The sequence below is a fragment of the Barbus barbus genome, assembly GCF_936440315.1.
Source record: "Barbus barbus genome assembly, chromosome: 23".
NCBI classification, from domain to species: domain Eukaryota; kingdom Metazoa; phylum Chordata; class Actinopteri; order Cypriniformes; family Cyprinidae; genus Barbus; species Barbus barbus.
Window position 1 is genome coordinate 25,558,202 of NC_136751.1, and position 72,089 is coordinate 25,630,290.

The 72,089-nt window shown below is 38.9% G+C and overlaps 1 protein-coding gene across 1 annotated transcript; it reads right to left on the minus strand.

Moving 5' to 3' along the window:
* Nucleotides 1-5,712: 5,712 nt before the first annotated feature.
* Nucleotides 5,713-44,613, minus strand: LOC306843219 (semaphorin-3ab). The gene is made up of 17 exons (XM_079374556.1): nucleotides 44,112-44,613; nucleotides 35,784-35,944; nucleotides 26,319-26,381; nucleotides 22,492-22,611; nucleotides 22,186-22,279; nucleotides 20,448-20,567; nucleotides 19,071-19,213; nucleotides 16,140-16,254; nucleotides 15,964-16,033; nucleotides 15,665-15,809; nucleotides 15,342-15,561; nucleotides 15,176-15,267; nucleotides 14,910-14,951; nucleotides 13,736-13,893; nucleotides 12,938-13,005; nucleotides 8,358-8,503; nucleotides 5,713-7,072 (listed from the first exon to the last, which is right to left on the minus strand). Exons 1-17 carry the CDS (start codon nucleotides 44,224-44,226, stop codon nucleotides 6,602-6,604), a joined length of 2,343 nt encoding a protein of 780 aa, XP_079230682.1. The 5' UTR covers nucleotides 44,227-44,613; the 3' UTR covers nucleotides 5,713-6,601.
* Between the last annotated feature and the right edge of the window lie 27,476 nt (nucleotides 44,614-72,089).

Here is a 72,089-nt window from a genome sequence, read left to right on the forward strand (position 1 = left end):
CATTTCTTGAAACAGAAATTACATTCTCAAAACTCTAAGATCATTTGGCAAAACACTCTTACAGTTTAGCACAACACTATAGCTCACCTGCAAAAGCTCATATCTCTTCCAAAACTGTTCACTCCGGCTTCAATCTAAATCCCTTTCTCATTTAAACAGTCAGTGTCTCCAAAATGGCAAAGATCCTTCTCAATAGCTTTGGCTCCTTTCTCGACACAGATCGGACATTCTCATCATTCTTGGTGCTTTTGTCAAAATAAACCTGGATGGTTGATCACAACAACATGGTTCACCTGCAAAAGCGCATCTCTCTCCTAAAACAGTTCACTCATGTGTCAAAACTACATTTCTTTCTAATCTGAATAGTCAGTGCCCCCAAAATGCATCGTCCCTTTGGCATTGTGTGAGTACTGCCATACAAAATGTTTAGATGTTTTGTCACTATGGCAGAGGACCAACAATATACAACAGAAAAGAGTAGCCTCCAAGGTTTGACACAGATTGCACTCACACTACCAAGGAAATTATAACCATTTTTTATTCACACGCAAAGAAAGTTTCATATGTAAAAAGAAAATGTACATTACAGTAATAAATTGTATAAACACAAAATCAAAAAACAAGGACTTATTCAGTGGTCGCTGTACTCATTCTCCCGCTCTTGTCCACGGTCTTCACCCTCCTGATTATTTACACGCTGTTGTCCGTCTGGCCACAGATTCTCGTCCACATCACAGCGGATACTTTCTCTTGCGATGCAACGAGGGAAGAAACGGCGTGCATGCCCCAACCATCCCCTGCATTGATCTCCTGTAATGTCGTCACACGCTGCGTCCATAGCATGGAGCAGGGACGGCTGATCCTGAGCATGATGCTCATACACTCTCCACCTCCAAGCAGAGAAAAACTCCTCTATCGGATTGAGGAAAGGAGAGTAAGGTGGTAGGAACTCCATGACCATCCTTGGATGCGTTGCAAACCAGCCCCTAATGAGTGGGCTATGGTGGAAATTGACATTGTCCTACACAATTACATAAATGGGTAGGTGAGGCCCTATGAGACCTCTCTCATTTTCAGGGATAAAATCGGTATAAAGGCGATCCAAGAAGATGAGGAGCTTGTGTGTGTTGTATGGGCTAAGACTGGGGATGTGAGTGGCCACACCATTTTCAGAAATGGCAGCACACAGTTATATTGCCCCCTCGCTGACCTGGGACATCCACTGTGGCCCGGTGGCCAATAATATTACGGCCACGTCTTCGGCCCTTGGCCAGGTTGAAGCCAGCTTCATCCACGAACACCAGGATGTGAGGGGTCTCATGTCCTTCCAATGCCATTATTCTCTAAAATAGAGTAAAGAACATAAAATCAGTCATACAGAAGAGTCATATACTACAGTTAGACAATTACATGTTCTCCCCCACAGGTTCAATATACTACAGGCCACTACTCCAGTGGTTCTAAACTAGTGATAGGCCTATGAGGAAGTACTGCAGGGGTATTTGATAGAAAGGGGAGTGGGAAATACTGATGACTTACTGAGATGTTACAGGATATTATAATGATAATTGTATAATACAGTAAACTGCAGTTTTCTGTTGAAATTGTTGAAGTCAGATGAAGCAAATACTGATTCTGAAATCAGGTAAAGGAGGTATTGAAACCAAATAAGTGAACTACTGCTTACTGTGATTACAGGTAAGGTTATAATGAGAGACAACCAGTAACTGACTTACATTTACATACTGGTACCGCAGCTCCTTCACTCTGTCAGAGTTCCTCTCAAATGGTACCTTGTAGATTTGTTTCATTGTCATCTGATGCTTCTTCAAAACCCAGTCTATTGTGGAGATGCTTATTGTGTTTATATTCTGGAATATATGATTGTCCTGAAGGATGGCAGCACGGATCTGTCTCAATGTGATGGCATTATGGCAGATGCACACAAAATCTCTACAGTAAGTTATAAATTTTTTGCCTCACGCACAGTGCCCTGTCTAATATAACATATAATTCCATCATAGATTACATAGAGTACATACCTGTTTTCCCTGCGAAAGGTTTGGATGGAGGACACTGTAGAGCGAGGCACATTAGGCTGCACTCGACGACCTGCCTCTGCCATTGTGAGGCCATGGTTTATGACATGGTCTATAATTGTGGCCCGAATTTCATTCGGGACAGCAGTGTCTTCCCGCTCCTCGGCCTCTTCCCCCTATTCCTCCACCACGCATTCTCAGTCCTCCTCTTCTTCTTCTTCTTCCTCCTCTTCCTTGAGGAAGAACTTCCCCTTGTCCATTGGCTTGGCCTTGTCTATCCATGTTCAGAGATCGGACTGGCGCTGGTCAAGCTCTATATATCTGTGTTTGGCAGCACACGATCAGGGAAAACACCTGTGTGTGACACTCCCCTTTCGTTAGTCTAGTTTCACCTGACTGTAAATGACTGTCATCAATTTATCAAATATTCAAAGAAATTCATATATGGTATTCATGGTATTATGTTCTTGACCAATTTTGACAATTGAACAGACAGTTGTGCATGCGAGTACTTATACAATGAAATCATGCTGACATGTTTTGGAGAGAATGATCATTAGACTGAGAATCAACTAATCAGTTTAGATCTACAAGATCTATTCATTTGGAAAATGTGCTAAATGTGGGCTAACTGTATAACTTTAGGCTACTTGTACTTAATCATTTGCAAAGATGCACTGAGACAATTGAGACATGTACTAAGGCATTTGCCATTTGATAAAATGAATGAGAAATGCCATTCTGTTGTGAACATTTGCCAAGAGGTTTGGAGGTTTGTCCATGTTATTTTGAGAATGTAATTTCTGTTTCAAGAAATGAGCCAAACCAATGGAGAAAAACTGTAATAACAAAGGACCCTGTGATATCCCCAAATTTAGTTGATCTGTAAGAGAAAACTAACCACAGTAGAAAGTGTATGCTAATAGCTTCCTTAGCATAATTCCTTAGCATTATTCATTGTGCTCAGACATATTTCATGATGTTTACAATTGAGATGCCATAAAAGTGCTGCGTTCAAGCATAGGTTTTGGACCTTAAGCTGCATATTACTTTTTTTTTTTTTTTGCTATGGAAGAAAACGGCAAAGTCTGGTGTGTGTCAAAGAAGTACATTGCATACATTTTTCAAAGTTGTAAATATTTTTATAAGTTTTTCAACGTTTTAAATATTGGAGTACGGTTCACAAGAAAATTATTTTTCAGTTAGGCATTCCCATCTATCAAATGTTCAATTGAACATTTACTAACTTTTGCTGCAAAGGTGGTCTAACATAAGCATATTTTGTCCAGTGAGAATTTCTGGCGGGCGAGTATGGTTGTGCTTGCAGAAATCCAATTTACTGTATTCACACTCCATCTCAAAGAGATGAAAAAGAATAGAGCAAGCTAGTGTTAGAGGCCTTTTTTGCTTTTGTTAATTGTATAATAAATAAAAAGTATATATATATAATGTGTGTGTGTGTGTGTGTGTGTGTGAGTGAGTGTATATATATATATATATATATATATAATATGTAATATTTTATGTTATTGTATTATAAAAATTGTATTAATGATAGATAGATAGATAGATAGATAGATAGATAGATAGATAGATAGATAGATAGATAGATAGATAGATAGATAGAGGGATAGAGGGATAGAGGGATAGATGGATAGATGGATAGATGGATAGATGGATAGATGGATAGATGGATAGATAGATAGATAGATAGATAGATGGATAGATAGATAGATAGATAGATAGATAGATAGATAGATAGATAGATAGATAGATAGATAGATAGATAGATAGATAGATAGATAGAGGGATAGAGGGATAGATGGATAGATGGATAGATGGATAGATGGATAGATGGATAGATAGATAGATAGATAGATAGATAGATAGATAGATAGATAGATAGATAGAATCAGATCTTCATCATGTATCATTAAATGACATTGTTCTGTTCTACAGGAACTATTGTGTCAGTAATTTTACCCTGAACATTAAGCTTTTGCTTCTCTCAGCAGTATCGTGAGTGGAGAACCCACTGAACTCCAGCATGAGAGGAAAGACTAATAACACAAGACAAGGAGAATTTTTCCCTGGGCCCAGGTGCAGCAGCCAGTGGACCTAGATCACAACGCCACAAGAACGCACCCAGAGCTCCAGCCCTCAGAAACAGGTTCTTTAGAAGAGACATTTATTTGAACAGCAGAATGCATGCTAGAAATGAATAATTTACAGCAGCATTTTCATGTCTTTGTCCCTCGTTTCCAGTTCAGGAGAGTCCCTGTGAAAAGTCTAAGCAAGGCAGGTTTCCTTTTCTGCCCGATGTCCATTCAAACAGAGCCAGCCAACCGAGTTTATACTGTTAAGTTTTGCATCTGAAATCCTTTGATTTACAGCGGTTTCCTGTTGGTTATACATTTAGCTACAAAGGGAGAGAATTCATCAGGCAGAAATTATGCCCGTCGATAACACCATCTGTCATTATTAGCAGAATATTTTTAAGCACCACCTGGAATCCAACGCCAGACAAATCACTCATTAACAAGAGCAGCTACTGTAAACGAGTATAGAAATGAGTGGTGCTGTAAATTCACATGCAGTTTGTACACAGTGGCATATACTTTGGAACATTTTTCCATAAATAGTCTATATGTTCACAGCTACATTCAGATATATGTGTGCTGTAGGTTTGAGCGTGTGTGTGGCCTCAACAAGAGGGGACAAAAATGACTTGATAAAACTAATTCGGTGAAAGGGGTGAAAGTAGGACTTCTCAAGGAGTCTATGAGTCTGGTCCCAGCTGTGTTCTGTCTCTGATCCCAGCAGTTCCAGTCACACAGCTGTCCCGTCCTCAGCCAAGGGACAGGCTCGGGATATTATATAACAGTTGTAAATTTGTCCTCCTTTGCCCTCTCATATTTAAAGTCAACAAAAAAATCGAAACCAACCCCATTTACTCTCATTTAAGTTTTTGGTCTTATTGCATGTTCATGATTAAGTCCATAAATTATGTTTTCGTAATCTCTCTTAAAACTGTAATAAAATGTAAAAATCTCTAAGACATCTCTGAGCTTCGAATATATAAGGAGGAGTGTAACAATGGCGCCCACCCATTGGTTGAATGTTTTGTGAAGTTGTCTCAGAGATGGAGCTACATTTTATTATATTTTGATTAAATTGATAAAAATTTATAATTTTATTTTCTTACATCTTGTTTTGAATAATTTATGGACTGCAACATGAATATATATATATATATATATATATATATATATATATATATATATGCACACAAAATGTTTATTCGGATGCTCACTTTTCATAAGGGGATTAAAATGTATAAAATTATGATTAATGCTGTTTCACTTAGAAATGTCGTGTTATAGTAGCCAAAAGTGTTCCAGACATACTATATGTCCACGTTGACTTCAAATATGGCCTTAAATGTCACATAAAATGGAGGGCCTTGTAAAAAAGCAAAAATGAAAATCTAAACTCCTTTTTAACAGTTACAAATAATAATGTTATGCCATAAACAGAATTATTCTTCAACTGAAAAACAGTCATATACTCTCTATAGTGGTAGTGTGGATTGGTTTTTCATAAATTCAGTTTTTGTACATGTAGTGAAAGCCAACATTTCCCCAAGTATGCCTGACAAACATGACAAAAAGGAACATACGGCAATAAATGCCACTGTATTTCATATACTCGACCACAATGCTTTTATATAAACGTGAATGTGAACATAGAGCAAAATCATATCAACAAATAACTTAATTGAGGAGAAAAAGTTAGTGAAGAGGGCTTGTTTATCCTCATGGTGCAGTGGTTTACAATGAAGACAACTAATAATAAAATAAATCTATTATGCAATATTTTAGATATACTCTGGCACAGTACAAAATTAAATATTAATCTAAAAAAAATAGCAGAAAATATTTTTAGCTGTTTTTTCTTGTCAGGAAGAGCTTATTCAGAGGAACAACACAGTTCCATAAATGGATTTGCTGCATTGCTTTTGCAGCAGATGAAAATCGAAAACACAAGGAGGAAGATAGAAAGAGGGGGGAAGAAATAGAAGAATAAATCCGAAAGAACAATATCTAATTAATGGATACGCACATAAACAGAAGGGCCTACCGTTCCAATACAAAGTTATACGGTATATGTTAAGGTCAAAACATTCTATACACATAATATCACTGACAAGTTCATTACCCAGAATGCACTGGGATTGTGCTTCAGCTAAATGGAGGTTAAACAGTGGTCTTTCAGCATCCATGTTTTGTCCCTCATAAAATGAAACAAGGTTTTTATACAGACTGAAACCTGTCTCACAGTATATTTTTGTATTTGTGTCATATTTACAGGTATTTCAGTGTCTGTTAGCATCTTGTGTCCCGTTACGTCCTCTCAGAGTTTGAGTCTCAATACGTGTGAATGAAGATGTGCTCTAAATCTCTCACACACATACCTACAGGAAGTGGAATTCCACTGTTCCTGTCTCCAGCCTCAGCAGAAGTCTGTTGGATTTCCTCATCCTTTTTTATTTAGAGCCCACGTCACACGCTGCGGGGCGCCCGCTGCATCTCGTGGGTCCTGCGATTGCGTCCTTTCTTGTTTTCTTGTAGCAGCTTCCACTTACTGGTGTGTGATTGGCTAGAGTGGATGAGCTGGGTGGTGTGTGATTGGCTGGCATGCAGCAGATTGGCTTTCTGTCTACGTTGTTTCCGCTCTCTTTTCCAAACCTGCTCGCAGAGCTGGTCGACGCTGTTCGGGCTTGGCGGGTCGATGAGGGACAGGAAGTCACGGTACCACATTTTGCCGTTGGCCGGGTTGCTGCTGTCGGGCATGTCTCGGTGCAGGAGGTCATCCAGGTGTTCGGTGGGAATGACGTTGAGCGTGAGGCGGAGGAGGGTCTGGATGAAGCCGTGTTCGACAGCGTGGCAGTAATACACACCCGAGTCCTTCTGATGGAGGGTTCGGATCAACAGACCCTGTTCTGTGCCCAACACCCGCTCATCTGACTTTATCTAAACAAAACATATAGACATGTGATCAGATCACATACACTGAGTACTGTAAACATCATTGACAACAACAGTTTCAGCATTTTTTGCTGCATTCACGCCATAAACCAAAGTGCCTGATTCTATTTTCCAATTAAATTTTCCAGTCAAATATAATTTTTTATGAGTTTCTTTACTTAACTTTTGTAATGTGATTCATACCTGATACCGAATCAGGTAAAAAAAAAAATCAACATTCATGATAGCACGTGGATCAACAAATTTCGTAATTTAATCCAATATAATATTTTATTATTACAGCATATGAAACTGGAAAAAAAAAAACAGTATGCAGTTTATGCATTAGCATTTATATTTGGACTAATATTTGACATGTACTGTAATGTACATCCATGTACATTTAAACACATTTTGCACTGTTCTGTGTGATCCTTTTTATGCATTTATGAATACATAGAATACAGTTATGAATTATTTTGATATCAGGGTAAATCAATCACAATTTTGAGTAAGATTGATTGCATGAATTCTGTCCTAATATATAACATTGCAAAAATCTAATTTTATTTATTTCTCCATTAGACATTGAAAAAGTCAGATTTAGTGTGATTTTTCTGTTCAAACAGCCATTGGTCGTATGTGAGTGTGTGTGTGTGTACCTACTTAACCATATTTTGGGGACAAATTTGTACCCAAAAGTGAGGTAAACCTGACACAATCTCCAAAAACCTCCCTTTGGGGACGTCCTCATTTGTAAAACGGGTTTAAAAATAAACTAAACAAAGTTTTTTTGAAATTGTAAAAATTTAGAAAGTCTCCTTCGAGGGCTAAGTTTAGGTGTAGGGTAGTTGTAGGGCAATAGCACATACAATTTGTACAGTATAAAAACCATTACGCCTATGGAATGTCCCCATTTAGATAGCTAAGTAAATAAGTAGCTAAGTTTGTGTGTGTGTGTGTGTGTGTGTTTATGTGTTTTTGTGTGGGTGTGTGTTTTGTGAAAGTAAATTAAAAAATTAATTAAAGGAATGAGAACTATCTAAATAAATAAATAAATGCCTTAAAATGAATGAGAAAATATTTAAGATTCTATGCTCTTCATTCTCAAATCTTGTGAAGTCCATGCAGCTCAAGTGCTGCTGTTAAGTAAAAGAGGGACAAACCAAATACTAAGAAATGTATAATGTATAATGTAAAATGTATAATGTTTAATTCAGCTTTTTACTTAAATTGTTATGCTGATAACTTGTGGTCATTTGCCCTCCACTGTATACATAACAGAACATACCTCTTGTTTTCGGTCCTCTCCATGTCTCTGGAACTGCCAGTAAATAAGGGCACGCTGGGATTTAGGACTGCACTCCAGAAAAGAGCTGCTGTTTTCAACGCCGTACACTGTCTTATCCAGCAAACCCCTCTCTCCGTCTGCCTCATCTGCTCAAATAGACAGAAATAAGTGAGAAATCTTGATTTTGAGACAGACAGACAGACAGGGCATCCAGCAGTGAGAATACAAACTGATAGTTCAAACCATATGCTATCAACACTAGTGAAGTCACACCCAGCATGTCTATATCACACAGCTGTGTGTCTCTCAGCATGTTTCAGGTCTATAGGGATCCAAGGCCAAGAGAGACCAAAAAAAAGATCACTTGTTGTGTTAAGCGGCATCTATTCCTCAGTCTTTCATTTTCCTCTGGCATCCTTTTAAGTCTGAACTATGAAACGTCAGAGCGCAGTGCTGTGGGTTAGCGGTGCCACTGTAATGAGGTGTGTCCGACAGTGGAAATCTGTGTGTGGTCTCCATGAATGTGATCACACGATGTACACTATGGTTTGTGACACTTTTGATGACACTTTTTAACATTGATAATAATAAGAAATGCACCAAAGTTATGATGCTGAAAATTCAGCTTTGCATCACAGGAATAAATTAAACGTTTAAATATATTCAAATTGTAATAATATTTCATAATATTACTGAAGGAGCATGACAGACTTCAAAAACATCTTATAGACCCTAAACTTTTGAACGGTAGTGTGCAGTATATCTACATGGACGTGTGTAAGTGCATGTTCTGGAGCCTGTATTTTTGCAACAGCTGTGAAACAGTTTCTCAGCAGTTAAATATGTCATTAACATAGCGGAATGACCTTTTTAGGCTGTTTCGTTTCAGAAACTTTAATTAAACACTAACCTGGCATACGGCATGTATGCACAGCTTTCATTAAAACACTGTTATGAACAGTTGCAATTATCTCTTTGGTTTCAAAATGAAGTTTCCCCGCACATCCTGAATGTTATTTTATGAAGAGACGTTTGAGGGAAGTGTGAAACTCTGACTGCTTTCTTGCTAGTATGTTATCACGCTTTACATAAAGTCAAGTAGTAAGATCTGCAAGTTGGCTCAACATCATTCATCATTCAACAATTTATATTGATAAATCAAATTTTCTCCTGTTTTTAGTTCTAGGTTAAAATTAGGGCTAAGACTGTTTGATACAAATGCTGTTCCAAAACTAATATATGATGTTGGGAATGTGTTATGCATGGCTGGCAACCAGAAGGTTGTTGGTTCGAGCCCCACAAGAAGAGACATGAGCCATCACCATTGCAATGTATATATTTGCTAAATTACTACCTAATTAACTTTTACACTACGATTCAAAAGTTTGGGATCGGTCATTTTTTATGTTTTTTAAAAGAAGTCTCTTATGCTCACCAAAGCTGTTTCCCTTTCGAGAGAACTTCGAACTGCGTCCTCTAGGGGTCGCTATGGGGAACGCCGTCAGCGTGACCCGTGTCTGAAGCATACATACAAAAACACCACATGTTGGCCGGCGACAGTCTATGACGTCACTACCGGCGCGACATATATATTTTATTTATATACAGTATAAAGGGGCGCAGGGAAAATACGTCATTCTCTTCTTCGTCTTCAGTGACTGTTTTGTTTGAAGCGTGCATTCCACTGGTAAGAACAATTTTCTACTCTACTATGGTGAGCACTAGCAAGGCGTTTAAGAAATGTGTGCATTCGTGTCCTCGTTATTTGACACCTGATGACACACACGATCTTTGCGTCTTTTGTTTGGGCGAGGAGCACGCACGTGATGTCCTCGAGGGGGCAATCTGCGTGCACTGTGAGCTTTTTTCCATGAGAAAGCTCCGCTCTCGTCTGTCTCTCTTTTCGAGGAAGGAGGGACAGCCATCTGCTTCCCGCGGTTCAAGACCCACTGATGCTGAGGCACAGAGGAGAATGAACTTGTTGGGTTCACAGGTGGATCTGGCTGATGAGTTAGAGAGGGGGCTTTCCTTCTTGTGCTCGCCGGCTGCGAACGAGGGCGAGCCGCAGGAAGACGATGACGTGATCTCGCTGACCATCTGATCCATCTGATCATCTGATCCATCGGCTAGTGCTCTGCTGGGTTATGCCCAGGAAGAGCAGGAGATGTCTGAGGGTGAAGAAGTTGAGACTGAGCCCTCTCAATCCTCCTGCCCTGCATATGATGAACTTTTGGAGCTTATGCAATGCCCGTGGAAGCGGGTCAAGGTGGCGCCGCGGGGTCGTCTCGATGAGCGTTATCTTTCTGGTCATAACCCCCCAGCTCGAGTGAGCCTCCCATTTCTTCCTGATCTCAATGCGGAGGTTGAGAAGGAATGGAAGAAGCCGTTTTCTTTTCGCATTCATAGGTTTCAGCATACCAGTTATGCTAACATTGAGGGGATGCGTGAAAACGGCTATGAGAGGATGCCCCCTGTGGAAGAGCCAGCTATCTCTCTGAGGGTGAGACGTCCTCTCTCAAGGCTCCCTCCTTGCCATCTAAGCCCCTTCAGGAAACATCTCGTTTAAATGGCAGGGCATACGCAGCAGCAGGTCAGGCTGTCACTTCGTTGCACACGATGGCGGTGCTTCAGGCATACCAGGCTGATCTGCTGAAAGACCTGGATAAGGGTCAGGGCTTGTCGCCTGACGAAGTAGCTGAGCTGCGCTGCACCACGGATTTGCACCACCATCTGTGGGTTAATTTGGCAGATGTTGGGAAGAAAGAGAAGGGCTTTCTTCTTGATGCTCCAGTCTCGCCTTCCGTGCTTTTCAGTACCTCCATCGAGACGGTGGTGGAGAAGTTTAGGGAGGCGAAGGCGCGCTCAGCGGCCTTCAGAACCTTTATTCCAAGAAAGTCCAGGTCTAAGCCCGAACAACGCAGGGGTCCTGGCCCATCTCCATCTGGGGATCAGAGAGGGGCGCAGAAGGCTAGTGTCGCGACTCGTGCCCTCCCCCGCCTGCGGGTAGGGCTAGAGGGAGGCACGGGTCAAGGAGAGACAAGCAAGACATGAGGGAGGTGATCCAGACGAGGCATTCTCAACGCTCTCGTCCGGACCAGAGTAACTATTAAACATCTATTCCCTTCCCTCAGGGGGCCTGTACATCTGCCCTCATCTTCTCCTCTCTAATTCCCCTGCAACCACCGTCAATTCCACCTGAACGAGTTTAGGTGGGAGCCTAAGAACCTGCATTTTAAGAAGATTGCAGCCTCTTTGCTGGACTTATGATGTTTTGGTTAAGTTCTATGTTTCATAGAAACTACCTGACTGATGGTCCGGACTCGACTCTTCGGACTTCGCCTCCGGGACTGATCTCATGCACAGGAACCATGGATGGGTGAGTATGATCCAGTTTTAAGAATAACTTATAATAATTTATATACTATAAATAAGAATTTATAGTTTCTGGGACCTGTTGTGTGTAAAGGAATCTCTTCTTCTGATTCCAAGCCTTTGAGCTCTACCCTGGATCCAGGAGGCCCAGACCCTAACAGGTAAGTTCTGGGGTATGCAGCTCAGGCCTTTGGCCGAAGGGGATAATGTCACTGACAGCCGTCATACCGTCCCAGGGGCAACTCCCTTAGCCGGGTAGAGTTGGTACTTAGTGCTCGCCTTTTGTGCTAGGCTTGCACTCCCCTCAGCATGGTGACGTGGGTTTTCCGTTCCCCATAGCGACCCCTAGAGGACGCAGTTCGAAGTTCCCTCGAAAGGGAACGTCTCGGGTTACGTATGTAACCATGATTCCCTGAGAGTAGGGAACGAGACACTGCGTCCTCTAGGTTCGGTGCCATGCTTTGGATGCAAGCTTCAGGTGAAGAAGTGAATGATGTATTTTCCCGGTGCCCCTTTATACTGTGGTCGCGCCGGTAGTGACGTCATTGGCTGTCGCCGGCCAACATGTGGTGTTTTTGTATGTATGCTTCAGACACGGGTCACGCTGACGGCGTTCCCCATAGCGACCCCAAGAACGCAGTGTCTCGTTCCCTACTCTCAGGGAACCATGGTTACATGCGTAACGTGAGACGATTTATTTTATTAAAAATACAGCAAAAACAGCAATATTCTGGGAAATATTATTACAAATGAAAATACTTGTTTTCTATTCCAATATATTTTATTCCTGTGATGGCAAAGCCAAATTTTCAGCAAACATTACTCCAGTCTTGAGTGTAATATGCTGATTTGGTGTTCAAGAAACATTGCTTATTATTATCATTGTTGAAAACAGTTGTGCAGCTTAATATATTTTGAAATCAATTATTTGAAATAAGAATCTTCATTATAAATGTCTTTACTGTCACTTGTGATAAAGTTAATGCAGATGAATACAAGTATTATTATTATTATTATTTATTATTATTTTTTTAAATATCCAAACATTAGAATAGTATATATTAGTCTAGACATCAAGTAAAGACCTGGCGGAAAGTTATGGACTGTATAGATACAGAATTGTAATAATTTTTAACACACAGTAACAAGTGTGTTTCTGCACATAGTAAACATGTTTTGTGATTGCACTGAGATCCACCATGTATTACCGTGATGCTGTAGATCTGAACACTGAGTCAGAGGGTCTCCGTTCCTTATATCCTGACGCCTTGTTCTCCTGCGAAAGTACAACACACATTAGCATGTAGTGCAGAAGTCTTTATATATTTATTTATTTATTTGGTACTTCTTATGACTTTTGTCAGTCCTTAGCCAATATATGTATTTATTATGTACAGAAAAGAGCAACTTAGACATTCTACTAAACATCTCTTTTTTGTTCCATAGAAGAAAGATCATACAGGTTTGTAATAATATGTGGCTGGTGACAATTTTCATTTAAGTGTTAATTTCTGTGTCAACTACCAGTTTTGTTATTGTTAACTAAAAGTTAGAAAATTGTTTTTGTTAATTTAAAGCTGAAATAAAATAAAATTAATTAAAATTAAATATTAGATTTTAACAAAACATAAAAAGTGGAAACTAAAAATAAATTAAAGCTCAGTAGAAACATATAAAAATGACAAAGTATATGAGAAAATTAGTCAAACTAAAATTAAATTGCAAACTGAAAATATACAAAATAAAAGGGTTTTTGATATACAGGTCATACAGGTTTGTAATAATATGTACCTAAGAAAATGTTAATTTCTGTGTTAATTTTGTGTCATCTACCAGTTTTGTTACTGTTAACTAAAAGTATGAAAAATTGTTTTTGTTCATTTACAACTGAAATTAAATACAATTTTAGACGTAAACAAAACTTGTAAAAAAAAAAAAAAAACTCAGTTCATAGAGCATCTTCATCTTAGGTTAACTTTGCAGTGTTTCTGTATTTCTCATTGTACCTCTTAGCAGTTGGAAAGTATCGGGAACACTGTGAGCCGTCCCAGGCGCAGTAAGGATCACGTGCCAGACAGCACTCAGCGCAGGCCTTCCCGTACACGTCACAGCGATGCAGCGGCATCTGAGAAACCCCAATGGTAGATCCAAGATAGAGCTGTTGCTGTAAAGATAGAGCAGAGAGATTGAGACTTCCTTAAAACAATGATGGCAAAGTTTTGATGGTCTGTGCTGGTGTGATTGCTGAGAATACGGGAACTTTCTCGGGGCTTGCACACAGCTGTTTAATTATATATCCCTTCAGATAACCTTTCAGTGTCTGCTTGATTATTCACACCATCTAAAGGAGAGCTCACGCTGCAGTCCTGAGTGTAAAACCAACTGGTGTGTGTGTATGTGTGGCCTCTAATGGCAGTACCTCATGTTGTCGTGTTGTGTGAGTGACTGTGACAGCAGTCCCTGCTCTGCGTAATGTAGCTTGAGGCCAAGCAACGTGTGTGTGTAACCCAGCCTGAGTGTGAGAACTGTGCTGGGTTTTTTGGTACAAGATAAATCTGGCTGGTCTATATCACCTCTGTCAACAAAATGTAGTGTGGCATGACAATTTCCCCACAAAACGGCCAATGCTAACTTGGCTGACCAGTTCACTCTTTTTTAAAAGCCTCACATGCTACGCTAGTTGTGCACTTACAAGGATCGCATATTAGACTTATTGGGTTTTGTTGTGAGCGATTGGTTTCAGACAAAAATAATGATTCATTAACAAGCTTGCAAGTTTAAATTTAGAATAATATTTAGGATCAACTCAAGCTACATGTCTGCGAAAATCCCAGACTTGTGGTTAAAATAAAATAATTCAGCTTAACACGTTAGAATATATATCATAATTTGGATTAATCAATGTTAGACCAAGGATTAGAAATAAATTACACACGTTATGAATTTCTGTCCACTTGTACTTGTACAAAAGTATAAGTGAATAAGACCTATTGTGATCTATAAAGTATTAGGCTTATTTTGCTCTTTTAAATTCACTCTTTTCTCTGCACTTCAACAAACCAATTATGTTCCTCAGACTTGCTTAATGGAATTATCTTCAGTACTGCCACTTATTTGAATTGCTTTCACCATCTTTATTGCATTAAGAGATCAGTTGTTTGCAGTTCTAATAATACCAACCTGCTTTGTGGAGAGTTCCATTGCAGTAATAGCTGTCGGTTCCTGTAAAAAAAAAAAAAAAGTGTTTTTAATGCTTTATATTTTCTATCACCAAAATATTTCTAAGTATGAAAAAGGGAAAATAATACAGTTTAAAATCAGTGCCTTTGGGGTGTTTTAGTGGAAAAATGCTACAGCGTAGAATGTAAAGTAGTAGTAGATATAAATAATATCCTAATAATGAACCAATTAGAAATAACTCAGTATAATAAACTCAGTAAACCCACTCTGAACACAGTCATCTCTTCCAACAGGACTTCTTCAAGATCATGCCATGTTCCTCTGGGGATAGAAACCACCTTAAGAACTGTGCCCATGTCTACGGTAGAAAAATATCACAATTAACTTGAGTTTTACATAAAGTATATGGTTTAAAAACTTTATTCCACTCACTAGTGCCAATAAACATGACATCATACTGTCCATCCTCTGCCTCCACCCTGTCCACCACTATCTGTGTGAACTGATAGTCAACATCGGTTTTGATTATGATTGGACGGTTGTTGATGGGGAACACTGGGTTGTACATGGCCGGATGGCTTCTGGCAAACGTGATAACGTCGTCAGGAAAGTCCTTTGTTGATTCAAAACCATCAAATGTTTTGCTGGGGCACTGTCAACATTCAGGAGAACATGTGTTCAAATCCAAGCAGGCAAGTCACTTTAATTTTAAAAATAAAATGTACAAAGGCATCAGCACTGATTGGCCGTCTTACCGTGCCAGGTCTTGGATACGGCACTCTACCCAAAAACGGTACCCACTGGTAGTTGGGTCCATCTCGGTGGGCATAGGGGCCCAGAAATACCCTCCTGATATCCGCCATACTGTACATACACACCGCTGAGCCCTTAAAGATATTACTGTAAACCCGAGAAACAGTAATTATGAGTTTTTTGACAGCTTTGCCTTCAGGGACTTAAGACACAATTATCAAGGTCCGAATACAAAAAGACAGAATAAGCATTCAGGCTTAGTGGGAAAAGGAAATTTGGTGTAAATTGGATGTTTTATTACCTGGATGTTGTAAATACAGCATAGATAATAGGGTTTTTGGGATCCTTGGAGCTCATGAGAAAAACATCCTCTGAAAACGATAAAAAAAAAATTTAGTGAGTGGTCAACCAAATATGCCAAAATAGAGATGTACAGCAAAATTATATGAAGGTATTGTCATAGCATTGGTCACTTACGTAATTCATCAAAGTGTGTGTCGATGCCGTTCAGGCCAGGAACGGAGCAGATTAAACGGGCCTTCAGGAAGGTGGTCCATTTGTTCACCAAACTCCTGTGGCCTCCAAAATCATTCTGTCAGGGACAAATTAAATCGTACTTGTATCATTTTACTTCATGTTTACTTCAGACAAGATGATGTGTAAGAGAATATAATTTGGCCCAAATTTTTTAATTTTCTGAAGAAGGGCAGTGTGCCATTCAGAACTGAACAGATAATCCCTTTTAGCCCTCTGGGGTCTGAGGTGATTTTGGGGCCCTTGAGATGTTTTGACATGCCCTGATATTTGTGCTTATTTCAGCTTAATTATAACATACTATTGACCAACATGTAATTTTTTGTATTGAGCACAAACTGTGCTACAACAATATGTGACCAAGATGGATGTACATGTTTGCATTTTTTAGCATTCCATTTGAATTGAGGTATAAAACAGAAAATAGAATTGAAATTCAAATGTGAAATTTGAAATTTAAGGAAGTTAAATTAGGAAATTCAAAGAAATTCTTATAACAAAGAAAAACTCAATTCTTCAATTCATCTTGTGTATTTTAAAGTGACATCTGAATTTGAAAGTTTAAAAAGGGAAAAAAAGTAGTTTAAAAAGTTTAAATATTTATGGACTAGTATGGATGAACATTTCACTTCCCAGAAAACCATCTTTATGTATTTTGTCGAATATAATAATAATAATTCATTACATTTATATAGCGCTTTTTTGCTTTTCTAAGCACTCAAAGCGCTCTACATTGTGAGGGGGGGTGTCTCATCCACCACCAGTGTGCAGCATCCACCTGGATGATGCGACGGCAGCCATAGTGCGCCAGAACGCCCACCACACACCAGCTTACTAGTGGAGAGGAGACAGAGTGATGAAGCCAATCAGTGTAATGGGATGATTAGGAGACCATGATGGTCAGAGACCAATGGGGAAATTTGGCCAGGATGCCGAGGTCACACCTCTACTCTTTTCGAAAGACATCCTGGGATTTTTAATGACCACAGAGAGTCAGGACCTCGGTTTAACATCTCATCCGAAAGATGGATGAATATATCTGTCAAATTTATTTGAACTAAAATTCAGTACATTTTTGTGGGGCATTGCCAATTCAAATTGAATTGTGAATAGGGATTATTCATTTCCAGAGCACAAACAAAATCTGCATTCCTAATAAAATGTGATTAAAGGGATCATGAATATAACTTTTTATTTTATAATGTAAAAAGTTTAACTTAAAAAAAAAAACCTAAATTTACAAATAAAAGGCTATTTTCAAACTTTTTACAACAGCTGCCGAGTTGAACTAATTGTGAAAAGAATTCTACTGAGATGTATTCATATAGTTGAAAATAAACAGCCAGTCTTGCACTAATGTATTAATTTCCATTACGTAATAAGTCAAAATGAGTCATTTTGGCAGCTTGGTTTCAATAAAAGCTGTTTTTAGACTAACAAGGATGTTTTGAGTTCTGAAACGTGCTGTGTTTTTATAGTACAATAACCTTTAACATGTCAAAAGATCAAGGAAAAGTAGATTTCTCAATTCTTGACCCCTTTAAAGTCAATGCACTACAACATAAAAGTCCTAAAAACAATAACTCCAGTCATCTTTAGCACAGACACCATTTATTTATAGAATGATTATTGATGATTCATTAATTTTAAAGAGGTGTGTGCATGTGTATATATACGCACACATGTCTACAATCTTGTTTTACGTAAAAACCTGGCAGTCGGCATGTGAAACACATGAGCAATATAAACAATCTCCTTTACTGTGGATTGATCAGCTCTAATTAGCAGGGCTGGGAAATGTGTTGCATAAACTAAACATACACTCTGCATAATAAGACAATTGTCTGCATTGGTGAAGGTAGGATTCCAGTCATACCGGAATACCGAGCGAGCTGTAATTGAGAACACCTTTCTACCACTTCAAGCTGTAGGCTCGCACTTGAGCTGAGCGTGTCTGCAAAAGTCTTACATTTTCTCCACAGAGCAGTCTTTGTTCTCTCGGCTGATGGCTCCTGTGACATTTTAGGCATCTCTTAAGTTTCACGGTGGGGGGTGAGAGCAAAGCCACAAAACTGAGGTGAAGCCAAATGCAAAAACACTGGCTGAGCCATCCACCTACCTGTATCGTCACCATGAGGTGTTTGTATGCATTACCGTAGTAAAGAGAAACCACAAATGAGATCTAGTTAATATCTCAGTCGTCTCTTCTAGACTACAAGATTAAATGGAAACAGTCTCCTGTTTCTTAAAGTATTTTTCTGAGAAAAAGAGTCCTAAACTGTGCTCAAATTTGCCAAGATATCAACAAAGTCTGAGATTTCAATACAGCATCGTCAGATTGGAAAAATATTGGCAAAATATGCTTATGGCGACATTTTTGCTGAATTATATCACATAGTTTTTTGCAGGTTTTACAACACTTTCAAAGTGAAATGTCCAGTGTGTGGCATTTTAGGTTTTATCGATAGCGTTAACAAAAGCAAACACGAGGTATAATCGCATTTGCTAAAGCAACCACTTCATTTTATCTCACGTCTAAGTCTTTTATCTCTATTGGCATGATACGTGTTTCCCAAGATTCATACAGTGCAATGCTGTACCAGGTGTGCTACCGAGCAAGTTTACTGCATCAGAAAGCCATACAACTGGAGTTGGTTATCTGATGCAAACTTCAAAATGCATTCGTTTACAAATGGTAAAAGTGTTGAGGTTGGAGGTTTGCAAAAATATAGGCAGAGGCAAAGCTGAAACTGATAACTGATAACTCCAGTTTTGTGAGCTATATAATGAGCTAAAGTGTGTGTGGACCAGCCTGTGGAGTAATGCATTTGTGGTCCTTTGGTGTATGTATGTATGTGTGAAGTGTATCTGTACCTTGCACAGCTGTCCGATTCTGGCGTGTGTGGCTTTGCTGATTTGCTCTCCATCAATGGCATTCTCTCTGAAGAACAAATAGATCTTGTCATCTTCAGGGTTGTCACTCTCTGGGATGAGATGCACACTGATAAATCTCGGGTCTGGAAGGACAACAAACAAAATATAAAAAATAAAAAAAATAAAAAAATACATAATACAACAAAAAATAATGTGAACCAATAACTTTAACAGCAAGAATACTGACAGTTTTAGATTTCATTTTAAGCTTCATTGTTCATGTAGTTGAATGGGTCTGACCCTCAAGTTTACGTGTGTGTGTGTGTGGGTCTTAGTGACACGTTAATTGTGCATAGGTTCTATTTACGGTATTGTGGGCCCCAGGTCTTCACAGCCAGTTTTTCATGGTTATTCAGAGTTATTGCTGTATTCACAGAGGTCCAATAGCCACATCACAAACATCTCACATAACATTACTATTGCACCAGCTCACAATGACCTACACAGTCACCTCACCACATCTACACACACTCCTATGACGCAAAACTTGTTCACTGGAGCCAAAGGCATTCATTTAATCTTTAATTGTTACTTTGGTTAAAAAAAAAATATATATGAGGAAATGTCGCTTTTTGGTGTTTACTATATAATCCTAATTCCATCAGATGTCTACTGACACACATGCAAGCACACAAGATGTGAGGTAATGACATTTGATAACTTTTAAATTTCAGATAATCCATAATAATCCAGTTCTTCTGGTTAAGGAGTTCTGTTTCTCTCACACACATATAACTCCAGTTTCAACAGAATACAAATTTTAATTATTCAATTTTAGAATAAGAAGTAAAGTTGGAAATAAGAAGTAACATTATGTTGTGACATATAAAGTCATGTTGTGAGAAATAAATTCACAATTTTTAATGTTCTAATATTTACAATATTTATATTCCAACAAATATTGTTCTTTTGTACTTTCTATTCATCAAAGAATCCACAAAAAAAAGTATCTTCTTAAAATATTAACCAGCACAAATGTTTTCAACATTAAAAGCAGCAAATCAGCGTATTCTAATGAATTCTGAAGGATCATGTGACACTAAACGCTGAAGTAATGGCTGCTAAAAATTCAGCTTTGCTTCACAGGAATAATTTTAATTAAAAATATAATGAAATAGAAAACTGGTAAACTGTAATAAAGTTGCACAAATTACTGTTTTAACTGCATTTTTCTAATAATTGCAGTGTTGGTGAACTTATGAAATGTCAAAAATCTTAGACACTTTTGAACAGTAGTGTCAGTGTAGTATGTTTTATTTGTTTGCATTCATTTAAAATATATACAAAGCTGTGTATAAATATGTGTTTGTGTCTCACCATTGAGCCATCTGGAGTCGTGCTGCTCCGTTCTGATTGGATGGTGCTTGCCTAACGTTCGGAAAATGGCAAAGTCCCGGCCCATGAAGTCAGCTGATGTCCCAGCATAAAGTTCCCCATCTGATGTTCAAAAATGCTAATTAAAACTCATACTTGGATGGCAAGAATGAAATGTCAGGAGACAGAAGGAAATAGTTCAGTCTAGGTTTTGTCAAATTTAATAACAGCTCAGGTGAAGACTCAAAGAGGTGAAACAGTCAACACTCGGAGGCAATTTCACGCTCAAGGATGGCATGAGAGAACGGGACTGTGTGTGTGTGTGTGTGTGTGTGTCATGTGTGACCTTTAATCTGAGATGAGAGATTTAACAGTAGAACGCTCTGCAGGTAAACACAAAACCAGATGAATAGTCTGCACTGGTCATCCTCAAAGAGAGAGCATTAATCAAGGGTGTTGAGTTTCCATTCCGAACAAATGAACCAGAGCAAAACACACTCCGGATTATGCACTGCCACACACCACATACACAAACACAGACCTGTATTATTTTTCTCTAACTAACCAGATCTGCTTTATGTTCTGCTTATAGTTGAATTAATTTCTCAGTGACAAACAAAATAGCTCGGTGAAGCATAACAACTGCTATTGAGAAAACAAACAAATGCACTGTAATTATATTATCAGCATATTTGAGTGAATTGAAAATGTAACATCAATGACATAGTATTTGATACATACACTTTCTGTCTATTTATATTAGATATTATATTTAAATGAAATTCTGAATCCTTTGTTGTCCAAAGTGTTCTTATATTTGGACCCCACTGAACAAACTACACACATTTTCAAAACAATAAATAAATAAATTATGTATTGCATTTTTTTTATATTATTATTATTATTATTATTATTATTATAAAATGTTGCAAACAATAAAGTAACATGAAATTATAATAAATCAATCCCGAATAAATAAATATATTAAAATTAATCATTATATTTTCGTCATCAGTCAGTTTATACATTTATACCTTTGATACATTTGTCTTCTCTGTGCATTTCATTTGCATTATGGTACCAGTAATCTATTACTTGTTTGTTTTTATTATAAACTACACAATGACAATAAAGTTGAATCTAATCCAATCAATATATATATTTTTAGAGATATATTTTTAATGTCTGTAAGGCAAAGATACAAGGAGTTTCGCGCTCAAGTTCACAGACTGAGGCGGCAGAAAGTGTATCCTGTTTGCTTTCATTATTTTACAAAAGCACGTTTTGTTATTATGAGTGCTCACAAATAAACATAGAGTCCTTACAGATTTGAAAGACGTATTACTCTTATCTGTATGACCAAAAATGACCTGCAGTGAGCGCGCTGCTTTTCAGCTTCCGCACAGACACTTGAACAGTGGACATTTCTCTAGGTTAACATTAGATTGATCGGCCATGTAAAGTTGCTAATACTTACATATTTTAGATGATAAGCCATATTTGTGGTGGATGAATGATAGGCGAGCGTTTGGATGTCCTGCCGGATGTACTGTATTACCATAGACCAGTCGTTAACAAGCTGCGTGACTTCACCAATGTGTTTTTTTTTTCAGCGACTAAAAAAATTTTGGTCGACCAAGCCTCTTCTGGTTGACTAACGATTAGTTGACTATTAGGGGGTAGCCGTAATGACGTTAAATATTAACCAGAAAATCAGTTGTTCATATTCAGCATCACTCACCGATCAGCATGGAAGCAGTCAGCAGTTTGGGGTCATAGGGACTCTTTCCACGGCCATTCTCAAACCTTGACGACCCTAGCCGAAAGATGTTGTCCTGGATAGAAACAAGCACAAAATGAATCTCTGTGCAAATGGCAATCCACAATGAAACATTTAGCAAATGTCCATCAGATTTCTAGGCTAGATTTTGATTCGAAAAAATTTGTCTAAGCGAGTAAAGCTTCTATATAATCAAAAGTGACATCATTTGGTAAAACAGAATCACCAATAAACTGTGAAAGAATAACTGATATGGGATGCATTTACCTCTGGGCGTTTGCCCACTTCCACATAAGCACAGACGGGATGGAAGGCTCCTGTTCCACACAAATACAAGTGCGTCTGATTAAACGGCTGCAGAACCTTTATGAAGTTTGAGCACTCCTTCTGCAGAGAGAGAGAACAAAACAACATCAATTAATGATCAGAAAACAGCATTTATATTGATGTAGCCGATATTTTACCAACAGAAACTTCAAAAACAACACCTTGAACATGACAGAGAGAAAAGCAAACTAAATCTGTGGTGTATCTATATTTCTTGATTCACAGTGGTCACTACGTTCTTAAATAAATAAGCGCATGCCATCTGTGTCAACAAATGCTGACAGACGCAGCTTATCACCTACACACACACACACACACACACACACGTGCGCGCACACATACACATACACATTCAGTGGCCCAAGAAAGTACTTGGACACACTCAATATAAGAATGTCAGCATTTTTTGAGCAGAAAATCAGCATATTAAAATTTCTGATGGATCACGTGACATGAAGACTGGAGGAATGATGCTGAAAATTCAGTTTGCATCACAGGAATAAATTACATTTTAAAATAGATTCTATATATATTTTAAATTGTAGTAATATTTTACAGTATTTCTGCTTTACTGTATTTATGATCAAATAAATAAAATGTATCACTGACTTTTGAACAGTAGTGAAGATGGATGAAATATTTGTTTACTTTGTTTTCCAAAGTAGTCTTATATTTGGACCCCACCAGACAAACTACACACATTTTGAATTGAATTTAATTGATTGAATTATTGCAGTTTTTCAAATATGTTTATTAATATTATTATTATCATTATAAAAATGTTGACAACAATAAAATAGCATGAAATTATTATAAATAAATCCAGAATATAAATATATTCAAATAAATAATTACATTTTTGGAATCAGTCAGATAACAAAAAGTTTTTTTTGTGTTTTTTCCCCCATCATGTGACACTGAAGACTGGAGTAAAATTGATGATGCTTAAAATTCAGATTTGATATCACAGGAATGATTACCTTTTAAAATCTATATATATATTTTAAATTGTAGTACTATTTTACAATATTACTGTTTTATTGTATTTATGACCAAACTAAAAAAATAATAAAAAATTGGTGCTAAACTTTTGAACAGTAGTGAAGATGGGTGAAGTATTTGTTTACTTTTTGATTTTCAATACTTAGTTAAACAGTTATTGTGGTGACCTAAACCTGTGATTAGGACACCTGTGTGCACTTGAGAGGAACTGACTTCATACATTCACTAATAACTACCTTTATATTATCACCTTCAATATTATAGGGGTTCACTCATAGGTTTATGTTGCATGACGATATGTGTTTGATGTCCTTAGATTGTCACGCTGTAATCAGTGGACTAACCCAATCATTTCATGTTCTTTAATATTGCGTAATTCCTCTGTTTATGTCATTTCTGTGTTCATCAAACTCCTGCAGCAGAATTCCACACACAGCGGCACAGCTGACCAACACACTCCCACAAAGCGCTTTATTAAAAGGAAAATATTAAAACAGCTGGAGTTGTTTTTCAGCAGGGTGTTTAGTGCATTAACAGGGAAATCCTGTTATAGGCGTCCATAGCTCCCCAGTGGCCTGTACTCTCAGGGTTAGTGTGTGTGTGTGTGTGTGTGTGTGTGTGTTATTGGTGTTTGTCAGCTCCACTGTAGCATCTGAGCAGGGATTTTGCCTATGGAAATGTGCATGTTTGTGTTCAGAAGCTCCCCAGTTGTGTTAAAGCCACGTGTCTGAGCAAGTCTCATCTGGAACAGACTGAAGTGACTCATCTGATGTGGAAAAGGTTTACAGAAAAGTATGACAACGTATAATATATGACTCAAAGATTTGGCTTTTTCTACTCCATCAATATTGACTGAATGACACTTTTAGTTTAGCTATATTTCTCCAACCTCCTATACCAACTTAATATACCTCAACAATTATATGTAACTCATTTTTATGGTGATTTCTCCCAGCAACCAGCAAACATTTGTTAATTGGATAACTCAGACATAATTTAAACTGACATGTTTCTGCACACACCTTCATCAAAACAAAAATGCATGGTTTTAATTAAAGTTTAAGCTCTCCACTCAGTGTATTACTGGTTCACCTTCTTAGCAGTGGTTTGTTACTTCTATTTGCATTGTTTGATAGTGAAATTGCACAGTAAACAAATAGGAAAACATTATTTAAAATTGTAAAAAGTCGATTTGTCCATGCTATTGGTTTTGACCAAGCCTTAATAAAATAAAATAAAATAAAATAAAATAAAATAAAATAAAATAAAATAAAATAAAATAAAATAAAATAAAATGTTTTAAATGTCAATATTCCATGCTAAATTCTACAAAGTCTACAAATGCATTTAAAACACTTAGAATTAAAATAAAATAAAATAAAACTATTTGTAAAACAAAATGTTAAAATACAATAAAATACACATTATTTTAAAAATAAATGCTAATTTTATGTTAAAGGTATTTATTGCAAAATCCACAGATGAATTCAAACACTTCTAATTTAAACACTTGTCTAATTTGACCTAACATGCAGCACCACCACCAACATAAATGGATGTTTTTGTGAAGACTTCTGGTTCATAAGCATTGATCTCGCTCTCTTTTTGTTTCTTACAAATTGCGAAGATCCTTCAAGAGGACCAGCAGTTTTCTATCTTCATTGGCTCTCAAAAGGGCCCTAAATTGACGTAGTCCCACTTACTTCAAACAAGCTTGAGTCAACCTCTCTTTGAGAAGAACAAGCCTCAGTCAATCTGTCTCTTTTCACCAGCACCCCTCTCTTCACATAAAAGCCATCTTTCAGTGAGCACGCCGCCATTCATTGAAACCATGTTTACATCAAAATCTCACACAATGCATGTTATTGCAATTCAAATAAGTGCCATTGAAACCCAACCAACCTTATAGTTTCTTTATGATGCTAATAGCGCCGAGGGCCGCTTTCTATGGCTCTATATGTTCAAGGCAGCGCCTCGGGCAGGATCTCAGATGGAATTTATGAGAGCAAATGGCAGACCAGCCTGGAAAGTGTTTATACACCGTTGTCCCACAATTCAGTGATTTGGTTTTTATTCATTCTTCCACTGACATCTGCTGAACTGATTTTCTGAGAGAAACCTTCAACTTTGTTTGTGAAAGCAAAAGACGGATGACAGACAAGCACAGCTTTACCTTGTCAGAATGAGCGGCTCTTCTCAAAAGCAAATCAATCGTGTCTTGATTTTGGATCTATGTCAAACATTACATTTACTTTCAATAAAAGACATATAGGCTATAATGGAAAAAATATGTTATTGCTCTCCCAGAGAGCAATAAAAAAAATGAATAGCTGTCGTACTATGCGTCAAAAAGTTTGGGGTCAGTAAAATTTTTTCCTGTTTTTGAACAAACTCTCATATGCTCACCAAGGCTGCATTTATTTGATTAAAAATAAAGTATTTTTCTATTTATAACTGTTTTCTATTTTAAAGAATTTTCAAATGTAATTTATTCGTGTGACGCAAAGCTGAATTTTCATTACTCCAGTCTTCAAAGTCACATAAATCATTCTAATGTGCTGCTCAAGTAACATTTTTTACATCATGCATACATGTACTACAAAGCGAAACATATGAGAGATGAAGCAGAGAGAAGTGGAACAGTGCAGACAAACAAGCAGTTCACTGCATCAGTGAGGTCTATCCGACAGATCTCAGGGTTATGGAGAGGACAGAAGAGAGAAGATGGAAGAAAAAAAAATACAAAGTGAAAGAGAAGCACTTACCTGGACGTCCTTCCCAGCCCATTTGCATTCATCTCGTCGAGAAGGTGAAGGAGGCCAGGATATCTACCGGTCAGAGAGTTGTCTATTAACCTTTAGAGACCCACTATAGCAACCTACTTGTTTTTAGCAAGTAAATACATATGACATATTTTTCTACTTAATACTGGTTAAAACAGCAGCAATTCACCCAAAAATATACCATAGAAACAAGTTTCTCAGGACAATATGTGACCCTGGACCACAAAACCAGTCTTAAGTCGCTGGGGTATATTTGTAGCAATAGCCAAAAATACACTTCATGGGTCAGAATTGTTAATTATTAATTTTTCTTTTATGCCAAAAATCATTAGGACATTAAGTAAAGATCATTGTCCATGAAGATATTTAGTAAATTTCTTACTGTAAATATATCAAAACTTAATTTCTGATAAGTAATATGCATAGCTAAGAACTTAATTTGGACAATTTTCTCAATATTTAGATTTTTTTGCACCCTCAGATGCCAGATTTTCAAATAGATGTACCTCGGCTAAATTCAGCTTTCATATGATGTATAAATGTCAATTTTGGAAAATTTACACTTAAGACTGGTTTTGTGGTCCAGGGTCACATATTACAATTTGAATCTCCCAGCATGCAATACACACACATCACTTTAAGGTCACTGATGACTGTAATATTATATAATATGTTAATAAATTTCCCAATTTATTACAACATTTTTAGTAATAAAAAGGCGAAAAAATGCACATAATCACATAAGAGAGTCCTTCAGTAAAATAATAACAAATAATTCTTATTATTAAAGGGGTCATATGATGCGATTTCAAGTTTTCCTTTCTCTTTGGAGTGTTACAAGCTGATTGTGCATAGATAAGATCCCTGAAGTTGCAAAGACTAAAGTCTCAAAACCAAAGAGATATTCTATATCAAAGTTAAGACTCTGCCACAACCCCCTAAAACGGCTCGTTCAAACACGCCCCCACAAGAGAAATTAAAAAAGAAAAAAAAAAGTATATTTGAAGTAGAAATATACTGTAACATTATACATCTTTAATATTATACATATCTTACAGTCACGTTTGACCGATGTAATGCACCCTTGCTAAATAAAAGTATTCATTTAATAAATAACGTCTCGGTTACGTACGTAACCCTCGTTCCCTGATGGAGGGAACGGAGACGTTATGTCGTGACGACATTAGGGGATTTACTTGGAAGCCCCGACTGCCTCTGATAAGAGAAAACGCCAATGAAATTTGGCTAGTGGATTTTGCATACCTGAGCCACTCCCCGTGCATACGGGTATAAAAGGGCGACAGGTGCATCCACTCATCAGGTTTTCCGCTGAGGAGCCGAGAACGTGTCCCTGGCAACCAGCGATGGTTCGAGATTGTGGCATGGGGACATAACGTCTCCGTTCCCTCCATCAGGGAACGAGGGTTACGTACGTAACCGAGACGTTCCCTATCTGTCGGTCACTACGAGTTATGTCGTGACGACATTAGGGGTCTATGGAAAGCGCCACAACCTGAACCCCGTCACGACCTTGTGGCATGCAGATGTTGACAAGCTAGCGCGTGACAGACAAATGCGATGCGAAGGTCGCAACCTTCCCGTCGCCCCAGCGCAAATTCGCTAACCTTGGTGCCCGCAGAGACCACTGAGTACATTGCTGCTGGAGATAGCCAAGCCGCTGTTCCTTTCCCCAGAAATCGGAAGGGATTTCGACCTTCTATGAAAGATTGCTTCAAGTCTTTCCTGTTTGTTGTTACAGCCCGGCAGTAACGACGGGGAAGCGAGCCTTCCGGAGAAGGGCGCTACGGAGGCCACACCCTGCCCGAAGGGAGGTAACGTGTGGAGACACTGGTATGGACTGGCCCAAGCCTGGGGCAGTGCTACATACGCCTGGACCCTGGGGCAGATCCTACCTAGGAGAAGGGAGGAAGGCTGCCAGCAGGGCCTGACAGAGCTCTGTCAAAGGGAAGACACGGGTTTACCATGAGGGAAACCGTACCGTGGATGAATACACGTGTGGGATCACCCGAAGGGAATCAGGCCGCACGGGCACCTAGCCGAGTACAGGGGCTGACCGGAGACCCGGGCAAGCTAACACCGGTACTGGGCCTGGCGTCAGACTGCTCCGCCCAGTCTGACTGCCGGGGGTGCTGGAGGAACTCCGCCAGGGTTCGCCGTTCGGGGAACTAACTGGAGGAGAGAATAGGCGCTCGTATCCCCGGGTAAGGGGGAATGGCGCAGCAAGCGTGACACCGGCCAACTCTTCCCGCCACTTACCTGTTACCCAACACACGGGAAGAGACTGGCTCAACGCGGAGACTGTAGAATCTCGCGAAGGTGTTCGGTGTCGCCCAGCCCGCAGCTCTACAGATGTCTGCCAAAGAGGCGCCGTGCGCCAGCGCATAGGAGGAGGCAACACTCCGTGTGGAGTGAGCCCTCACCCCGAGGGGGCACGGCTCGCCTTGGGATTGGTACGCCAAGGCGATGGCATCCACTATCCAGTGGGCCAACCTCTGCTTGGAGACAGCCTTCCCTTTCTGCTGACCTCCGTGGCAGACAAAGAGTCGCTCGGAGCTTCTGAAGCTCCGGGTGCGGTCCACGTATATGCGCAGCGCTCTTACGGGACACAGCAACGCCAAGGCTGGGTCTGCCTCCTCCGAGGGCAGTGCTTGCAGGTTCACCACCTGATCGCGGAAAGGCGTGGTGTGAACCTTAGGCACGTATCCAGGCCGGGGTCTCAGGACAACGTGAGAGTAGGCCGGCCCAAACACAAGGCACTCTTCGCTTACCGAAAATGCTTGGAGGTCCCCGACCCTCTTGATGGAAGTGAGCGCGGTCAGGAGCGCTGTCTTGGCCGACAGGAATTTCAGCTCGACTGAGTCCAGCGGCTCAAAGGGACCCCTCTGAAGTCCAGCCAGGACAATAGAGAGATCCCAGGAGGGCATCAGGGGTGGCCTAGGAGGATTTAACCTTCTGGCACCCCTCAGGAACCTCACGATGAGATCGTGCTTCCCCAGGGACCGGCCGTCCACTGCATCGTGATGGGCCGCAATAGCAGCCACGTACACTTTCAAGGTGGAGGGCGACAGCCTGCGCTCCAACCTCTCTTGCAGGAAAGAAAGCACCACTCCAACCGTGCATCTTCGGGGGTCCTCCCGACGAGAAGAACACCAGTCCGCGAACAGACTCCACTTCAGTGCATAGGCTTGCCTAGTTGAAGGGGCCCTAGCCTGAATGATGGTGTCCACCACAGCCTGTGGCAGGCCACTCAAGTCTGCCGCGTCCCATCCAGGAGCCACACATGGAGGTTCCACAGATCTGGACGCGGGTGCCATATGGTGCCGAGCCCCTGAGAAAGAAGGTCCTTCCTCAGAGGGATGCGCCAGGGAGGGGCTGTCGCGAGGAGGGTGAGTTCTGGAAACCAGGTCCGGGTGGGCCAATATGGCGCAACCAACAAGACCTGCTCCTCGTCCTCCCTGACCTTGCACAGCGTCTGTGCGATCAGGCTCACTGGGGGAAACGCATACTTGCGCAGAGCCCGAGGCCAGCTGTGTGCCAGTGCGTCCGTGCCGAGGGGGGCCTCGGTCAGGGAGAAATACAGCTGGCAGTGGGAGGACTCGCGGGAAGCAAACAGGTCTACCTGAGCTTCCCCGAATCGACTCCAAATCAGCCGGATCGTCTCGGGATGGAGTCGCCATTCTCCGGGGAACGTGAGCTGTCGTGAGAGCGCGTCGGCTGCACGATTGAGCTCCCCCGGAATGTGGACGGCGCGCAGCGATTTGAGCTGTGACTGACTCCAGAGGAGGAGATGGCGGGCGAGCTGTGACATGCGGCGTGATCGTAGACCCCCCTGCCGGTTGACGTACGAAACAGCCGCAGTGTTGTCCGTGCGGACCAACACGTGCTGGCCTAGAAGCAGTGGCCGGAACTGCTTTAAGGCCAGATGCACTGCCAACAGCTCTAGGCAGTTGATGTGCCAAAGCAGTCGAGGCCCCGTCCAGAGCCCCGAGGCTGCCTGCCCGTTGCATGTAGCGCCCCAGCCCATGCTGGAGGCATCTGTTGTGACAACAACATGCCGGGACACTTGTCCTAAGGGCACCCCGGCCCGTAGGAAAGCAAGGTCTGACCAGGGGCTGAAAGAGCGGCGACACGACTGTGTGATGGTCACACGACGTGTCCCGCGGCGCCATGCCCATCTCGGGACCCGTGAGTGTAACCAGTGCTGAAGTGGTCTCATATGAAGCAACCCGAGCGGCGTGACTGCGGCTACGGATGCCATATGCCCCAGGAGCTGCTGAAACTGTTTCAGCGGAACCACTGTCCTGCCTCTGAAGGAACTCAGGCAGTTCAGCACTGATTGGGCACGCTCGTCCGTGAGACGTGCCGTCATACTCACGGAGTCTAACTCCACACCGAGAAAAGAGATTCTCTGCGCAGGGGAGAGCTTGCTCTTTTCCCAGTTGACCCGAAGCCCCAACTGGCTGAGGTGCCGGAGCACCAGGTCCCTGTGACCACACAACTGTTCTCGCGACCGGGCCAGAATGAGCCAATCGTCGAGATAGTTGAGGATCCTGACGCCCACTTCCCGTAACGGGGCAAGGGCGCCCTCCGCCACCTTCGTGAAGGCACGGGGAGACAGGGAGAGCCCGAAGGGGAGGACCCTGTACTGCCATGCCCGCCCCTCGAACGCAAACCGTAGGAACGGCCTGTGTCGAGGGAGAATCGAGACATGAAAGTAAGCGTCCTTCAGGTCGATCGCTGCAAACCAATCCGCGGACTGCACGCATTTGACAATGCGCTTCTGTGTCAACATCTTGAACGGGAGCTTGTGTAGGGCCCGATTCAAGACTCGCAGGTCCAGGATTGGCCGGAGGCCACCGCCTTTCTTGGGCACGATGAAGTAGGGGCTGTAAAACCCCTGCCTCATCTCGGCTGGAGGGACCGGCTCGATCGCACCCTTTGCCAGAAGGACAGCAATCTCCTCGCGCAGGACAGGTGCATCTCGGACTGCCACCGAAGTCTCGAGGATGCCGCCGAACCTGGGAGGCCGCCTGGCGAACTGAATCGCATAGCCGAGTCGAACTGTGCGAATGAGCCAGCGAGACGGGCTGGGTAGCGCAAGCCACGCCCCCAGATACCGTGCAAGTGGCACCAAAGGCACAATCGACGTGCCCGCAGTGGTGCAGCGAGGGGGAGTAAGGTTGGATGGAGCAGAAGGCGGTGCGTTCTGACTCATCCCCACAAAACTCCCTGAGTCCCCGGGGGGACTGGCTAGAGGTGCGCGGGGAGGCATCGCGTCCCCAGACCGCACTCTCTTGGCCACTGGCAATATGGGTCTCGGGTGAGAGTGAGGAGGCAGTGCGTCGCACACTGTCAGCCCGCAGACCTGGGAACCCGGAGGAAAGGGAAATTGCTCTTTCTTTGGCAATGTGGGTACCACTGGCCCTTGAGCCAGTGGCGGAACAGAAAGAAAAGAAAACACAGGATTCTCCACCCGGCCCTCCTCCGGGGGAAGGAGCGACGCTAGCCTCGTCGTCTCCTGGGAAAGAGCAAATTCCTCCATCTCCGGGTTGTGCGCGTCAGGGCCGCTTTGTCGTCTTCCTGGAGGACTTGGCGGCCGGCTGAGGCGCAGGGGGCGCCGCACTCCTGCGAGAGGCTCGACGCACCGGCCTAGGTGACGACTCAGCACGGGGCGGAGGAGCTCTGGAGGACGCAGGAGGGCGCCCACGGCGACCAGCAGACTGGGGCCTGGCCCTTGGGCCAGCGGTGGCAGCTGGAGCATCCCGCCGTTTAGGGAGGATGTGCTGAATTGCCTCCGTCTGCTTCTGTACTGCCGAGAATTGCTGGGCAAAACCCTCGACAGTGTCGCCAAATAGCCCCGTCTGGGAGATGGAGGCGTCGAGAAAGCGTACTTTGTCGACATCCTTCATCTCGGCCAGATTGAGCCAGAGATGGCGCTCTTGGACCACTAACGTGGACATCGCCTTCCCGAGGGACCGCGCCGTGACTTTCGTCGCCCGGAGAGCGAAGTCAGTCGCCGTGCGCAGCTCCTGCATCAACCCCGGGTCGGGACTACCCTCGTGCATTTGTTTTAGTGCCTTGGCCTGGTGAACTTGCAGGATGGCCATGGCATGCAGGGCAGAGGCGGCCTGGCCCGCAGCGCTGTAGGCCTTGGCGGCGAGTGCGGCCGTCAGCTTACAGGCTTTGGACGGGAGACGCGGACGATTCCTCCAGGTGGCGGCGTTTTGCGGGCACAGGTGCACCGCAACCGCTCTCTCCACCTGGGGAATATCCACGTACCCCCTGGCCGCCCCGCCATCGAGGGTAGTGAGGACGGAGGAGGGAGACGAGCGGCTTCTGGCCGTGAAAGGGGCCGTCCACGACTTCGTCAGCTCCTCATGCACCTCCGGGAAGAAAGGCACCGGGGCAAAGTGCGGCCGCTGGTCGCGTTTTGCGCCGATGAACCAATCATCCAGCCGCGAGGGCTCGGGACTGGGCGGTCTGTTGACCTCCAGCCCGATACTCACGGCTGCCCGGGCAAGCATGGCCGTCAGCTCTGGGTCCGGATCGGCAGTGGCGACAACACCCGAGGGGGGCAGCCCCGCCGATCGTTCATCCTCAGAGGACGAAAGCCCATCCCCCGATGCCGCGATCGACATCTGATCCTCGGGCGGCGCACCGAATGAAATGCTGGCGGCCCCGTGAGGCGAACCAGCGAAATCACTCGGGAACCGGACGGAACAAGCGCTGCGGGAGGAGTAAGAGGTCCGCGGGGACGTGCCCGGCGGAGAAGCTCTTACCGTCACCCTCAGATCTCCCAGAGCGCCAGCCGGCGGTCCTCTGCTCGAGCCAGAGAGACCGGGACGGGTGGCGGCAGAGGGTGCCAATCCTTTCAGAAAGGAAAGGTGAGATCGCAGCGTTGCCATGTTCATACGCCCACAACAGGCGCATGACTCATCCACAAACGCATCTTCAGCGTGCTGGATGCCCAGACACTGAAGACAACGCTCGTGACCGTCATCCGAGGACAGGAAGCGACCGCAACCAAGAGAACACGGACGGAACGGCATCTTTAAAAAGACGCGAACCGCCCAGTGTTTTAGAAATTTGCTCTTTCAGGTGAAGTGCCCAGGGGAATCGCTGCTGCAGGGACACCGCTGTCTGCACCGTGACGCCACCCAGGAACAAACTCTTTTTTTCTGAGGCAGAAGGCTTTGTGGAGATCGCAAGACTTCTCATCCACTCGGCTCCGAAGCAAAAATCTGATGAGTGGATGCACCTGTCGCCCTTTTATACCCGTATGCACGGGGAGTGGCTCAGGTATGCAAAATCCACTAGCCAAATTTCATTGGCGTTTTCTCTTATCAGAGGCAGTCGGGGCTTCCAAGTAAATCCCCTAATGTCGTCACGACATAACTCGTAGTGACCGACAGATAGGGAACTATAACTTACTGACCCAAAATGGTCAGGACGTTTGTTTATCCTAATTTCTAGTTTGTTAAACCATATGTACTTGTATACTTTACTATACTTGTACTTGTATAAACAAAATTTCACCCCAAAATGGTAAATATGCATAATCATCAAAATCTCCCTAAAAATATGCCTGTCCCAAAGCTTCAGCATATACTCCATTCTCTAACACAAATCTTTATACATGGATATCAGCTATAGCATTAGCCCGAGTCTAGACACAACTTTCCAGATGTGTTGTGCAAATCCTAGGAATCATGAAAGAGATCTTTGGTGGAAAGTGTAATGGAATCGTATGGGAAGAACGAGGTTTCTGTGGGACAGCTGTCACAGTGAGCTCCGTTCTTCCTGTGTCTGGAGAGAGTTCAGTGTGCTGTAATGGAGCTCCTGTCTGATGGCTGTGAACGTGTGAAACTGCACACTGATCAGATAAGCGCTGAGTGAAATTGTGTTTCTGTGTTTCCAAGGGAGAGAAAGAGACAGAGTACAGAGCTAAATATTCACTCTTGGAAGTTGGCATGGAGGAAGAAAGTTTTCTTTGGTAGCGGTACATATTGCCCTCATTAGACCTCCGTTATAAAAGTGCCATAGTATGTGTCACTATTCCTGACAATAACTGAATTAGTTCACCCTCTTTTTTTATAACGGGACAAAATGACCGATGGAAAAACCTCTATAAAACGCATTCAGCTCAGGTATATATAGAGAACATGTTCTGTTCTAACAGCTTCTTACAATGCAAGTACGATGACTAAAGTAAATTCTTCAGGATACATTATATATATCCCATGCTTCCTCATACGGTAACATTTATATTACCTTTGTTCTGTGAAGGCTATGTTTAAAAAGTTGTATATAGGTTAAAGTGGGCTGTGGTTTTGCCCTGGCGCCGTTTGTCTGTACTTTGCTACGTTTATTTTGTTCATTATTTATCCAGGTGAATGGATAGCAGCTCTCAGCCAGACTCTATGTGATCAGTATGACAGCTTTGCCCTGAAATATTCATACTCTTTTCGCTGGAAACAGACCCCCCTGTGTGCTGATGTGTTCATGTTTGTGTGTATAAGACAGAGAGAGAGAGGGAACAAGAGAATAAGAAAGAGAGAGAGAGACCATTTATGCGTAATAAAGCATGTATAATGCTTATCAATTTCTTATTATGCTATATTACCAAATATTGGATTCAATCTTTTTATCAACTTGTTTTCTGTCGATTTTGACAGGTTTTGTATTTATCATTTAAACGGATTGATTGTAGACGCCGTTGAACTGAAAGTATACACCTCAGTATTGGGGTAAATATTGCCAAAATTATCCACGATTAATGCATTTTTCACTCAAAAACTGAGGTGCAAAACCTCAGATCAATGAGACCTACTATTATCAGTTCCAAAAAGAAATACAAAACCTGTGCTAACTGAAAGAAAACAAGTTGACAAAAAGATTCAATCTGAGATTTGGTGATAATATATCATAATAAAAGATTTTAAAGGCTAGCCATTTTTGACTGGCAACACCAAATTGGAATTGTAAAGGATTTTAAGCACAGGATATTTTAAGTATTTTAGCTTTAACTTGTTAGCTGTGGTGTTTAAAGTGGACGACTTTTGAGACACAACATCCCTGAAAGGATTTAGCGTGCTGACACTTTTAACATGCTAACTGTGACTTCTGAGAAATCACAAAAAAATCACGAAATCACAATCATGCACATCCTTTCCAAGACAATTAGGCTACTGTCAGACTTCATCAGATTCTGTGAGAAATATTCTGGTTATCCGTCTCTGTTTGTTTAGTGTCTGATAGATCTACCTACAGCCAAATAGTCGAGTAGTCATTCAGACAACCTTCCCTACAACTAGCAACTCTACATCGATTTCATTTGAATGATGTCCCATGTGCAAATGCTGACTATCTAAATTGGTTAATGTTATCCTGATTGTTATACTAGCTGTTTTAACACCCTCTTCTTACCAGTTGCATGTCCAGATTGATGTCCACCAAGTTGAAGGAGAGCACATGATCTTTGGCCCCCACAAACAGCCGACCTCTCTCCTCGTCCAATAAAAAGTTGTGATAGGAAGAGCTGTTGGCCAATCCGTTGAAAGTGAGAAGGTTGTTGGACTCCAACATTTCTGTGGGAAAAAGTGAATATAGTATATTGGATTTATTGGGTCTCCTACAAACTTGAAAAGCAAAAGCTGGCAGAAACATTGACACCCATATGCTGAGCTTTCAAATATGGTCCACAATACGTAAAACTTGATGCTTTCTGACCTCATCCTCATTTTTTAGAGTTATATGGTTGAGAGGGAGACAGATAGATGGACCTTGGCTCTGACAGCGAACAGCTCAGCAGGGACGGCAGCAGTGTGTGTGAGACCTGTGACTGTGGTTTGGCTATAAGACAGCTGGGAAAGCTGGCGGTGCTCATAGATACACATAGATATTTGCTTGTGAATTTTGCTTTTATTCCTTATGTAGTTTATTGTCTACACAACAAAGAGCTGAATAAAACAAGCCAACAAGAGTAATCTACGTAAATTAGTTTCAGGTAGCTTCAAAATATTTGCTAGGGATTTCTTATTTTATTTGTTTGTTATAGGAATTGGTTAACCAAAACTGACATTTCTGTCTTCGTTTACTCATGCCCAGATTCATTCAACAGTAACTGACAAGCCACAAGAAAGCACAGTAAAAGTACCAAGTCTTCAGAAGACATGCAGTAGCTTTCTGTGAGGAACAAACTAGAGTTTGAGTTATACCGTTGTACCTTATTTACTCCAAAAGAGTGCATATTAGTACTTGAATGGCTCAAATGTGTGCCTGTTGAAAGGGTACAGGCCCAGTCACAGCTCTGGTACCTTTTTTCAGAGAGTTTACATCTCTTAACTGATATTTTTTGCAGTGAAGTAAGTCATACAGGTCTGGAACATGTATGAGGATGGGTAATAGGCGATAGAATCTGTTTAAGTCACTAAGACAAAAAAAAAAAAATCTAAAGTTTTGTCAGAGTCAGCATCTAGCAGTCAACACGCATACCTAACTGTGGGTCTTTGTCTATCATTATATATAACTCTTAAGTTTGTTCTGTTAGTTGGTGTGTGGTGTAAAGCCACGTTAAAGAAAACAGAAAATGTGCAACAGGACCAGAAAGCTGTAATTACAGCATTTGTTCTTAAGGGAAGTAAGATTTTCCCTGCCGTCACACTTAAATTGCTCTCCAGAGGGACATTGATAGCAGCTGAGAAATATGGAAGTGTTTGGACAATTATTGTAACCTATGAGTGTGTGTGTGTGTGTGTGTTAGGTTTTAGGTTGTATAAGGTTAAGGCAAAAAGGGCAGCAGATGAATCACACACAGTGTGGGATAGAATCATCCACATTAATTTTAGAATCCAAAAATGTTTTTAAGCCTGTTGCTTACCTACCAAAAATTGCAAATTAATTCATTAATTAAAAGCATGTTATAGACACACACACATATAAACAAGTGAATGAAAGAATGAATTAAGGAAGACTTAACACTTAACGTTTTAAAGCAATTTTGCATCATGCAAATCTTCATAACTACACACTCACACACTTATAATGTATTTCTATGTCAGAACGGGTTTTCAAAGAGCCTGAGGGGAAAAAGGGGAAGAACAGGCGAGAGGAAAGAGTGAAAGAGGAAAGTGTGAGAAAGGAAAGACAAAACCTGTGGAGTGCCACAGAGGAGAAGAGAAGATCAGAATGAAGAAAGGTTAAGACTAAGGTTGAGATGACTTAAAAGAGGTCAGTTAGAGAAGAGGAGAAAGAGAGAACGAGAGTGAATCTCTCACTTGTGTATGGAGTGGCTGTGGTGTTTCCATTTGGCACCATAACTAAAAAACACTCAGAATGCCTTTTATACACTCAGACACACTCGAAGCACCATGGAATTCATCTCACCATCACTTCAATGTGAACACTCATGAACACAGGCTTTTTCGAAGACAATACTGTCTGTTCAAATAAAAACTGTTCAGAAAACTATAATCCTTTCATTTCAGCCAAAATCTCACAAAAAATCAGGAAGTTATTCATAATGTGCGTTGCAATACATTATATCTTGCCGTAAATAATTATAACAGAATTTAAAATGCAGTGTGTAACAATGAACTGATAAGTGCTATAATGTATTACAATTATTCATGAGATTGTACAATGCATTGTAAGGTGCACTACAAGGCATAATTAATGCATTAAAACTACTTTAATAAAGCGTTATAGATAAAGGCTTTAAGTAAAATGTTACCAAAATATGTAGATAATATATTAACATTGTACAATATTTGCTTGTTTTAAGTCAATATATTAATTATTTTATTTCAAAATCATTGAACATAACAGCCTATCAAAGCAATGCATTTTGTAATGATAACAGTGTACAGGACTTTTGTGGAGTGTTTTACGTATATTTCACAGGATATTTCTGTTACTTTGAGGAAATTAATGGAACAAAGTGCAATGAGCATTTCCTCTGAGCTTTATGTCATAGAAACATCCGTTGAATTACGTCATTGTTTCTGTCATACTCTCTCCTTTCTATTTTTTCACCCTTTTGATGTGTTTTATGCTCACTTCTGCTTCTGATGTGTGTTAACGTGTGACTATGTGCGTTTGGTGCTTTTTACACAAGTGTGTAACATCAACTGACACAGGCGTCTCATCGGATTGTCAAGGGTCTGCTTGCGTAACACACTTGTGCTGAGAAGAGGTCTCATTAAAATATTCACACATATACTGCAGTCAAACACACAAACACTCTCTTAAACTGCAAAATGACTCTATCAGCAATCACAAACACTCACTTTAGAGAGGAAATGAACTGCACTTGATTACTGTCGAATTCTGAAAAGCATTGAACAAATAATCTGTGTACAGCATGTACAAATGTGTGAATGTTCTAAAATATTGTGACTTTGTTGAGTCATCATCGAAACAAATCAGTCAAGTTTTTCTCTGTTAAATAGCTGAATACAATGCATGATGTAATGTTTAGACTTTTTAACACCTCTGTTATGATCCAGACAGTTGCCAGGACATTCCAAACTCATAAATCAGACACCAGAGATAGAACATCATGCAATTAGTACATCATTCTGCTCATTGTGCATGTCTTTGAGTGTGTTATCAGGCGTGAGAAGTGCATTTAATTGGGTTTGGTAATAAAATACTTTCTGAGAACATTAAGTTTTCAACCTGGAGCAATAAACTTGATCTTGTGTAAAATGTGAATATGAGATTTATTATCTAATTGCCTAGTAAAACACTGAAAAGTGCTTTTTTTAATCAGTATTATTCATGACACACAGCCACTTAACTCTGATATAAAGACTCAAAAAGTGACTGCTCTTGACAGGTTTCACTTAGAATTCAACTATAGTGACAGTTGCTGTGTGAATCAATAGTGCATGAGCTGTAATTATCATATAGCCCAGAGTTATTTATCTATTAAAGATTACCTGAGAACACCCTGAGGAACAGGTTCTCAGAATGAAGGATTTGAGCTGCAAAGACAAAGACAAGGAACAACCAAACGGGTTTAAAGTTCAATCTACACGGATGTGACTAAATATTTAATCAAATGTAAAACTTTAGCAATCAATCACTGAAATCACTAGCATCAAAAAACTCATTACAAACACATTTCAGAAACATTTCAGTTCCAGGGGGAATTTGTGAACTACTGAGTGTAGGTTTGTTTACAAAGTCTACAAAGAAATCTGAAGATGTATTATTGAAAATTGCTGTGATTTGGAAAGAGATCATTTTTGATACCCAAGTCACCAAATTGAGATGATTAGTAATCTTTCAACATATTGGAAAAGAGACCAGTTGCGGTAGTTAAGAGAAAACGGCACTTGCTAAATGACTACATGCTAACTTCACCAGACAAAATAAAATACAAAAAAGCATAAATGTTATCTTTATGCTTTATATACACTCTTTCAAAAGTTTGCGGTCAGTTAACAAGGTTTTTATTAACCAATTAATGCTTTTATTTAGTAAATTTGCATTCAATTTATTAAAATTGACACTTATAATGCTACAAAAGCACATTTCAAAAGCAACTTTCTATCATCAAAAAATCCTGAATTATGTATCAAACTAAAATATTAAAATATTAAGCAGCACAACTGTTTTCAACATCGATAATAATTAAAAATGTTTCTTGAGCAGCAAATCAGCATATTAGAATTATTTATAAATTATAATGTGACAATGAAAATTCAGCTTAGTCATCACAGGAATAAATTAAATGTTGAAAGATATTAAAATTGAAAGCAGCTAATTTTTAATTAACTTTTAAACTTTTACAATATTACTTTTTTTTGTTTTTTGTTTTTTACTGTATTTTAGATCAAATAAATGCAGCCTTGATGAGCACAATCGACTTCATAAGAGACGTCTTAATTTTTTTTTTTTTTAAACCTCAAACCTGTAACAGTAGTGTATCATGGTTTAGCTGCATCAGGACAAAAACGGGTCACGTTCTGTGTCAGATTCCAGAACATACGGTGCCCCTGCCTGGCATTGTGGGTAATCTACAGTAGCAGCACGCAGTCACTCAGGAGGAAGTGGCTTTAGACATGCTGCTAATCTGAACCTCGTCGGTTTAAAGAGGAGAAGAGCTAATCTCAGCCTCTTCAAACCACTGAGACTGTCTCTTTCTGTCTCTTTCCCTCCATCTATTGTTGTGGAAAACCATCTGAGAATACAAGCGAGGAGGGGAGGGCAGGTGGAGGCAGAGGAACAGTCCCATCTGAGGCTGATAAAAATAAACTTCTCTACCCTACATACTGCCTGTGCTCTCACATGTGTGTGTGTGTGTGTGGGCAGATGAAACATGAGCGCTATCCACGCTCACCTTTTTCCATTCATCACATGTCCATCTAATCAAATCTGGAGTTTTGATTATTAGCGTACCTGATCGTTTGAACTCTTTCCACAGGGTCCAAAGACAATTTTAAGGCAATCAAATACCCGTAATCAATTCAAATCCAGACTTTCTGCTTTCCAATGGAAAACCTGTATTATGGCATACATATTTTCCATTTCACAGGAATTTGGCGGAGTATTGTTTTAGGTGTGTGTGTGTGTTCTAATGCTTCGGCTTTATTTCTGAAGAGGATACGGAGAGTTCACATGCTGCAACTGCAATCCAACACCAGATTCTTGGCGTGTTTGTGGATTAAAAGATTAATTAAAGTGAAATAAAAATCTTATTCCTTCATGAGATTATAGCCGTCTTAAAACATTCACTTCGGAATGGGATAGCTTTACACCAAAAACATTATTCCACCACACAAATCCACACACACACATACATACAGTACTAAAGTAGGCAATCTCTTGTTTCTTTGCCACTTAATTGAGACAAATGCAGCCACATCCATTATCCTGTTCTTTGTTTTTCCACACCAGTTGACATTTATGTAAAGGTGTTATTGTTAACTTGCCCTGGGAACTTTCAGCTCAGAGGGGACACTGATACCATCCCTGTGAGGAACACCAGTGCTCAGTCAGGACTTCCTCACCGGTGGCTTCCTCTCCACACACACACACACACCTCCATTCTATGGAAGTACGGCTGTAGGGACTCTATAGCTATGTGTGTACAGGTTTGGTTGTACATGTGAGGACCACATTTTGGAATATATTCTCCCTTAGTAAAACTCAATAAAAACAACTTGTGAGACATTTAAGACATTTACTTTTGTGCATTCATAATATTCTGTAATAAATATTACCACACAAAAACACAATAGACAAACCTGTTTTTATAACTATTAATGATATATTAAGTTATATGTCTTAAATATAACTTAATTTTTCTTTCTTTAATCCAACCTACAATGACTACAAGCAAACAATTCTAGGATTCTCACAAAAATTGCAAATGGTTTGATTTAGGTTGCAACAATCAGTTGTTGTTTTTTCGACCAAAGGAAGACAAAGGTTTTTTCAAAAAATAAATAAATAAATTACACACAGCCACATGCATTTTATTTGATGAGAACTCCGCAAAGGATGAATCAGCCAGATTGTGGTGACAAATGTTCACAGGTGTGTGAGTTTGCTCTGGTGCTGGTGGATATCAGAATCAGTCTTGGCATTTCAGTCGTGTTTGCTTATATCAGCTTATTAGAGTACATTGCAAACACACACACACATGCACTCCCTAGGTGCAAAACACCAACACATATTCCCTCTCCATCTCTCTTTGTCTCTTTCTTCATTGTTTTCCAGACAAACAGTGTGTGTATGCCTGTAGGTGTCAGTGTTTGATACAGTAAACAGCTCCAGACGTGTGTGTGTGTGTGTGTGTTGGGGCAGATGAGATCTCTGGGTACTTAAGGAGCCCCCCGTGTGTTTGTGCATGCGTGCGTGCTGGATCGAGCACGTCTGTCGCCTGACAGTCACACACCGCGGTTCATATAGAGCTCAGCTTCCACCAGCCAGCTAATGAGGAGCTGTCAGTGCAATTAGAAAGCTGGCAGAGAGAGAAATGGCTCACTTTTATATAGCCATCTGCCCTGACTGTTAAACCTCTCTCTCTGTGTCTCTTTCTAATTACAGAGGGAGGGAGGAACGAGCTCTGGCATTTAAACACTTGTATTGTGAATTCACTCCTGACAGTTCACTGCATCACGAACGCCAATCGGATGTGAAGAGTTGTAATGTTTTAACAAAACCGCACCGTTAAAAACAGCCACCTTGCGTTTTACAGTCTGAAATTATCATAACACACTCCCTCAAAACACTGGAAATCTTATAAACAATTTACTCTAGCTGAGCAACAAAAGTGGAGGAAAGTACACGCAGAGAAGAATATAATAGATCAGTGGTTCTCAAGCAGTGGGTCGTGACCCAAAAATGGGCAAGTCTGTGTTGATAGGGGCAAACAATGCTTGTATAGCAATAATAAAATCTAACATCATGCATAGTTATTACAGCAAAATAAATAGTCTTTTCCACATTTCCTATTTATGGTACCCTTTTATAACTTGGCAGATGCTAATCAAATTAGCAGATGCCAACATAGACAGTCTGAATGATATGATCTCATATTAAAAAAACAAAAATAAAATAAAAATAAATCTCTGCAAGGTGAAAATAATGTATGAATTTAAAACATTATTGTACTGTGTTGCATACTGAAGCAAAACCATGCACCGTGATAGATCATTTATGATTGACTGATATTAAGTTAGACTCAAATAAACAGAGTTTAGACTGTATTTTTGGCATTTGAACTGTACATGTAGGTGTTTCAGGGAAACAATGAATGCCAGCGGCTTAAACATTCCCACCTGTGCATCCAGACACGCATTCAGCCCACAGGCTCTGTGAATGCACAAACTTAATAACACATGCCTGATTTAATCTGTGCATGAAACTGAACATACATAATACTGTATCTTGTAGAATTAAACCTAAATGCTTCCTTCAAACGTAATACTGTAAACTGTACAAAATGCTTCAGTCCTTTAAAATAACAGGTTTTTTTTTTTTAAGTCAAATGTAATTTTTTATTTTACTGAATCAACCATAACAGGTTATCCAACAAAAAATAATATTTAGGGTCAGATGAGGTAGAAATAGTGCCTTAAGTAATTGTGATCTACTTTTTTACAGATCTACTTTTTTAAGGTTAAATATTAAAAAATAAGAAAAGAAAAAGAGAAAAATGCATTGTTGATCAAATCTAAAGATTAACACTTAACAGAAAAAAAGTTACTGGAATATGTTTTACAAGAAAATAGTATTTCTGCTTTCTAATTCAAAATTTCACATTCCATTCAGTGTGTTACTTTGTAATTATTTGTGTAATTTGCTTGCAATTTCTCAGTGAAAACTGTTCAATCCTACACCAACTTTTTCAGTGTGGTTGCACTACTAGTAAACATCAAATGTTTTATCTATAATTGCACCCCTCAGCACTAGCCAACACAACACAATATCACTTTCACTAGCACCACTCTAATATTTTAGTTATGAATAATGAACACAAATATTCATGTGTGTCCATAAATATCAATATGAAGTCCAGCTTTCAGAAACATCTTTCAAAATTACCAACCATGCATAATTAAACCATGTGAATCATATCAATGCAATATCCCCGAGAAGCAACCAGACCCGTATGCCAACTCCAGACAAAAAAAAGCTTCAAGAAATTTTAACATTAGCTCTTCTAAGCTTCCTCAATCATTTTCTGATTTCCCCCTTTCCCAGAATCCCCATCAGCAACCGAATCAGAAGGTGACTGACCTTTATATGAGAGTTTGAGCCGGGGTACGTTGTTTTTGCTCCTCTGAGCGTCGGCTCCTCTCTCCGGCGTGCCGAGCGTCCACAGCAGCAGTACAATCCCCCACAGGTAGTCCATTTTCACCCCTGCCTGTGTGCAGTCCACTGGCCTCTGGTAAACAGTGTTTCGTTCAGCAATCCAGTCCTTTGGAACGCCACCTGAGGATGGAGCAGGTGTGTCTGTGTGTTAAACAAGTCACACAATGATCACATCTCTCCTGGTGAAGCAGTCAAAGCCTCAGGAGAGGACCACGAGTGTCCACACCACTCACTGTCTCACTTTAAAGTGTGTTCCTGTGGTTGTTTATCTCCTAGATGTTGTGCGCTCTTCCTCTCTGACTGTTTTAAATAGTAACACAGTTGAGACTAAACTCAACTAAAGCTCGGTGAAGCCCTAGGCACTTCACGCTCTCTCTTTTCAAAAGCTCAGAGCACACACGGTCACAGCGCAAGACTGAGAGAGAGTGGAGCCAGCTAAGAAAGACTGTGAGTGAGAGAGAGAGAGAGAGAGAGAAAGAGAGAGAGGAAAGGGGAGGGCTGTGCTTCCAGCAGAAGATCCTCTAGGTAGACTTTTTTCCCACACACACTGTCAAAGTTGCACTCACTCTACAAGAATCATTCTGACATTGGGGGGCATGTGTGGTGTGGTGTGGTAGATATTTCGTAACCTCACTGTCCTAGTTTCCCAATGTTTATTTTGCTCTATATCTAACGTAAGATAACTTTATGTCCTACTCGGGACATTAGGAAGTTGTCCCTTCCTGTCCGTGTCTTGCACTGGTCTCTGCCGCCCAGGAGTCTGAAAACACTCGTCAAACTCCACCCTCACATTAGACGTTTATTTTTAGCACGTCTCCCCGTGTGAGGTGAAGGCGTGTGGCAGGAAGGATGATATTCCATGTTTAAAGAAAGGCTGGTCAGGGCACTCATAAAGTTAAAGGGATAGTTCATTATTTACTCGTTTTCATATCGCATAAGACATTTATAATTTTGCTAAAGATTTATTTCAAATAAATGATGTTCTATTCATTAAAGAATCCTGAAAAAAATGCATCATGGTTTCCACACAAATATTAAGCAGCACAACTGTTTTCAAAATTGCTAATAATAAGACATGTTTGCTGAGCACAATTTAGCATATTATAATGATTTCTGAAGGATCGTGTGATACTGAAAACTGATATGATGCTGAATGTTCAAAGTCAAAGTAATGATGCTGAAAATTCAGCTTTGCATCACAGGAATAAACTACATTTTAAAAAGTAATAGAAAACAGTTTTATAAAAAATATTTCACAATATTGCTATTTTTACTGAATAAATGCAACCTTGGGAAGCATAAGAAACATTTGAATGGTAGTATTAATAAATAAGAATACACACATATGTATATATATATATATATTCACATTATTTCCTGTGTAAACAGTGGCTACCATCTTATTTCATATTAAATAAAATAACATATTCAAATGATGGCATGCGGGGTGAGCAAATAATGACAACATTTCCATATGTTCCTTAAAAGTAAAACTACAGAGCTAAATCAGATTTTTGTGTGCATATTTGATTGACGCCAGTTTCTGTGACTCCGCCCACTCCACCCCAAATCCATTGACCTCATTATCTGTGATCCCTCCCACACAGAACATACCAACACTTCTAGAAGACAATCGAGCAGTCTATGAACAATTCCAGTGCTTGGAGTCTGATCTCTTTTTAATATCCCAAAGCTGTGATGCTGCCTATTGTAACATGATAATGTTGAACTACAGGCCACCAGACTTCTCTTCATATTTCTGTTTGGCACAAACCACACAGAGCATGAATACTTCAGTAATTGGGATTTAATAGGTTTTGACAAACGAGCTTGCAACTGACAGGACTGTCCAAAGCTCTCAGCAACAGACGCAATATGAGAGGGAAAAAAAGAGACAAGAGAATACTGGGAATATCTCACATGATATGATATAATTACTTTCTCAGTAAATTATATAATACAGCAGTATAAGGCTAAAAAATAAAATAAATGCATTTATTTGATCAAAAATAGAATAAAAACAGCACTATTGTGAAATAGTATTACAATTTAAAATTACTGTTGGCCATTTTAATTTACACTAGTCAACATTTGAAGTGGATCAAAACCTTTCATCAAAGTTGTCCTATAAAACCTAAAACCAAAGTTCTTGTCTTATAGGACAACTTTGATGAACTTTTTGATCCACTTCAAATGTTGACTACTATATTTTAAAGTGTAATTTATTCAAAGCTGAATTTTCAGCAGCTATTCCTTCAGTCTTCAGTGTCACATGATCCAGTCTTCAGTGTCACATGTTATTTTAAATGGCAATATTTCACAAAATGACAGCATTTTTGATCTAATAAATGTGATCTTGGTGAGCATAAGAGACTTCTTCTTTTTAAAAATTTCAAAGTTTGACTGGTTGTAGAGCTGGAATCACTACTAATTGAAGAAAAGCTTGAATTTTCTAGACATTAACAAAATGGGTTTTAGAATCTTGGCAGGAGTTAGTCCTAACTTTTTGCTTATAGACAACACAATTTTTGCTTACTGTGTGAATTTAAGCATTCGTTTCTCATAATGAGAAATGCCAGCTGTAAGATTAGGCTGAGAAGACTGAACTCAGTTTATTCAAGTTGATGTGGAGTCATGATAAAGTAGCAAGTTTTTGCCTGCTATATAAAGGTTTGGACAGAGAGTCTGTTAATGGGTAAATAATGAGGCCGGCATGCAGAGCGAGGGCGGCAGTCTGCCAAGTTAGTTCAAGTGGTGTTCAATTTTCATTAAAGTTGCCTCCTACTACAGTGAGCTCCCCACTGATTTCCCATCTAATTGATGTTTGCTTCCAGTGAGAAACACAAACTCAAGCAATTGAACCTCACACCTAAATAAACACATCAGATTCTACTACTGAACTCAATGAATAGGCATAAACTGTTGTAAAATGTCTAAGAAATAGTTGAAAAGTACATCAAATTATCAAGGATTGGACTATGTGTAGATCGTCCAGCGTTCCAATTCTACAGAAATAGTAGTGTATGTATTGTATTCTTTTCTAGCCCATCTTGTTTTTTTCTCTGCTTCAATCATCTATCCCATGAGTCTCTCTGACAGTGCTGCTTAGAAAAAAGGAATCCGCTGAAGCATATTCCTGCATGACTCCAGGGTCCAACTATTACACAACTCAATTCAAGGCCACTCACTCACACAAGGCCAGCGTGGTGTCATACAGCGTTCCGGTCTTTTCTAGCAAATCTCACATTGGAATCAGATGACCAAGGGCCTGAGGTACATAACTTTAATATAAGATGGGAAGAATGAATGTCTGCAGAAAGCAAACATGTATACAAGTAATTCAAGACAAACAAGGGACTTTTACTGAACATTTCCTCCTCTCGTGTCCCACTGCTCGAGTGTAAAAGAGCAGCATTTGTACAAATAAAAGTGTCAGAGTATGAGTTTTGTGTCAAAACATAAATTATATATTTTGTTTTTTCATCTCTTCTCAAACCTGATTTTACATTAAATACCAATTCCAATTTTAACTTTTTAATATTACTAGTCCTATAAACTGCATAGGCTCACATATTGACACAACATAGACCAAATAGGAAGGTTTGTGTTATTGCTCAAGAATCTGTGCTAACAGGCAGAAATAAATAAAGCCCTTTGGAGAAGTGTGGAAGATCCCGAACTAATTCTCTTTCAAACACACTCAGTGATATGAAAACTGAAGCTCCTGAGAGTTTGTATATTCAGACTGGAAGAAAACCCTTCATCTGGAAGATCGTTTGGCTATTGCTTATTGTCTTTGTGCAGTAACCCAGACTGATTCTGTATACCCTCCCAATCCATGTGTCAAGATTTTCAAGGTCCACATCATGGACTAAGAACTCATTTATAAAGCCATTTATTCTTCATTTATTCTTCCTTTTTTTTTTTTCTTGAGACAAAAAATAAAAATAAATAAACTGTTTTCAGCACTGATAATTCAGTTTTGCCATCACAGGAATCAATTACATTTTAAAATATATTAAAATAGAAAATGTGTTTTAAATGATAAAGTAATGAGATTGATATGATATGAGATATGATATGATATATGATAATAAAAAAAGAACATGTTTAAACCAACCCCATACTTTTTAGCATATATTCATATATGCCTCATTCATATTACTTCAAACAATGTAATAATATCTGAGCTTTTCATTAATACTTAACTTTACACTATTTCAAAGCTGAAAATTAGCACAAAAAAAAAAACAAATATTTGCATTGAACACAGATTATAATTAATGCTAATAAATACTAATAAAATTACTATAATCATTTGGGACCAATAATAAAGAGGTCAAACTAAGATCCAACTGGATAAACTGGAAAGAAAAAAAATTATAATAAACTGAAAATGGCATTTTCAGTTTTTATCCAGAAGAATCTTATTTTAATTCTTAGTGGATTTGTATATGATCCTCCTTGGACAGGCTCCAAATTATGATACAATTTACTTCAGCATTCCTTAAAGATATTTGTCTAAAAGTTGCTAATGAACTACTTATAATTAACTTAAAATGTTCCGAATCATTCAGACCAGTTAACAGGTTTGAAACTAACATTTCAAGAAACACTTTATCTCATAGGGTAAGTTTAGTTATAGAGTTAAAATAAAAATATACAAAATAAAAGACTTTTCTTGCACTTTTAAGAATCTGTTAACAGAGAAACCACAGGAAACATGAAGATCCCACTCAGCACTTATTAATACAATACCAACCCTCCCATCGGCCCACACAGAACATACAGCACCACAGACATAAAGACATGCCCACACCCACTCTGATGCCCACACCTCTTCCAGACCCCCATCACCCTCTTTAAACCCTTTCAGACTCCATCCACCCTTCCTGGCCCCCTCTTGACCTCCACCCACTACTGACCGCTTGGGTGGAGCGTTTGAGTCCTCATCTGTTCAAACACTCTGGGAAAGTAATCCCATAAATGAGGCTGTTTAGCTCAGCCATTTGTCCAAAAGCCCACGCAGAGTCTGTCCCGGGACTGTGGGACCGTGTGACAGGTGTGAGAAGATGCTCAGGGAGGCAGCGTGAGTCGTGATGAAAGAAGAAGTAAGGAATTATGGTTTACCTTTTATGATAAAGATGACACAATGACTTTCCCCAAACACTGTTTTATCAGACTGAGGGAATCCAGCTGCCAATGAAAATCAAGCAGGGGTTGAGGAAAGTCGCTCAACCTTTTAGGGTTTTATGGTAAATGTATTATCACTTACAAAAAGTACTATGGTACTACTATGGTATTTTGGACATGGTACTATGCTAAATGTGACATCGCTATGTCGTATATCGTACTATGAAAAATGTGATACAACTTACAAAATACCATATTAGTAAAACCAAAGAAATGTGTTGTGGGGCTAACAGTATACTAGCACTTTGTTAGTCAATGGAGAGAAAGTTGAACATGTGGGGTCTTTTAAATATTTAGGTACAGCGATTGATTCTCAATTTTCATTTGATGAGCATTCAGATAATGTTTTTAAAAAGGCTTATCAACGTTTAGGGTTATTGAGAAAACTGAGGAGTTTTAACATTGAAAAGGACATTTTGATGGTTGTATACAGTGGTGTGAAAAAGTGTTGGCCCCCTTCCTGATTTGTTAGCATGTTTGTCACACTTTTATGTTTCAGATCATCAAACAAATTTAAATATTAATCAAAGATAACACAAGTAAACACAACATGCAGTTTTTGAATGAGGTTTTTTATTATGAAGGGAAAACAAAATCCAAACCCACATGGCCCTGTGTGAAAAAGTGCTTGCCCCCTAAACCTAATAACTGGCTGGGCCACCCTTAGCAGCAACAACTGCAATCAAGCGTTTGCGATAACTTGCAATGAGTCTGTTACAGCGCTGTGGAGGAATTTTGGCCCACTCATCTTGTCAGAATTGTTGTAATTCAGCCACATTGGAGGTTTTTTCGAGCATGAACCACCTTTTTAAGGTCATGCCACAGCATCTCAATAGGATTCAGCTCAGGACTTTGACTAGGCCACTCCAAAGTCTTCATTTTGTTTTTCTTCAGCCATTCAGAGGTGGATTTACTGGTGTGTTTTGGATCATTGTCCTGCTGCAGAACCCAAGTTAGCTTCAGCTTGAGGTCACGAACAGATGGCCGGACATTGTTCTTCAGGATTTTTTGGTAGACAGCTGAATTCATGGTTCCATTTATCACAGCAAGTCTTCCAGGTCCTGAAGCAGCAAAACAGGCCCAGACCATCACACTACCACCACCATATTTTACTGTTGGTATGTTGTTCTTTTTCTGAAATGCTGTGTTACTTTTATGCCAGATGTAATGGGACACACACCTTCCAAAAAGTTCAACTTTTGTCTCGTCAGTCCACAGAGTATTTTCACAAAAGTCTTGGGGATCATCATTGTGGCATTAAAAATTAAAGTCTTTGTTATTGTAGGAGACTCTTCTCATCCTCTGTATAGTTCTTTCCAGTTACTTCCTTCTGGCGGATGGCATAAAGTGTCTTTAGTGAAAAGGGCCAAGTATAAGAAGACCTTTATACCAACTGCGATTGGTATTTTAAATAGGATCTTAAAATGAATTTATGTATTAATACAGTTGTGAGATTTTTAGGGGATGTATGTAACGTGTTGCTGTGATGATTATTTGTATTGTTTGTGTGTTTGAGCCTTTTGTCTGAAGACAATATTCTACCCCTTTGGGGATAGACACTAAAGCTTTTGAACTGAATTATCACTTACAAAAAGTACCATGGTACTACTATGTTTTTTTGGACATATATATATATATATATATACAGTTGGCCAAAAAAGTATTTAGTCAGCCACCAATTGTGCAAATTCTCCCACTTAAAAAGATGAGAGAGGACTGTAATTTTCATCATAGGTACACTTCAACTATGAGAGACAGAATGGGGGGAAAGAATCCAGGAAATCACATTGTCTGATTTTTAAATAATTTATTTGCAAATTATGGTGGAAAATAAGCATTTGGTCAATAACAAAAGTTCATCTCAATACTTTGTTATATACCCTTTGTTGGCAATGACAGAGGTCAAACGTTTTCTGTAAGTCTTCACAAGGTTTTCACTGTTGCTGGTATTTTGGCCCATTCCTCCATGCAGATCTCCTCTAGAGCAGTAATGTTTTGGGGCTGTCGCTGGGCAACACGGACTTTCAACTGCATCCAAAGATTTTCTATGGGGTTGAGATCTGGAGACTGGCTAGGCCACTCCAGGACCTTGAAATGCTTCTTACGAAGCCGCTCCTTCGTTGCCCGGTTGGTGTGTTTGGGATCATTGTCATGCTGAAAGACCCAGCCACGTTTCATCTTCAATGCCCTTGCTGATGGAAGGAGGTTTTCACTCAAAATGTCACGATACATGGCCCCATTCATTCTTTCCTTTACACGGATCAGTCGTCCTGGTCCCTTTGCAGAAAAACAGCCCCAAAGCATGATGTTTCCACCCCCATGCTTCACAGTAGGTATGGTGTTCTTTGGATGCAACTCAGCATTCTTTCTCCTCCAAACACGACGAGTTGAGTTTTTACCAAAAAGTTCTATTTTGGTTTCATCTGACCATATGACATTCTCCCAATCCTCATCTGGATCATCCAGATGCTCTCTAGCAAACTTCAGATGGGCCCGGACATCTACTGGCTTAAGCAGGGGGACACGTCTGGCACTGCAGGATTTGAGTCCCTGGCGGCGTAATGTGTTACTGATGGTAGCCTTTGTTACTTTGGTCCCAGCTTTCTGCAGGTCATTCACTAGGTCCCCCCGTGTGGTTGGTGAGATCTTGCGTGGAGCCCCAGATCGAGGGAGATTATCAATGGTCTTGTATGTCTTCCATTTTGTAATAATTGCTCCCACAGTTGATTTCTTCACACCAAGCTGCTTGCCTATTGCAGATTCAGTCTTCCCAGCCTGGTGCAGGCCTACAATTTTGTTTCTGGTGTCCTTCGACAGCTCTTTGGTCGTGGCCATAGTGGAGTTTGGAGCGTGACTGTTTGAGGTTGTGGACAGGTGTCTTTTATACTGATAACGAGTTCAAACAGGTGCCATTAATACAGGTAACGAGTGGAGGACAGAGGAGCCTCTTAATGTATGGTATTCTGTATGGTATTTTGGACCTGGTACTATTGTAAATCTGATATTACTTACAAAAAGTACCATGGTACAAATATGGTATTTTGGGCATGGTACTGTGTTAAATGCCATATCAATTACAAAAACTACCATGGTGTAATAATGGTATTTTTAACGTGTTATGATGTTAAATGTCATATCACTTACCGTACAAAAACTTTGTTAAATGTGATTTTGCAAAAAGTATTTCATGGTATTGGACAAGAATTTTGATACCATGGTACATTTCTAAAAATTTACATTGAATATTGTCACTTTACCCAGTTAATTCCACAGTATTATTTGTAAGGAATATATCTGGAGATGTTCATAAAAAATATATAAAAAAAAAAATTGTATTATAGAGTATAATCCCTTAACCATGGTACAGTACAGTGATGGCATTGGATGAAATGTAATTTACCATGCTATTTATTTATATGACACTGCCATGATACCATTCTTAGAACCATGGCACGTTTTTAAGTGATCTGAATACTGAATACAAAGTACATTCCATAGCATTTTCAGTACTATAGTAAAGTACAATATCTCCATCTGATACATAACTGCAGTTGTTGTGAGTATACCTCTAAACCATGGTAATATCATGGTACGTTTTGATAGTCAGTATGTTGGCTGTATGTATGGCTTCAATGCAGATTAAATTCATTCAGATTAAATGCGTTAATCTGAATTGATCTACTCTCACAGACTATGCTGTCATTTAAAAAAAAGCAGGACATGTACACAGCAATGGTTAAAAGAGAGAGATGGCGGAAAGTGGGGTAGAGGGGAGTGGCCTAATTTCGGAATGTCCCATCGTGATCCAACCACAGACCGTCGCCTACTGGGTGTCGACATCGTGCCCTAACCAGGAGCAATTATTTACTCTATAAACATTTCATGGTAGAATCCTGGCTGAGACAGGCATGCAGTATTAATGGACAAGAACACCACGCCGTGTGAGTCAGTGTCTCTCTCTCTCAATAAAAAATGGATGGCAAAATAACGTGAAAAACCACAAAGCCATGAATAAATTACTCTGCGCAATGTGTTCGCCTTCCCACCGTGCAGAGGTCGGCCTGCCCTTCCCTTAAGTGCCATTGGGCACATGGTGAAACGGGGACCTCACAGTACTGACCTTTAACACAGCTGCTAAGTTGCACAGAAGCCGCACATGTGGTTCAAATCAGATAACATTTCTTTCCGCCATTTTGCGCTGTTTTACATATAAATGTAGGTGTGTTAGTATGTATGTGTGCTGAATAACTCATATAACACATTTTGAACACATTTGCTTGATTCTGAAATTAAATCCACATTGCTGTAATTAACCTCATTTATGAGAGCTAAACCCAATTACGATGCAAATTCCCAGAGACTGAGAAACTCCTACCTGTAGCTTAAGGCAGCCATGGCCTTGAAGAAGATTTTACCCAACAGCCTCAGGTCTGCTAAGCGGGATTAAAGCAATTCATTCAAGTCTTTCAGGTGTAGACAAAAGCATGTCTTTAAAGCACTACTCTTGACTCTAATCACTTTCATCTCTAATCTAACTCTAATCACTTTTCTCTAATCACACACATACGCACTGGCCCGAGCCAACCTTAAGAACAGAGAGGGAAATACGGCGATAGGCAGACGGAAAACGGGATGTGAGGGAGTTGAAGGGATCACTATAGCGTCTACGTTTTAAACTATGCAAAGCTCAACTGAAAGGCTGTGGAGCTAAAAGAAACATTACTATTTTATTCATTTCAAGTTGCCTTTAAAAGCATATTTGACTGATTTTATATACAATAATGGAAGGCCAAATTAGTGACAAACCTTGACAAGATAGTGCTGTCTGCTTCTTGCCGTTTTTCTAGATAGCACAATATAAACAGCATGATTAAAAATACAAGTATACAACAGTATAGTGTAGTGTATTATTGCCCTGGTAAAGGACCAATATAAGCTCTTGCCGAAGAGTCTTGGAACAGTCACACTACTTTGGCATTCCTCCCATTTCCCTCGCTGACACTTGGTCTTGGTATGAGGAGAAGAAATGCCAGCAATTTTCCAGTTTGTACTTATATAAACTGGATACATAAGCACTTTCAGTTTTCTGTCCATATGCAACCACCAGCCCCTGAAAACCATCCATCATCCAGTCAACATAAGCAGGGCCACCTTGATGTCGAAACCCAAAATAGTCATGAATACCCAGCCCTTCAGAGAAGCTGCTCTTGAACTAGCTCACAAGAGCATTTTTGCATGCATTTGTGAATTTTATCACAGCTGTAAACAATAACAACCCAACAAAACCAAATAAATGCAGGTATACTTAATTCTGATAAAACTTCACAATAAGGTTCTATACTTTACATTAGTTAATGCAATAGCTTACATGAAATAACACTTTTTATTAATCTCGGTAATTTTAAATTAAATTAAATTTGCTAATTTAGATTTTTTTTACAGTTCAAGTTGTATGAATAAACATTAGTTCACATATTATGAAAGAACATCAAATAAAAATTTACATTTATGTTTTTTAATATAAAGCAACTTTAATCTAGATTGATAAATACTGTAAAATTGTGTTCATTGTTAGTTTTTCCTAATTATTTAAAGGAAAATTTCATTTATCATAATTTATTAACCCTCATGTTTTTCCAAATTTGCATCCAAATAGTTTTTTTAAATGAGGTGCAATTTAGTTTGGACCCCAATTTTCTCAAAATTACAATGAAAAAAAAAAAAAAGATATATGTTCTTAAAATCTCAACCACGTCTCCACACCAGTTTTGGATAAATTTTGGGACAACTGTCAATTTAAGTAATGTTAATGAACACCAAGAGGAACGTGAAAAAAGATACTAATGTTGAATAGATAATTGAATGTATTAATAACAATAATTACTATTAACAGAATCTTATATTAAATAAAGTCCCCTGAATATGTTGGTATTCTGTTATCATGAGACCACAAAGTGACAAACTGGCATCAAGATTTATGGATATCCTGACACCACTGTCTTCAGCCATGGAAAGGCTCCAGAAGGGCTTGTCAAGGCTAGCTGAGATCATTTAACAAAATACAGGGAGAACGCCTGAAAAAAGGAGGAGAAAGGGGGTGGACAGAAAGTGAATGGCCTGCATGTAAGGTTACACCTTCACAGAGTAGTCATAACAAAAAACTTCACCAAATCCATAAAGCCTGTACCTCTGGCTTCCATTTTCCCCTTTAACAGCACCCACACACTTGACATGTGTCACAGAAACCTCCAAGAGTCATTTATTGAAGAGTTCAGCACAGAGTTCAGTCGAACACTTCTGTACAAGACATCGTAGAACATCATGTTCCATCGTATCGTCAGCCTGATGTGCACAGCTTCAGAAATGTATCAACCTACAAAAAATATTTGTATAGTTACATTTCACACTGATATTTCTGAGCCCCTACCTTAAACTTCACCACTTCTCAATAAAATAAAACGTAATCTGCTGATGAACATAGTCACAATACTTTCAGTAACAATAAAATATTAGAAACATTTTTAATTTTTTTTAAGAGATTAATCTTTTATTCAGAAAGGATGTATTATTTTGATCAAATTTCACAGTAAAAAAACTATATTTATGATGTTACAAAAGATTTCTATTTCAAATAAATGCTGTTCTTTTGAACTTTTTATTTATCAAAGAAGTCTGAAAAAAATGTATGGTTTCCACAAAAATATAAAGCAGCACAACAGTTTTTTTAACGTTGACAATATGACGAAATATTTTTGAGCATCAAATCAGCATATTAGAATGATTTCTGAAGGATCGTCTGACACTGAAGACTGGATTGATGGCCGCTGAAAATTCAGATGTCATCACAGGAATACATTTTAAAATATATTAAAATAGTAAAGTTTTTTTTTATTTTAATAATAATATTTCATAATATTACTGCTCTTCTTCTTCTAATATTACGGCATTGTTGGTGATTTAAAAAAAAAAAAATCCAAAACCCCAAACTGTTGAATGGTAGCATATCCTTTGGACAAAAATAAATAAATAAAAATAAAGTAATTTGAACCAAAAAAAATTATGCATGAAATAAACCATTAAATTGATTAAATACAATAAAACCAACCTATAAAAATCCATGAATTCAACATTCTATGAACCTAAAATAATTTTTAAACATTAGTATGTTTCTAAGGTTGTTAATACATAAAAATATTTACTATTTAAAAACTATAAATATGTTCATAATGTATGTTTCAGTGTTTCTGCAAACATATAAAAATGTATACAGGCTAAAACACCCAAACGCTTCATAACTTCTGACAATCAAAAGAAAAAGTCGCTAATGGAAATTTTACATTACATGTTTTGTCAATCATCAATGGATTTGGAACATCACCACTGGATTTCTTCAGTCAGTCAGCATCAACAAATTAATGCAGTTGTTTGGTTAACCCCTCCAGCAGTACCTAGAGGTGTTCACAAGGTACGGTTTAATGTATTTACTGTACTAAGTATCCAGTCTTTAAACTTCCACTCAGGAACAATTCACTACTCAAAGCTCAAAAGTGGGTAAATTACTAGTGACACCAACCATCTAAAACTCAAAGAGGACCTTACATCAGAATTTATGCAGACCATCTCCAAGTGGGCAGCAGCAGAAGGTATGGATCCGTTAAAACCTCTTTAAGACTGAATTGAGAGAAGCCCTTCAGGTATCTTTGATCAGCAGTGAGAAGCTCAATGCTTGCAGACATGTGCCACACGGCATTAGGTGTGAATGCCCTCTTCACAAACCCAGAAGAACGGCAGACTGTAAACACTAACAGAGAAGAAGTGTGACTGAGAGAGGTTGTGTGGGTTTAGCCCGGTGAGACCGATTCCACTAGACTCTCTCGTTACAGTAGATTGATTTGACCTGTACACGCTTTCTCTTTGCGTCATAAATCACTGAACGCTGTCAATGCTTCCCGGTATTGTTCCAAAGCAATTATTTCTTAATGAGTCATTTGAGTAAAAGCCACAGCGACAGAGATTGATATTGTTGTAAAATGTCTGAATGTGCTTTTTTTGGTGACCCATGGTGAAACTAAAAGTCAGATACTGCTCAATGCTCAATATATTTGGGAAAATGTCTCTCTGGCATACATTGACTGAATTTGACACACTTTTAATTGCTTTGTAGACAAATCTAGAGTTGAGGCTGCAACGAATGAAAGCCAATGCTATTGTAGTGTATTGTTCACAAAAGGATCAATGGAGGGAAAAAACCTCTCCACTGGTGAAACATCAAGGAGATGAATAGCAGGTTGAACAGCAGATAATCAGTCATTTATCAGGGACCCAACAGGAGGACAGCAGACAATGTCACCTACTAGGGCAACTAGAGTCTAGGAAAGAATGCTGCCATCTTGCAGTTATTTTATCACATATAAAAGAGAAAAAAAGTAAGTATTGTGCATTCCAGACGTAATTACTGTACATTCCCAGCTGAAAAAAAAGTTTGAGCGAATGTTTGGGGTTGGAATGATATATTATATATGTTTGTTTGTTTTTTTAGTCTCACCAAACCTGCATTTATTCAATTAAAAATAAAGTAAAATGATATATATTGTGAATTATTATTACAATTAAAATAGTTGTTTTATATTTGAATATATTTTAAAGTTTAAATATTGCAAAGCTGAATATTCCAGCATCGTTTCTCCAGTCTTCAGTGTTCCATGATATTTCTGAAATCATTCTAATGCTAATTTGGTGCTCAGGAAAAATGTATTATCAATTTTGAAAACGGTGCTGTTTAATATTTTTGTGGAAACCATGATACATATTTTTGGTGAATAGCAAGTAAAAAAAAAAAACATCATTTATTTGAAACAATGTTTTGCAACATTACTTATGTCTTTATTGTCATTTTTGTTCAATTTAATGCATCCTTGCTAGGGCTGGTCAATATGAGCAAAAATTCATATCTCGGTATTTGTTGGCTGATTTGCGGTATACGGTATATATCTCGGTATTTTGTATGCTTTTGTATTTGGATTAAACAAATAAAGTGAATGTAACCATGTAGGCATATATGTGCAAAAAGGGTTAAAATCACATTACATTTTAACATTGTAACATCTAAAAACAAAAACAATGCTTTTAAAGCAGAAGATAAATTTACTAAACTAAAAATTAAAATTATAAAAAAGCACAGACTAATTGAGTAAAAATACTATTTTGATTACCTCATTACAGTTAGTGCTATCATACAAATACACTTTGGTTTAAAATTCTACGTCACATTTATTGTCCAACTACAAATATTTAAGCAAAATGTATATTTTAGTCAGAATTATTGCGCTCCTATTTCATTGCGCTCTGTCTGTTTGGCGGAGAATCACAAAGCAAAAGGCTCATGTACTTCTGACAGTAAAAATGGACATATTTTAGAACAGATTGTATTAAGCGCTTTCTCCACAGCAGTTCAGTCCTCTAGATATTTTTTTCAGATGTGCTCGTTTCAAACTAGTCTAATTGTAAATCGATATAAACGGGATTGCCTCATACCGTTTCGCTTATAAAAAAATATATCGATATATCGTACAAACTCGATATACCGCCCAGCCCTAATCCTTGTTATAAAATATTAATTTCTTATAAAAAAAACTGATCCCAAACATTTAAACAGTAGTTTAGCATTATCGATTAAGACTTCAGGTTGGTTATGGTCACCATCTGAACCAGTTTAACTAGTTTAGGTTGGTTATGTCTGCAAGGAGAGCTCTCTGAACTAGAGTGCAAATTCTATAGTACGAATTTATTTTTCTATAAAATGTTTGAAATTATTAATGAAATGTTCAAGCGATAGTATTTAAAATATGAGGATGCACTCTTCTAAAAGCCTTCTTTGCTGTTGTTCAGGCTACAGTTCATGTTTCTGCCCAGTCAATGGTGTGATTACATCTTTACATGGTCTCAGTGACATTGATAAGGTGTTGTATTGAACAGAGCCGTGTTCTACACTGACTGTGATGAGTGTGAGGCCGAGGTCACAATGCAATGCTGAATTCACGTTTCCTCTTTCAGGAGATCCTGGACAACAATGCAGTCCAGTAATCACTTCTGAGCATTGTGCTGCTGAAAGAGATGGAGGAAGAAAGTAACTGACTTTAGACTCAAATACAGGAAAGAGTGGACAGAAGAATGAAGAGATGGATGGATAAACTCTTAAAAATGTAAACAAAATCGACACAATTTTAAAGGAATAATTAGTTCACCTATGTGATACCACATATTGTCAACTACCAACACATACACCTTCCCAAATGAGAGACAGAGAAGGGATCTGCTCCATGATGCTATTTTGCCATTTTCTTTCTTTCTTTTTACAATGAAAACAGTCAGGGAACATTGCACAACTTTTACAGCTCAATGCATGACATATGCTTTCCATTCATGGACCTGACCAGAGTGCACAGTGTTTTACCTTGTGAGCTTTCACACACACACACACACACGCATGCACTAAATGCACTAAGACCATCAGACCATGTGCATGAGCAGAATTACAGCTCTTATAACTAAAGTATTACTAAAGTATTATAGCTCTTATTACTAAAGTAAACACCTAAGTGTGTTTGAAACTGTATTAATATACACAAACATACTCTTTATTAATAGCATTTCATGAATGCATAACTTCTAACATATTACAATAGGGTTTTCAATCAATTAAAACAAGATGGCATAATATGCTGGATTATTAAAGGGGTCATATGATGCGATTTCATGTTTTCCTTTGTCTTTGGAGTGTTACAAGCTGTGTGTAAGATCTGTAATTTGCAAAGATTAAAGTCTCAAACCCAAAGAGATATTCTTTATAAAAGTTAAGACTCTGCCACGCCTTTCTAAAACGGCTCATTCAAACACATGTCTGCGTCACGGTGTGGGAAGATTTGCATAACACCGCTCAAATGTTTAAGCAAAGAAAGAAGGTGCAACTTTTATTCTCGCTGTAGTATTGTTGTTGCTGCCGTCATGTCGTGGAGACGCTGTGTGTTTCATTGTGAAAATGAGAATACTTTGTTTGGGTTTCCAAATGAGTACACAACTAGAAATCAGTGGTTTAAGTTATATATACAACACTGTTCCAGAACAGTACAGCGCAAATATTTGAGTGTGTGCAGCACATTTTACGGAGGACTTTTTCCTGAACCTAGGAGAGAGTAGTCTACAGTGTGAACAGTATGAATGGCTGTGAACACTATAACGTGGGGCAATTCCAACGTTGTAATTGTCTGGTGCTTCTGACTCACAGCCTGTAAGTACATTTCAATATTTAAAGAATTTGCTACTGACTATTCAAACGTGAGTTTTGAGCAGTGTAGAGTAGTGCTTGTTCGGCGTTTCTATGATCACAAATGCAGACATGGTAATATTTATGCAACGCAACGCGTAAAAAGACCATATGAGTCATTATAACCAGTAATAATGTCCTCACTGAATGTAACAAATGCCTCTTTTATAATGTGTTTTATTGTTTTAGTCTTGTTGCGCCAGGTCATGGCATCACAACATGGTAAGGGCGTAACAATTCCGTTACACGCTTGAGGTATTTGGCCAATCACAACGCACCGGATAGCTGGCCAATCAGAGCACACCTCACTTCTCGGAACGATGAGCTTTGTAAAAATCGGTGCGTTTCAGAAAGATGGAGCATAGAGGAGCAACCATAATGTACAGTATGTGGAAAATAATGTTTTTTTTTTTTACCTCGAATCGCATAAACACATTGCATTACACCAAATACACAAAATAATGTTCAACATCATATGACCCCTTTAACTAAATAAATGCCAATGAATCTAAATCAAACACTGAATAGATATTAAAAAAGTGGCTTTAGAGGTCAGTACATTGTTTGTATTTTTTTCCATATCACTAAACATAAAGTAGGACACATGGATAAATGTGTTCATTTTAGCATGTTATTTTTTTTTAATTACTTAATTGCACTAAATGAACGTGTTAAATTGTGTTAATATAAACATTCATGTAAACAGTAATGAAAAAAGATTAAACATATAATAAAGTTAATGTGATAGTATCAAGTATTCCTTCACTCATGTAATGACATGTCAATCTCTCTCTGTACCCTTGGGCTAAACAGACACCGCCAATTTACTGCTAATTAGACTGGAGGAAATTGCACCTCGTTTTAATTTACTGCTCGACAGAAGCCAATATTTGACAACACACCCACACTCCATGTCCATCCAGGTGTTCAAGGCGAAAGAGAGAGAGCGAAAAAGACAAACAGCCATACAGAGGGAGAGAGAGACAGAGAAGCATGCAGACAGAGAGTGTGAGAGAGAGCTTTATTATGAAGTTCAGACAGTGGTGACATGCATATGCCCACTTCCTAGGATTGAAGTGCAAACAGGTGCATTGCAACACTTTTCCCTCTGTATACACATAAAACCAACCATATAAAAAATGGATACACAGCCATTTCTATACAGATGTTATTATTTTCAACATGCTAGCATTCATCCTAAACTGTAGTTGGGTTCAAAATTATAAATGAAAACAATCTGTCATCATTTAATCACCCTCATGAATATCCAAATGATTTTTCCCCCTGTGAAACACAGAAGAATGGTTCAGTTGGTCTTTTTCCATACAATAAGGACGTCGCAATTGACATAAAAGTACCATAATATTAGTTAATAAAACTAATAATCCAAGTCAAAAACAAACCAAAACTAATTGTTTATTCTCTTTTGCGCATCTACATATTCAAACTTGGAAAATTCAACCAATTTGGCCTCATGAGATGTCATAATAATTCATAAAGTGAAATCCATTGTTTTTTGGCATCTCTGAAGTGAAACCTGGCACATCACATCTCCATGTGTCAAGTTTGTTTATGCATACGGAAGTGCAAACAAAGTTAAAGAGTTACAGCAAAAGAAAAGGTTTCCAGATAATAACTTAAATTTCAAAAATTCTTCAAAAAATTTCAATTTTGTTCCACTGACGAAAAAAGTCAGGTTTAGAATGACTTGAGGAAGAGTAAAGGATAACAGAATTTTCTAATTGTATTTTTGGGGTGAGCTTTCCCTTTAAATGTAACTTTACCTTGAATTGGTTTCCAAGCTCAGCTACTTAATATGCTCAAAATCTAAGTGGAATTTGAGCGTTTCCAGGTAATCTTGAGCTCACCCTCATGGAAACCGTATCTGCCAAACCACTTAACCCCAGTAAGCCTCGGTCCCTGAACCCACTTGCACAATGTTATTTTTACCAGCAAACTCTCAACCGCTGCAACACACAGGTATAAGCTTTGGAATTTGGCCTGGAAGGAAACAATAACATGCATAGAATAAAGGAGGAATCATCAAGCAATACATCCTGACCCATACCTGACTGCAAAACACCCTGTTACCCTGAGGAGAAAGAATATAAACACACACACACACAGCCCAGATATCCGATTGCAGCCCTGATAAGCAGAAACACTTTCCACTGGCAGATCAACTGATGTGTGTAATATGGTGAGAGATGGTTTCCACAACCTCCTGTCATCAGGACTCAGAACATACTGAGCCGACCAGAAACTCAAAGCACATTAGTAGTCTATGGCAAGCCAAGTGTTCCAGTTCCAGCCTGAGAAAGGCCTCATTCATGAAGAGAAAGGGAAAGATAATAATAAAGAAAAGGAAAGAGAAAGAAAGCGGAAGCTTCGATCTTCTCTGCCCGTCTACTCTACATACGGTTGTATTGTAATCATGTGACAGCCAAGCTGATTTACCATTCAAAGAAGGGGCCCCTTGGTTCAGTAACCTGTTTACCGCAGTTACAAATTACCCCTTCCCCCCAAACACACATGCACATATCGCATTCTGCGTGTCTCCTAAATTCCCACACCCTCTTTACAGGACGTCTGCTGGGGTATCATACGATTGCTGGTTGTAAGAGCAGTCGGCCCAAACGCCAGTGGTTATCAGCTGACGGGAAGCAGACAGCACAAAATGATGTTGCTAAATGCAAATAATGAAATAATGTTATTTATATGGCTCCTTCAAAATGCAAAAGATAGCTCAAAGTGCTTCATAAGCCAGAATGTAAAAAGCATTAATAAAATAAAATAAAAATAAAAATTGGAAGCAAGCAAAAACAGAAGAGGAAATGAGGATAATAACAATAATATTAATCTTCATCATCATCAATACAATGATTTAAGAGATCCAAAAAATATCCATAATATATTACTCATATTACTTCACCAGCTTTCATAAAATCTGAAATGCATAACAAAAATGAGAACAAAAAATAACAAATAATAATAAACATCATCATCATCAATACAATGATCAAAGAGATCTAAAATATATTACTCACAATATATTATTTTACCTGCTTTCATAAAATCTAAAATGCATAACAGAAATAAGAATATAAAATAACAAATTAAAATAATAATAGTAATAATAATTATTATTATTATTACTATTATATCATAATTCACCTTTATTTTTATTCATGCTTTGTATTCATACTTTGTTTACATACAGGTGCATCTCAATAAATTAGAATGTTGTGAAAAAGTTCATTTTTTCTTGTAAGTTATTTCAAAAAGTGAAACTTTCATATATTTTAGATTAATTGCATGTAAAGTAAAACATTTCAAAAGTTTTTTGTTTTAATTTTGATGATTAGAGCTTACAGCTGATGAAAGTCAAAAATCAGTATCTCAAAATATTAGAATATTTACATTTGAGTTTCAATTAATGACCATCCCTACAGGGTATCTCTTGTTCTTTGAAACCACAATAATGGGGAAGACTGCTGACTTGGCAATGATCCAGAAGACGAACATTGACGCCCTCCACAAAGTGGGTTAGTCACAGAGGGTCATTACTGAAAGGTGTGGGTTTACAGAGTGCTGTATCAAAGCATATTAAATGCAAAGTTGACTGGAAGGAAGAATTTGGGTAGGAAAAGGTGCACAAGCAACAGGGATGACCGCAAGCTTGAGAATACTGTCAAGCAAAGCTGATTCAAACACTTGTGAGAGCTTCACAAGGAGTGGACTGAAGCTGGAGTCAGTGCATCAAGAGTCACCACGCTCAGACATCTTCAGGAAAAGTGCAACCAAGCCACTTCTGAACCAGAGACAACATCAGAAGAGTCTTACCTTGGCTGTGGAGAAAAAGAACTGGACTGTTGCTCAGTGGTCCAAAGTCCTCTTTTCAGATGAAAGTAAATTTTGCATTTCATTTGGAAATCAAGGTCCCAGAGTCTGGAGGAAGAGTGGAGAGGCACATAATCCATGTTGCTTGAAGTCCAGTGTGTGAAGTTTCCACAGTCAGTGAGGATTTGGGCTGCCATGTCATCTGCTGGTGTTGGTCCACTGTGTTTTCTGAAGTCCACAGTCAACGCAGCCATCTACCAGCTTCATTCTTGCTTCTGCTGACAAGCTTTATGGAGATGCTGATTTCATTTTCCAGCAGGACTTGGCACCTGCCCACACTGCCAAAGGTACCAAAAGCTGGTTCAATGAGCATGGTGTTACTGTGCTTGATTGGCCAGCAAACTCGCCTGACCTGAACCTCATAGAGAATCTATGGGGTATTGTCAAGAGGAAGATGAGAGACACCAGACCCAACGATGCAGATGACCTGAAGGCCGCTATCAAAGCAACCTGGGCCTCCATACCACATCAGCAGTGCCACAAACTGATCACCTCCATGCCACGCCGAATTGAGGCAGTAATTAAAGCAAATATTGAATGGAAATATAACTCTAAAAGTGCTGTTCTTTTTATTTGGTAAAACATGTATGTGTTGAAACGGCTAATAATAAAATGTGACATTCTGTAGTTTTGTCTCATATTCATCTTTTAACCATATTTGTAAATGTCTTGACTCCACAGCCAACAGAGCAATTTTGTCTTTACTGTTCCAAATACTTTTGGAGGGCACTGTACAGTATATTTAAATACACACACAAACATGTACTGTATATATTTAATACGTTTATATCTATCTCTCTCTCTCTCTCTCTCTCTCTCTCTATATATATATATATATATATATATATATAAATTCTTATACATGTATGTGTGTGTATTTTAATATAAATATACACGGTACACACACATATATTATGTAAACATTAACTTTGAATGTGATTAATTGTGATGATCGATTTGACAGCACTAATATATATATATATATATATACACACACACACTCACACACAGTGTGAATGAATAAATAAACTAATGAATGAATGAATAAATAATAAAAGACTGACTTCGCAGCTATGGCTAATGCTAATTAGGGAAGAACTGAATGGAACTTGACACTGTGCCTTAAAAGCATAGACATGGCGCTGAAAACACTGAAAACATTTACATTTACTTTAATATGATTAACTATTTTGGCACCATTTTGCCACTTGATGTCCACAATATCATCTGGGTCCTAAAGCAAACCAGCTGAGAACTGCTGCTGTATGCCAAGATGTGTGAGTATTTGCACACTGAAGGAGCTCCCTAATTCTCTCTGAGAGGGGGTGAGCCATACAAAACCCTGCATCCCCAAAAACAAAAGCACCCTTGACCCCTCGAAACTCTGAATTCACCCAACTTAATAATGAGAGGACAAATTGTTCTCATGATAGTTTGATGTATCTATCTAGAGTGAGGAGTTTTTGGCAATAAAAAAATAAGTGCAAAGACAAGAACGAGAGAAGTGTTAGACCATGAAAGCTGTTCATTAGGTTGCATAACGACAGAGTCAGTTACCAAAAATAGCATTATTGTTTGAAGCAGATTCATTTGCATGACATTTCTATCGCATGCTTTAATCTTCTAAAGTACCACTTTTGACCTCATTGCCAATTTGTCTATCTTTCAGAGCAATTAAACAAACAAGCTTGAACGCTTTAGAAATGGTCACTGGCGGTCTGATAAAGTCTGCCATGCTGTTGCATAATGCATCAAAAAGATTGTGTATCTGTTGTCTCCAGACTGTGTGCACCATCTTGCTCCAGTCTCATGAACTTTGCCAAGAACAGTGTGTCTTTAGCTCTCATTAAGTGGGTCATGGCGCTTGTTCTATAGTCCCAAGGTCTCAAACTGAAGCTGGTTACGTGAGGAGTCGCTTCTTGTATTCGCTTCTTGTATTCCCCAATTGTAAGTCGCTTTGGATAAAAGCGTCTACCAAATGACTAAATGTAAATGAGTCATAAGGACGCTGCTCACGTGATGAGACTGAGTCCAACTTAAAGAAGACACTAGAGAGGAACCTTCACATGCTTCTCTACCACATGCAACCTACACTTTTTAAAATAAAGGTTCCAAAAGAAGGTTTTCGCAGCGATTAACAGTTAACAGTTCTTAAAGGAACCATTTTTTAGTGTGAAGAACAATTCTAAAGTACAAAAATGGTTCTTCAGTGGCATCACACGCTTTTGAAACCTTTATTTTAAGAGTGAACCTTTTGTGCAATGAAGAGGGTTCATGAATGATAAAGGTTCTTCACGGAACCATTCATGCTATCCATTGCAAAAACAATGATGCCCACTTTTAAATGGCTCCATGAAGAACCTTCAACATCCATGGAAACTTCCCATTACACAAAAGGTTCTTTATAGTGGAAAACTGGAAAATTGTTCTATAAATGATTAAAATGTTGTTCACAATTAAAAATAATTAAAATTCACAAGTAAAATAATTATTTTAAGAACTCTTTACTGAAATATTATTTGGGGAACCCAAAATGGTTCTAAGGCATCGCTCCAAGACCCCTCTTTTGGAACTTTTATTTTGAACGGTTTTATGAAAACCACATAATACACCTTTGAAACCACTTAACCAGGACCTGGCAACCACCTATAACATCCTAGCAACATGATGGTAACTTTTGCATGACAAGCACAACTAATCTAGTTTAACTAATTTCATCTAGTGTAATGCAATGAAGTTTTCAGTATGAAATAAGCACAGAGAGAGAGAGAGAGAGAAAAAAAAAATGGAAATGGAAAAAAAGAAAAAAAATGGAAATGAACTTGTCTTGCCTGTGTCAAACCCGAACAGAAAAGATTTACAATAGTTCTTGATGACAGTAGCACTCTAACAAGAGTGTTTGATGATTCAATTGTTCTTATCTAAATTAAATTTTACATTCATTACCGTTATCTTAATTAGCCATTCGTCTCTGTTATCTTAATTTGTCTCCCCAACATATTCTGCATTTAGGTAATGAAGTGTTCATAATGAACTCATGGTTTGCTTAATTAAGATATCTTTACTTCTGTTTTTGAAAACCCTTGAGCTAACTTTAAATGTTGAACATGTCTGTAACCACTTCCTCCAAAATGACAACTCTTTTAAGAGCTTTGTACTCTGCTGATAACCCTATATCTTATCTGAATTGACAATTAAGTGAATCCTGCAAATCGTTTTATTTATTTTTTTAAAAGGTTCTGCATGGTGGCCCCAAAAAGTTTTCGGATATTTAAGGCACATTTAACAACACTTTTAAAATGAAAGGTTCTCTAATGATAATAAGAGTTCCATTAAGAACTTTTAAAATGCACATAACCTTTCCTTTGCATAAAAGGTCCCTAATACACTCTTAAAATGAAAGTTTCTAAATGAGGGTTTTTGAAGCAATGCCGCTGAAGAACCAGTTTGGGTTCCCCAAAGAACAATTCTTGAACCATTTTAAAAAATAATTTTAATAAACTAAAGAACCCTTTTCTACTAAGGAATCAATGCGATGGTGAATGTTAAAGGTTCTTCGCAGAAACATCAATGGAAATAAAGAACCTTTATTTTAAGACTTTTTTTTAAAGGGTTCTTCAGATCATAAAAAAGTTCTTCACACTTGGTTCTTTCTTCACACAAAATGGTTCTTTCAAGAACTTTTCACTGAAAGGGTTATTGGAGAACCCAAAATGGTACTTCTGGCAATTACAAAGTGGCTATATATTTTTTGAAAATACATGAGTGGCTTAAGTGAGCAAATATTTTTTGGGCCAAAACCTGATGCATGTCCCTCTCTCAGTTTGCTAAGCAGATGCAAAAGTGATCGATTCCACCATATAGCTGCAGGAAGAAATGCAGACAAGCTGTTTTGTGGTAGCTCAACTAACATCTCCGGATCAGGTGCAGAGACCAAAAGGAGGAGACCGGAGGTCATTCTGGGTGATGGCAGACACACAGAGCCAGAACGCAGCTTTGACACAGGTTTTGGAAGGCATTCACCCCTGCTGACCCTCCTCTGTCCAGACATGAGCACCCATGGAGGTGGGCCGCACATCGCCGGAACCAGCCGACCTCTCCACGCTCACTGCATCCTGTCAAAGAGGAATATGATACTCGCACACAGTTTGCAAACAAAGCAGGGTCGGAACGGGGGCTACCTGCAGGGTAATATAGCAGCAAGAGAACCGTGCAATGCATGTGCTATATCACTCAGACACAGAGGGGGAGAATGAATGAGAAAAGACAGGAGGAAGAGATAGAGGAATACAAAAAGGAATGTGCTTGGAGATCTTCTATGCATTTACGCATGCAATATTTTACTAGAATCTATATAGAGAAAATTAACACAATTTTCTCAGCATTATAGCATTATAATATACAGTCTGAAAAATATAAATTTTATAATTATTACATTTAAAAGTGTTAACATATTTTAAGATTTTAAAGAAAATCATTAAAGTATATATATATATATATATATATATATATATATATATATAGTGCATCCCTATACAGCAGTTATTAAAATATATGCATCACAAATTCAACTACTTTTCTTTTTAAGTACATTAATTAATAATATAACATTCCACTGACATGTTGCCAGTTACTTTATGATTAATACATAATCGGGAAAACATGCCACTGCAATTACATGTAACAAAATACAATACAAACCCACAAGAGAAAATAAATTATATAAGATATAAAAATGCAATATTCATTACAGTCTAAAGAAGACTGCTATAAGATTTCAGTTTAATACCCTTTATATCTATTACCACAATCTTTCTAGGTCATCTCATAGCAATTTAAAAGCTTTTAGGGCTGGTATTTTAAGTGTCATATTAAAATGCTAAAAAGTAGCTAATCCTGTCACAAGATCTAAAAAAAAAAAAAAAGCATGGTGCTTGATGTGGTTTAAGGTTCAAGTCATTAGGATTCCAATTGTAGGATATCTGTGCCCACCAGAAGCATTCCAGCAGTATGGCTGTATGGCGTTTGGTAGAGTGTTTAGGAGCCGTGGGGCGAGCAGGTAGGTAGTGTTTTAAAGGAAGTCATTTGTTCAGACAGACTGGAAATGTGGAAGAATGGAAACCTGAGCATTCTCTTAAGATGACCTTGTAGATAGAGAGAGACCTAAAAGCTCTACAATGGCAAAGCTTGTGCGTTTAATGGCACACGTGTGCAGAGGAAATACTTTTATTGAGCTTGGGAGAAACTCACGAAACTGACAATAAACTGTAGGGAAATAGAAATGCTCCCAATGAAAGAATATTTTAAAATGCCGTATTTTAATAAAATTTTGATCTTCCAAACGCAGCAGGAAAATCTAACATCAAGGCAGCCACATAACATTTAAAAAGGTACATTTAAGCTTTAAGGTTTGTTTTTGTTGTTATTGTTTTTTTATCAATTAAAAGCTGGTTAAATAGATGCAAGAATGACCAATTTGAATTAATTATGCCATCACTGTTCTATTTTCAATGATGAACATTCAGTGACAGATTATTTTTTAAATATTCAATTGACAAAAGTAATTACTATTATATCTATTTTATGTATTAATAAACTACAAAACAAATCTTCAGCGGAGCACATTAAACAGAGAAAGCTTAATTAATTGCAGAATATAATATTTAGTGTTTAAAACAAACCCTAACCAGAATGCAGTTCTGCCTTCCAAGCACTGTAATAAATGTAAATTTAAAATAAAATAAAAAACATTTATAAGCAAATGCAAGAGCCTAATTACCTTATTTGATTAGCCACACCACAAATCAATTTAAAAATGCTTTAAAAAGAATACAGTAACTGTAATTGTAAGAAAAATATTACAATGCAATATTCGAAACGAAAAGCAGACTAGTAGAATTAAATTATTCAAAATGAGACAGCGACGCTGCTTACGCAGAGGCTCATTAGGGACTGAATCTCAACCACATGGAACGCAATGGTCAGCTGTCAGCAACCATTTCAAAGCAATCCTCTATCCTAACAGAAACCACTGTGGTCATTAGCTCACTGTTCAGTAACACAACTCTGAAGTTTCAGCACGAGGAGACAGGCAGCATACTTTCTACAACAATCCAGAGGTCTTTTCCTGTCATGAATCAATTACCCATGTGTGCAACTGCCCATATGCCATTTAAGAAAAGTGGAAGCAATTACATGGAATAGTTTAAGTGACTCCATACGTACAACATCCATGAATAATATTAATAAGCCTTGCAAAGGCCACGTTGTAAACGGCTCCCTGAATTCCGCTGTAATTCACTGCTATGAATATGTCTTTCATGGGACTTAATTTAAGTAAACCTTCTGGAAACAGATTAGTGACAGAAAAAAAATTCTACATGCTTTTTTTATTTTACTGTTGTACCTATAGACTATTAATATGCTCTAATGTTAACAGACGTGACTTTCAAGGAGTTTATGCCAACCAATTTATTGCAATGAAATTTGAAGAGACAAAATACTGTATGCAACGTGGGCAATTCTGTCTCTTTCCTGCTCTGTTTTGAAAAATAGACACATGAATGGAGGAAAGAGTGAAATATAAGATAGAAAGAGGTCACTCGGATTTAACTATTTGTCACAATGGTGTTTGACTGTACTTAGGGCCCTATGATTTCCACGATGTGGAAAACACAGATGGAATCCACGGAATCTGCCAAATTTTGCATGAATAAATCAAAAGTAGGTCAGTATACTTCAATGAAAACACAATATGGACTAGTGTTTGTGAATATTAAACTGCAAAAATAACATTTAAATATGAATCATGCATGTTCTGCGTGTCTATGTGTGAATGAATGGCGTAGACACGTCGATTCGTTTACCACACACTGAATCGCGCATGATGCTTGCTGTGTTTTAAGCCTCTGCCGCCTCAATATGAGGACATGAACACATGAACATAATCTTTAGAACTGCTCCGAGTCACTTCATGAGCATTTCACCATTTCTTTTGAGAAAAACTATCATCATATCATATACAAACTGACACTTAAAGGTCTTTACAGCAGCCATGTGAAAAATAACCAGCCATAGGCTACCTGAAATCCAAGCACAAGATCACCTCTGTAACATGTTTTTTATTTTCTTTTTTTGATTGCCTCCTTCCTCGAAAGTGATCAGGTTTTACAAGAAGTCCTTTGGAGCTGTGTCCTATATGAACAACCAATGGCCACATGTTAGAATCCAGCTCCAGCTAATGAAAGGTGTAATGTTGCATTATAAATCTACACATGGAAAATACAAGCACAGTGTCTGAATTCTGCGGTCAGAGTACATCTGTCTAACATTTATTATCTCCACTCTTAATGTTTGTGCTTTGAACCTAAACAATAAATCAACAAATGTCTACCACAGTTCTTTATGCAAAGGTTTCATCTGAGCAATATGTAGTAGGCAACAACCTAGCAACTATACCCACAACTCTCTAGCACTGCCTAAAAACA

Coding starts and splice junctions, on each gene's coding strand:
- LOC306843219 (XM_079374556.1), bottom strand. CDS start 44,226: ATGGACTACCTGTGGGGGATTGTACTGCTGCTGTGGACGCTCGGCACG. Junction 13,894..14,909: donor TGGAACTCTCCACAAAGCAG/GTTGGTATTATT, acceptor CTATCTTTACAG/CAACAGCTCTATCTTGGATC. Junction 8,504..12,937: donor TTCAGATCTACAGCATCACG/GTAATACATGGT, acceptor CTATTTGAGCAG/ATGAGGCAGACGGAGAGAGG.